Source organism: Cucurbita maxima, unplaced genomic scaffold (assembly GCF_002738345.1).
Source record: "Cucurbita maxima cultivar Rimu unplaced genomic scaffold, Cmax_1.0 Cma_Scf00046, whole genome shotgun sequence".
Classification (NCBI taxonomy): domain Eukaryota; kingdom Viridiplantae; phylum Streptophyta; class Magnoliopsida; order Cucurbitales; family Cucurbitaceae; genus Cucurbita; species Cucurbita maxima.
The window spans coordinates 1,092,218-1,161,779 of NW_019272062.1; the positions used below are offsets into that span (position 1 = coordinate 1,092,218).

Sequence of the window (69,562 nt, forward strand, 5' to 3'; positions counted from 1 at the left end):
GACTCTCGATTCATTCTCCTTAACTCCTTGTTTGTTCCGTTATTGTTCGTTGGTATTCTTTCACTATTCTTTCACTCAGTAAAGCAGCTGAGGATTGAATTGCCTCTCCCTTCAAACCCAAATAGTAACCAAAGAAAGACTCAATCAAGAAAGAGTTTACGAACTGACCTACTGAACCTTTTCCAGATGGAACTCGGTAAACAGGACGATTCTTCTTTCACTGTAAACTCATTCACCTATTTATTCACTGTAAACTCATTCATTCACATTTTCCTTCTTTCTTGAACTGTAAAGTGGCTTAGCTCTGGATCTGATTGATCTTGATTCTTAATGAGAGTGAACTTCTTTCCCTATTTCTTAGGGCATTTCACTCTAGTACTCTCCCTAAACCAGATTGAACAGTAAGAAAGATTAATTCTAATTTATGAACTGAACTCCTGTCTAAACCTTTTTTCACTCATCTCTCTATTTTTGAGGTCATTTCTTTCTATTGATTCTAAAATTCAACATTAATTAGACTTGACAGTCGTAAATTCATTCAATTCTTCACCAGACCCCATTTATTCTTTCACTCACTCAGTCTTTCACTCGGTAAAGCATATATATTCTTTCTCCTTCATCTATTTATTCATTAACAGTAAGAGAATTGATTGAAGAACCTTTACTGGAGAGTACAAAAAAGAAAGAAGGGAGACGAAAGCAAGACAAACAAGAAAGATGAATGAGATTGATCCTCCCTCTCAAATTCAACATTCATTCTCCTGTAAGGACCATTAATGATTTTCTGGATGCCTCCCCATATTTTAAGGGCTATTTTTGAGGTAATTCGGAAGAGACTGAACTCAATCACTTGTCCCTGATTTCATCTATTGATTCTTGAATAGTAAACAAAGGAACCAGATTGAACAGTAAACAAAGACTCAACGAAAGATTAATGAGAATGAAGACTCAACTTAAGATTAATGAGACAGATTTCACTCTTTTTCGTGTAAGGACCCTTTATTCGATTTTGGATACTTTCCTGGGATTTTCGTCCATTTTAGAGGTAATTCAGAAGGAAAGACTCAACTCTTTATGAATGAGACAGAACTACTAAACCTATTTCTTCTTTCTCCTTCCCCTTCACTCCTAGATGGAACAAGGTAAGTAAAGCTCCTTCACTCATTTATTCAAAGACAAGGTAAAGCTTACGGTCTCGTTGCTACGCTCCTCTCCCTTCCGAATTTCACTCTTTTTCATGTAAGGACCTTTTATTATTTAATTGATGTCTCTCCCTATTTTTTGTGCCATTTTCCCTGATTTCACTCCTCTCCCTCTCGGTCTCTCTCATGGCTTCGTTCCTTCGCCTGTCGGTCTCACTTGCTCCTGAACTCAATCACTTGTCCCTGATTTCACTCGGTCAAGCAGCTAATTAGTTTACTCTCCTGTAAACAAGGTGTGTCTCTTCTCTTTTCTTGTCAAAGATTGTAAACTCGGTCTCTTTGATTGAATTTGATTATGCTTTCAAGACTCTTCAAATGAAAGAAAGATTTGTCCTCTTCCTATTTGATTTTGATGGCCATTTTTTAGGTAATTACATAGGCTGGATGATAAGAAGGTCAAGCTCATTCACCTATCGGTCTCATTGCTTCGCTCCTTCACCTCTCTCTTTCACGAAACGAACTGTAACTGTAAACACTCATGATTAATTCGACTGAACCTTAAACATTTTCCTTTAAAGACTCGGTAAAGCTATTTTCCTGTCCTTTACAGTCTCGCTATTGTGGTAGTCAAGGAATCCCACGAGGAGAGTGGAGACCCTTTTCATGCGAGACTCATAGCAAAAGATTCCTCAAAGCATACGGCCACGAAAAAGATGAGGGCAGGATTACCGGAGCGGGAGGGGAGAACGAGGGATGTGAAATTACACAAAGGGTGGGGAACTGTGTGTGCTTACGTGATATGAACCAAGAGACATCAGTCATACAATATGCTTCAATGAAGATGAGAAGAAAATATTGTTGAAATTATCAAAAGATGTTTCAATTCATGCCACATTGAAGAGGAATGAAGTTTCATGTTTTGAATTTTGGGTGGATTACAATTTAGAGTTATTGTATTTCATTAATGTATTTTAAGAGTTTTTATTTACTTTAGGTTACATTACATAATGGTTAATTATGGCCATTAAGTATGAATGTAACAACTTTTGGAATGCCTTCAGTAGTTTCATTTTTTAGCCTATATAAAGCCATGTAAGTTGTATTTGTAAGTAGACTTGGAAAATATAGTAAAAGAAGCATTTGTGCTCTTTTTTAGCCAATGACTAAGTTTCTTTGCAATTCTATGTAGTTTAGGTTGCATGTAGAATCATTCAAGCTCGATATGATCAATTTTGCTTGTGGAGTGATTCGAATCTCAAGCAAGTGTTCTTGCCTTGAGATATTTGATCAACANGAATCATTCAAGCTAGACATGATCGATCTTGCTTGTGGAGTGATTCGAATCTCAAACAATGTTCTTGCCTTGAGATATTTGATCAACAAGAATCATTCAAGCTAGACATGATCGATCTTGCTTGTGGAGTGATTCGAATCTCAAGCAAGTGTTCTTGCCTTGAGATATTTGATCAACAAGAATCATTCAAGCTAGACATGATCGATCTTGCTTGTGGAGTGATTCGAATCTCAAACAATGTTCTTGCCTTGAGATATTTAATCAACAAGGTAATCCGAATCTTACTCCCCTTGTAGTGGTTCCTTATCTTATCATTTGGTATCAGAGCTTCAGGCTCAAGATCGGATATATGTTTCGTTTGCGTTTCTTCTCAATTTGATTTTTATTTATTTTTATCTTTTTAGTTTTTAATTGACCCAGAGTTCAAAATTCAACCTTTGCTCTATTTAAAATTTTGAGAGGTGAGAATGAGAGCTTCATTTGTGTAAATGAGTGAGAAAATAGTGGTTTAAAATTCCTAGAGTATATACTCGTGAGAGAGTGTTGTGAGGTCCTTCGTATTTCCATAACTTATTTTTTGCAGCAAAGTTTCACAAATAGATTCGAGGGCGAATCCTCTTGAAGAAGTAGAGAACGATATGAACCAAGAGACATCAATCATACAATATGCTTCAATGAAGATGTGAAGAAAATATTGTTGAAATTATCAAAAGATATTTCAATTCATGCCACATTGAAGAGGAATGAAGTTTCATGTTTTGAATTTTTGGTGGATTATAATTTAGAGTTATTGTATTTCATTAATATATTTTAAGAGCCATTAAGTAGGAATGTAACAACTTTTGAAATGCCTTTAGTAATTTCATTTTGAGGCTATATAAAGCCATGCATGTTGTATTTGTAAGTAGACTTGGAAAATATAGTAAAAGAAGCATTTGTGCTCTTCTTTAGCCGTTGACAATGTTTCTTTGCAATTCTATGTAGTTTAGGTTGCATGTAGAATCATTCAAGCTCGACATGATCAATCTTGTTTGTGAAGTGATTCAAATCTCAAGAAAGTGTTCTTGCCTTGAGATATTTGATCAACAAGAATCATTCAAGCTAGACATGATCGATCTTGCTTGTGGAGTGATTAGAATCTCAAACAATGTTCTTGCCTTGAGATATTCGATCAACAAGGTAATCTGAATCTTACTCCCCTTGTAGTGGTTCCTTATCTTATCATTACGTTATGAAGAAAGATGAAGAACCTTGCATATGGAGGCAATCTAATATGGATCAATTTCAGGAAATTGCCTTAGCCCGGAGGGGAAACCAAAGTTCAGTCTTAGAAAGTCTCGAGTGGTTAGAAGATTGGTACCAAGTGTATAGGGATGACCTTGTGAAAACGAAGATCTTAACTTGAGGATCAAAGAGGTTTTTGAGTCTTTCAAGATATTGCGTGATATAGAAAGCACCGTACCCGAAAGGATACAAAAATCTCTAAAGGAGCATGGTGACCCCAAGGAGTACGACATTGAGGAACTAGGTGAGAAGTACCTACTCATAGATTGGGTTGCTTGCCAACTTTGTTTTGAGAGGTCAAGCATGACAAAGCTCTTATTCCTTTATGGGGGAACAAAGCACGCAGAAGACACTCGTTTTTCACTTCCTATCAAAAGTACTCAAAATAGATTTCGCGAGTGAAAGAAGAAAGAATTTTGCGGGGGCTCACAACCACTACAATATTGGGCTCTTCGATGAGTTCCACGAACCAGACCCACAAAGCAGCATCATAGGGGCAACGCAGGCGGTAACTTCCATTGCAAATATCATTTGAAAAAGTACTAGATAGATTTAGACAAAAATGTAAACTAGCATGTCTTCCAAGGTTTGAAAGAAGAAAAAGAACGTACCCAACATTATGTTATGATTACAAACAGGCTGCCCCATTCGGCAGAGAATCAATCACGGGCCTTTCAGAGCAAGGTTCTTTAGACTATTGTTCTCATCAAATATACCAAACTTCAGTGAAGCAAGGATTATGGCCACGGGGATGCATGATGAAGAGAATCCACCAAAGTCCTTATGCTAGGATGGAGCCCAAGATGGGTAAACCTTGACTATAATCAGATAGTTGGGTTAATAAGAAGAAATCACAAAGGAAATGTTGAAGGAATCCAAGGGGAAAGAGCTAAGTCGTCAGAGCAAGTATATCTCGTATCACAGGGGTTTGAACAAGAAGAGGGACTGGCGAGGGAACCCCAAGTAAAATTGGGAAAGGTAAGACAAGAGAATGAAGGTCTCTTTTCCACAAAGACCCTTACAAGAGGCAATGTGTGGATCTAAGGGATGTAAACAGGAGAAAAGAGGAGGAATGAAATACAGGCCAATGGTACGAATCGATGGTTGAAAGGATGGGGAGAAAGCAATGAGTGAAAGCAGGCGTGAAGAAATACCTACTTTCTCATTCTTTGAGCCTGCATACCTCTAAGCCAAACAAGAAAGAAGAGGGAATAAAGGAGAAGAGGAAGAGTCAGTTTGACCTTGACTTTATACTAGAGGAAGTATCAAGATCAAAAAGTAGAGGCAAGGTTATAGCCTGATGATGGGGAAAACCCAAGGGGGCAAAAACAACAGATATTCTACAAAAGTAGGAGAAAAGGGGCAAGCTTCCTCAATGTGTGGAGAACCAAGAACCCTGAGGTAAAGGACTATGCTACGTGGCTCTCCCAACGGACTCCTTTGCTTTCCCTTCACTGTTGGGCTATTGGGAGGAGAAAGAATGGGTGGTATTCATATGTTATTCTGAGGCAAAGAAAAATCTCGAAAGGAAGTCAAGGCATAAGTAGGAAAGTGGAAGCTGTCCAAGGTAAGATTAGAGTGGACACATTTCAGCTAGCTTTTTGTGGGGAAGAGGAGTATTGGGAAACGAGAGACTAAGTGGGAAGTATAGAAGAGCGGTCGATTCCTCGCTAGGGAATTAGCCGTATTTTGATGCAAAAGGATCAATTCATAATAGAAATCCACCTATTCCCTCCTCATCTTCTCTTCCTATTTCTAAGGAAGACTTCGACCCCTTTCCAATTTCCCGTAGATTCTTTGATTCTTTGTTCTGACTAACCACTGGAGTCTTGCTTTTTTGTGTGTGTTGTCTGAAAATGGGTTTGATTTGCTTCACCTATAATCATTTCTACTCTTCTTTGTATTCATCAAAGCTCATCCCCTAATCTCCGTCGCATATCCTACTCTTTAATGTCTTACGCATCTCAGTTAGCAATTAGTTAGAAAAAAGATGAGAAGGAAGAGAAGACTCATCTTTCGCGACTCCCTTCTCTGATTTTGACTGAACATACTTCCACTACTCCTAAGTGGGGTTAATCGGCACTCCCACTCTAGGACTAGGGCCCTATACATCCTGTTTTCATGCCTCTCCTCCTTCTCTCTCCCCCCCTAAACGGATTATCAAAGAAAAAAGCCCCGCTTCCATTGCCATTGGGCCCTTCTCTGATAAGGAAATACATCTTTTGTATCGTTAAATGATTCTATTCGTAGGAAAGCCTCGAAACATGATGGCCTTTAATATATTAATAATTAAAAGAATGGGACGCTGTTTTGGAAGCAAAAAAGAGATGGAATGAATTCAAGCCAGCAAAGGGGACTAAGGTAGGGGACGAGAAAGGTAAAGAGAAGGGACCGTCGTTGGTGGGTAACAGAGCTTTCCTATCGACGATCTTTCTCAGTGCATAAGCGAGGCTTAACCAAGTCGCATAAGCAAGAAAGGAAATAGACCTTTCATAGCCTGTACAAAAAGACTATTGAAGAGGATTTGCCTAGAGTCTCAAATCCATGTATCAATCTTGTACGAAAGTGGGCGCTTTCGCTTTCAATCAATCTCGCTCATCTGGTCTGCCCGGTCAAATCAGCTCTCTTGTCTGTGTATCCCATGCCCGTTGCCCTTGACCTGGCTAATGGGAGAAATCCACCAATTCCTTTATTTCAATATGTTTTATCCTCTCCAGGGAGTTCTCTCTATTCAATAGATAATTTCCTGCTAGGGGTGAAGGTCATCTGTCTGATCTATATGGCGTTTATATGGGGTTACACTGAATTAGCCAAAACAGGAGTTTATAGCCTTTCCAAACTAGCTACTCGTCTCGGACGGAAACCTCACGACAAGCCTTTGGAGAGGGCAACCCTTGACATGGGGACTATCTCTTGGAGTCTTTGGCTTTACTCATTTAGGGCTTGCTTGGCAATTCCAGGTGGCAAAGTGGGCGGGGCAATCATATGCTCGGCGAAGAAAGCGCTAGATATAAAGACTACGATCTCTTAGAGCTATTTGATTCTTACTACATCTTAGAGAAAAGGGGGAGAAAAAGCAAAAAAACTGACTTGGAAGAGAGACTGGCGAGGCTTCTCTTCTATCTAACTGACAAAGGGAAGAGAGCAACCATCTAATCCATTCCTTGCTTAGCTTACAGGCTTGAAGAGGTTATTTCCTGTACCATTAGCCTACGATTGTTGGCATATTAGACTACGGGCTATAACTAGCTTGAATGGATTGCCTGCCTTGAATAGCTTACTAATATATACTAGTAGGAACTACAAACAGCTATCAAGACCGGATCAACTAGATGTTCTATGCTTTCAGATCAAATCATCCATTAATAGCCAACAACGCAGACAAAGTTCCGATACCACTAGCCAGGATATCTAGTCTCATAGGAGACGAGCATATAGCTACTCGGGGTTACAAACCTGACTCAAATACCAGTTACTTAAGTAAGGTAGCTTGCTCTTAAAAGCAAGAACAAGACAACCCCGTGGAACCTCCGACTGCACATGAGTTCCATAGCACTAGCTGCCTAAACTCAACAGCCAAGAACAGCTACCATGCCTTGAATAGCTTACTACTAGCTACTTAGCTACTAGGCTCGGAAGTAAACTCACTGTTGACGAGGGGAAGGAGAAAGAACGAAACAAAGACCTATTTACCGAGTGAAAGAAAAGAGATAGTGAAACCTGAACCTTTACATGAGAGTCAATGAATTAGCTGTTTTACCCAGTCTTTGAAGAAAAGAGAAATGCAAGATGGATGAGAAGGAAGCGAACAATTCTGTGGTAGTTCATAGGGTTACTCAAATAAATCTGATTAATTTCTTTGTCGGGAACCCGAGGTGAAGGAGAGAAGCGCATTAATAGGAGCGAAGCCGAGTTGGGAGAGTCGCGCTCACATTTAGTTTTAGCTCTTTCATATGCTCAACTGTAAAGGTTCTTCAAATAGCTTTACCTCGTTCAAGAAGAATCGGCCAGGAGAAGAAAGAAAATGAAAGAAAAACTCAATTCAGAGAATAAGGATCAAGATTAGAGCTAAGATTCCGTATAGTGAAAAAATCAGGGAAGGGAATAGAGGAGAGAAAAGGTTCCGGAGCTGTTATTAAGTTTGATTGATTCTAAACACTATGAATTTTATCGATGGTAAAGAAAGGTTTTTCAAATAGTTTTACCTCCTTCAATAAGGATAGGTAATAAAGGGGCAGGCAATGGAATTGTTCAACCGAGTTGTAGAGGTGAAGGGGAAGGAGTGACAGCAAGAAAAGAAGAAGGAGAGAGTGATGTTCAGGATAAAAAACCAAGCTAAGGAGCGAAGCCAGCCACTTTACTATTCAATCCAGAATAAATAGGAAGAAGAAAAGGTTCATAGTCTCCCTTCTGTATCCCTTCTTTCAAACAAAGACTGTAAACTCGTTCCTTCAGGAAAAGGGTTAGGAGCTTGACCTTTCGATCATACAGCTTCTCATCCAGCCCAGCACATTTACCGAGTTCGTTCAGTAGTTAAGACAATGGAATTGTAAGGCCAATAGAAAAGCATGAGTTTACCGAGGGAAAGAATAAAGAGGAGAAAGAAAGAACACACAGAAAAGAGACAGACCGAAGAACGGAGAGAGAAGCAGAGGTTCAGGTTTCTTCTTCATTTACAGTTCCATCATACAGTTCAGGAGCTTTACCTTGATCAGGGAGTGAAGGTAATTAAGAAATAGGAGTCTTTGTTTACTGGTCAAGACTAAATGGTTCAGTAGTTCAATCAGGTTACAGCTCAGGAGCGAAGACGAAGACAGAGGAAGGTGAATGAATCTTGAGTTTCGGCTTGACTTGATAAATGCAATAACTTCACACTGCTTAGTATAATTATATTCCTCATCATGAATTTTTCCTTAATTCAAGAACAAAAGAAGGAAAAGGAAAGAACAGATTCTCGACCGGCCAATAGGTTAGGTGAAGGAGCTTTACAAAGAAGATTCAGATTAATAAATCAATAAGAGATAACAGGGAAATAGGTAAGCTAATGAATTGACTCCCCATTACAGTCTTTGAAGGTACAAGTTATTGAGTGAATGAGCTTGACCTGATGATCATACAACCTATATTACAGAAGAATGAAAGAAGAAGAAGATATTATATTCCTTTACAGGAAGAAAAGGAAATGAATTAACGGCTTTACCTAGTTCAAGAGTGAAAGAAGGTGAAGGAAGTAGTTTATGAGTTTACCGAGGTAGAGAGGGTCATGAGCTCTCGTCTCAACCACTGACCCCTTTTCTCATAGGGTTACGAGAAGAAAGAGGGAGGGGAGGAAGTAGCTCGACGAGACACTGTAGGACAGGACAGAAGATTCAAAGACCCATTTAGTGAAAGAATAGTAAAGGAAGGAGAAAGAAGAAATAGCTTCAGGAGTAGATCATCCAGCCAATCCAGCCTAGTTACCAAGTTCAAGAATAGTTCAACCCTCGGCCAATCAGACGATTCAGGGGAAGGCTTTCTCTTTCTCTTTTACCTTGGGAAATCCGGTTCACGTTAAGGTTAAGGTTCAGTCTCATTCAGCTTTTCTTCCTTAATTCAAGAACCAAAGATTAATTCGAGGAAAAGAGAGGACATGGAATTGCTTTACCTCGTGTTTAAGGTCGAGGAATAGAGGGGCCGGAGCTTGACTCTCATACAGCCTATGTAATTATTCAATGACCTCAAAAATAGGGAGAGGACAATCAGTTTACCTAGTTCAATCAGTCAAGCAAAGGGAATAGAGGTTTAGTCTTGACTTGAAACACTACTTGATGAATAAGCAGAAAGATCAGTAAAAGAATTAATAAAGAGGAGAAAGAACCAACCAAGTAGTTTAGGGTCGAAGGAGAGAGATAGTTTACGAGGAAAAGGAGAATCCCTCTTTCTTCAAGAAGGACAGGACAAAAGATGCTTTACTTTAACTTATTTACGTTGTTCAAAAGGGAATGAAATCAGGGACAAGTGATTGAGTTCAATTTGTTAAAGGGTTAAGGGTTAAGGTTGAGGCTTCCCTTCTTACAGTTCCATCTGGGACAGAAGTGATCGATCATTAATAGGAGTAAGTAGTGATAGGAGAAAGAGAAGAAAAAGAATCCATAGGGTCAGAAGTGAACCACCCAAATGAATAAGGAGTTTTGTCTTGACTTGAAGGAGAAAGATCAGTTCAAGAAGCTCCCGGTGAAGGAGTTCCATCTGTCAAAAGGTGTCGGTTCAGTCTCATTAATCTTCAGTCTTTGATTACAGTTTCGAAAGTGGTGGAGTGAAGGATCATTCTTCTTTCGGCTCGACTTCCTTAAGATTGAAAGAAGGGACAAAGCTATAAAGCTAGAAAGGCTAAGACAGAGAGGAGCGCAGCAATGAGACCGATAGGTTCAGGAGTGAAAGAAGGATTTCATTCATTTACTCGACTATAGAGGGGAAGGAGTAAGTAGTGCTAGGATCAAGAGAAGAAAAGGAATAAATAGGTTCAAGGGCGAAGGTAAAGGAGTTCAATCAGGGAGCTCAGCAGCTTTACCGAGTGAAAAAGAAGGCAAGGGAATAAATAGAGTATAAGGGGAAGTCGCTTCTCTTTCTCTTCGTTTACCGTCTTTTAATAAATAGGAAAATGTGCTCAGCTGTTCAACCCATAGGGAAAGAAAAGAGACCAATAAATAGGTTCAATAAGAAGACGTTTTACCTTACAGTGAAAGAAGAATAGTTCAACCCTACCTAGTTCAAGCAAGAAGAGATTCCATTCAATCCTCAGCTGCTTTACCTAGTTCAATGACCTCAAAAATAGAGAGAGGTTCACAATCACTTCCTGACAATAACTCACATGAACCAATTTCCCTTGGTTACTGTTCAATCCGGGAGAGGCGAAGTAGTTCAGTCTCATTAATCTTTCTTCTTCTTTTACAGATACAGTGAAGGGAGAGGTTCAGGAGCGAAGACAGAATGGTTGAAGGTTCAATCGAAACAGGAGAGGATTCTATTTGAAGAACCGTTACAGGAGAGGAAATGAATTAGCTGCTTGACCGGAGACTCCATTCCCCGAGAAAGAAGCGAACAAACACCTACCTATTTAGTTAGGAAAGGTGAAGGAAAGAAGAGAGAAGAGACCGGTCGTATGTCCTGTGAAGGAGAAGAAATCCATCGAGAGTCTTTACGTATAGTTCGTGAAAGAAAAGAGCTACTGAACCAACCAACCCATTTACCTTACCGAGTGAAAGAAAGGAGAAGAGAAAGAATAACCAACCTATTTACTAACTTGTAAAAGAATAGTGAAACCCAAGTATTTGAAGGTTCAAGTTAAGGAGAAAGAAGGAAAAGGGTGTCAGTTCAGTCTCCTTCAATCCTTCTTGAACTCAGTAAAGCATATTCATTCATTCAGTTCGTAAACTCTCCATCCATCCATAGGAAGCAGACGAAGGAAAAGCTTGCTCAAACCCTAAGTGTTGACCTCGGGAGGAAAACATCGAAGGAAAATTTCTCCAAAGAAATAATAACGGAAACTAAAAGGAGGAAACTAAAAAGAGAGAGAGAGATTTGCTTGCTAAAAAATTACACTTTTCCATTCAACGGGGAGCGTTAATTCAGATTTCAAAAGTAAAAAACAACTAATGAAATCTAAGGTACAATCTCCGTTAACAATCTCCGAAAATATCTCCAAGTTGTTCCTTTGTTTGGATGTAGTGGAATCTGATTTCTATGTGCTTGCTCCGGTCGTGCAGAATTGGATTTTTTATCAAGGAGATGGTAGTTTTGTTGTCCACGTATAACATTGGTGGATCGCTTTCTCTTCCGATGAGTTCTTCCATCAGTCGCGCAAGCCAGACCCCCTATTGCGGTCGTTGAAGCGGTGATGTATTCTGTCTCGCAAGAAGACAACAACTACCTTTTGTTTTGTTGATTGCCAGCAGATCATCAATGTCACCGGCTATGTCACTATCACTGTAGCCGACCAGCTCAAGCTTCATCTTTCCTTTCCCTGTGCTGTATCTCACACCCCAGCCTCTGGTAACAGCCACAAGATGCTTCTCCAGAGGTGCTTCCATGAATCTACTTACATATCCAAGTGAATAAGCAAGGTCAGGGCATGTGTTTACCAGATAGCGCAGGCTTCCGACAATGTTGCGGTAATTGGTGGCTTCGACTGTCATCGTAGTGCCGACCTTTCTTAGCTGAAGTCGAACCTCCATTGGCGTCCTTGTTGGGTTACTTTTTGCAAGCCCAGTTGTGTCCAGCTGCTTCTTCGCATACCCACTTTGGCAGATGGTGATGAAGGTAGTACTCTGTTGCACTTCGATCACAAGGTAGTAGCTGAGTACGCGAGATCGCTCATCTTGAAGTTCTTTGACACCTCCCTCTTGAACCTTCCGAGGACACTCTCACAATGAGTCATTGCTCGTTGTGGCCGTGCGTGTACATGCCATGCTCAGAGGCACAACGCGTGAACTTCAATGACAGTAGGGTATTGTCGAGCTTCGCGTTTCAGGCTCATGGTGCTTGCCGAAACCCGTAGAGTGTCTTGTAAAGGCACAGTACCTTACCCGGGTTGTCGTTGTTCAGGAAGCTAGGTGGTTGTCGGACGTAGACAGTCTCCTTCAGCTCTCCGTTAAAGAAAGCGAACTTCATGTCCATGTGGTGAACCTCCCAAGAGCAATGTGTCGCGATTGCCAGCAAAAGGCGGACGAATTCTCACCTTGTCACTGGCGCAAATACCTCTTTGAAGTCCACTCCTTGCTTCTGGACGTAGCCCTTCGCCACCAGATAGGCCTTGTGCTTCACAACTTCTCCCTTTTCGTTGCACTTCAGTTTGAAGACCCATTTGAGCCCTATGGTTCGGTGTCCCGGCGGCATATCCTGCAGATTTCATGTCTGGTTCTCGGTGATGGATGTCATTCCTCTTGCATTCCCTCAGCCACCATGGGTTCCTTTCTGCTTCGGCCCCTAGGGATCGAGCTTGGCGAGGTGGGGACACACTATCTTCATGTATGCAACGCAGCCGAACACTCGGAGATAATGTACCGCTAGCTTCTTGTTGTACCAGGCTTCGTGTGGCGTCTTCCCGTCAAGGCTTTGCATTGGTGAACGATTAGGAGGTAGACTGTCGTCATTATCGCCTCTTCTCATAATCTCCCAGGCATCCCGGTCGTCATTAGCAATGACCTCGCTGTCCCGACAATAGTCTGATTTTAGAGTTCTACCATCCTATTCTGCTAGGGGGAGTAGGGTGCCTTAAGTTGTCACTGCATGCCGAGCTCGTCGCAATACTTACCAAAGCTCGCTGAGGTGAATTCTTCGCCTCGGTCCGTGCACAGCACTCACATCTTCTTCCCGCATTCGGCCTCCTCGCGCCTGGATGCACTTAATCGCCTCTGCTGCCTCACTTTTCGCTTGCAGCAGGATTAGCCACATGAAGCGGCTTTTGTCATCGACCAACAAGAAGAAGAGGGTCTTGTCGCCTGGGGTCGCCGACTTGATGGGCCTGGAGATATCGCCATGTACCAGCTCAACGGTTCACTAGCACAGTAGGATGTCCGCGACGGAAAGGGGATGTGCCTCTGTTTGCCGATGAGGCACCCGATGCACAGCTTGTTCACGCCTTGGATTGTCGGCAAACCGTGCACCATCTCCTCCCTATGTAATTTTTGTAAAGCAGGAAAGTTTAAGTGCCCGTACCTTGCGTGCCACCTCCAAGATACCTCTTTGGTCTTGGCCGAGAGGCTGATGAATTGCTCTATCTCCAACTCCAGGATGTAAAGACGGTTTTTTGTGTGCCGAACTTGCATGAGCAGCCATCGTCGATCATCGCAGATTTTGAGTAGCCCGCGTTCGATGAAATGAAGCAGCCGGTCTCATCGAGTTGACCCAGGCTCACAAGGTTAGCCTTGAGCCTCGGGATGAAGTAGACGTCGGTCAGCTTGCGGTGCTCACCTCCCTTGCTAATGAACGTAGATCTAGCCCCGGTCATATGGTTTGTTGCCCCTGGTATCGAGGACCCATCGTCGGTGCTCATGCTACTCGTCCCTCTCACCGATTTGAGCAAACACTCACTCCTTCTTCAGTTAAATTGACTCCCCAGCTAGTGCCTTTGCTACGCCCAGCTGGAGCTCTTTCTCGGGTTCGACACTCACTAGAGGAGCTGTTACACCGTCGTCAATTACCTCTACCTCCGTGGATTTGGAATAGAAATTGGGGACATTGGATATGATCGATGCACTTACCATGAAGAGAGTTGGCTCGTCCTCCTCGGATTGAGCCACATAGGCCTTCTCGGGCTTCTCCCTGTTCCTGAGCTTGCTATGGCAATTCTTGCTCAGGTAACCTCTCTTCCCACAGTTCGAGCACTGGATCGGCCCGCCATTAGTCGACTCCTTCTTTTGATCCCCATCTTTCCCGCGCATGCGCACGCGAGATTTCTATGGCTTCTTACTGCCTTTGCAGCTGGAGGGTCCGTTGCTCTCGTTGGTGTTGTCGCAGAGCTTTAGGCGTGCAAGTGATTCCTCCTCACTGCTGGAGGGCCCATTTCCCTCGCTGGTGTTGTCGCGGAGCTTTAGGCATGCAAGCGATTCCTCCTCACTGCTGGAGGGCCCATTACTCTCGTTGGTGTTGTTGCGGAGCTTTAGGCATGCAAGCGATTTCTCCTCACTGCTGGAGGGCTTGTTGCTCTCACTTGTGTTGTCGCGGAGCTTTAGGTGTGCAAGCGATTTCGCCTCGGTGAGGAGTAGACGACCCTCCTTGTCGATAGCTGAAGTGGTATTCTTCTTCCGCTACTCGACGTTACGTAGTCTTTCAGTCACCTCTTCCGCCGTTAGGTCGTTCACATCAAGTAATGTCTCGATTGAAATCACTACTTGCTCGAGGTGGGGCCCGTTGCTCTCGTTGGTGTTGTCGCAGAGCTTTAGGCGTGCAAGCGATTCCTCCTCAGTGAGTAGACAACCCTCCTTGTCGACAGCTGAAGCGATATTCTTCTTTCGCTGCTCGACATGACGCAGTCTTTCGGTCACTTCTTCCACCGTTGAGCCACTGTTGGGGTTGTTAGGTAATGAAAACACACACATATAAGATGGGACCTATCCTTTTAAAATAACATAGCATGTCTTTGAGCTCTTTCCAGTCCGAGCAGAATTGGATGTGGTACTTCCCCACACACACGTACATGGACGTACTAGGAGGGCTTGTATACGTACTCCTAGGCTTGTCTCATTGCGCTAAATGCTAACGTGTTGCTAGACACCATGGAGGGAAATGCTCGCATGATATCATGGTCAACATAGATATCAAAGGTACGTGTCCGTACTAACATAACATAACAAGAAAATATCCCAATGCACATGACATACATAAATGTATGAGGATCCAATGACTTAAAATCATAGCATATAATAAGAATCATTTTGTTCAATTCCTTTCATTCATAGTACACATATGAGTCATGTATGCATAGTACATCATAGAATTCTTCAAACCAACCAATAGTAGAGTCATTTAATTGTTTGGCCTTGGCCGAAGTCCTAAATATTTTTTAGCTGGTTGGAGACTATCCTTCAACATCCAATTTACCTAATAGGGACCCATGACATGACAATAATATATATTACAAACTTAGTTTAGCTGAAAGTATCGAGTACACCCATCTTTTAGCTTTAGGAGAGTCAAAACGTGGGAAACAACACCAAAATATCCACACCGAGTCGAATACACCATTTTCAAGCCATCGAGCTACACAAGAGGTGTGCTATAAAGCAAGTCGACAAGTGAGTCGGGATGAGAAGCGGTTGGGTGGGAGCACGCGTCTTGCACGTGCAGTGGCTAAGAAGTGTGTGCAGATCGGTGCACTGTTGGTGGGTTGAAGCGCGAGTCGTGGGTTGTTTGCGTGTTGGGTTGGGTTGAGTGTCGATTCTAGGCTATCCTTACACGTGAGTTTGGGTTGTGGCGATTAATGGATCGGATTTTTTCAATGTGCTAGCCCGTGGCACTTCCAAGCGGGTTGGATCTGGTTTGTCCGACCCGATTTCAACTCGCAGGTATTGTCTTTTAACCCGATTCCACAATTTTCATTCAGCTTCTCTTTCTTCCTCATTTCCCTCGCCGACTAGTGTCACGATCGATGCGGGAACTCAAAGTTGAATTTTGGCCGCATAGTGCCACAGTCGTACATTTTCAACCATGTGACATGAGAATATTTACTAGAATCACCACACTTAAAAGGTGGTGAGATTTTCTATTTGTAATCATTTACATAACCAAATAAGATCAAATAGATTATAAAGAACATGGAAAGAGTAGTAAATGAATACAAGATATTAGTCCAAGGTCAAATAAGATACATATGTTAAACCTTAATGGAGGACTAAGTATCCTCAACCATACAAGATATTAGCCTTTCATCGAGGGTTAAATATGTTACATATGATAAACTGTAATGGAAGGTTAAGTATCCTCAACACTCCCCACAAGCTGAATGTCGGATTTGAATAACGTGACGTTTGGATCTAAAAAATTCAAAAAAAGGTCGAGAAACACTTTTGTTGACAATGTTAACAATCTCGAAATGGGAGGGTACATACTGTGTGCAAAGTTTGCCAACGACAATAAGTCTCAAAGGAAATGATAATCTAATTCAACATGCTTGCCCTGTGAGAAACTAAGTTAGAGCTAAAAAAAAAAAAAAAAACACCTTTTGTTGTCATACAAGAGCAAAAGACGGTTATGGGATGGGGACCTTGAGGTCATGCAGATGATGCTTAAACCAAAGGATTTCAGCCGTAGTCATGGCAAGAGCATGGTATCGAGATTCACAGTTGGAGCGTGAGAGAATAGGTTGGCGCTCCAAGAAATGAGATTGGTATCAAAATAAATGGAAGTCGGATGTGGTTAATCTATTTAATTGTACTAACCTAGTAGTTTTCTTAAATTTTTTAATTCATATTATCAATTAAAAATTAAGTTTTATTTAAATTTTTATTTACGCAATATTTTTATTTTCAAGCTTATTACAATCCTATTATTTGTAGTAAAATATTTTGTTTTAGAAAAGTTCATAACTTAGAATAAGTTAAAATTATAAATCTTTAGAATATTTTAAATTCTAGAATATATGGACATAAATTATGATTCCATTAAACATAAAATTTAAATCTCGTTAATCAATTAGATTTTAAAATTTATACTTTTTCAAAAATTTATTAAACACTAAATTATACGGATGTTTAAAAAACTTATTAATGATCGAAAAAAGTTGATTAACCCAAGGTTTGGATTGAGTTATAAACTTGTTTGGATTAGATCGAGTTCAAATAAATAAATAAATATATATATATATATATATATATATATATATATATATTTAATTTCATAATTATCATTTCATTATTTATTTTCAAAATAATCTTTAAAATAATTTTTATATATGGAAAAGAAAATAAATAAATAAATATTTTATTAACTACCATTTTTATATTTTATTAAAAATAAAAACTTAAATAAATAATTAAAATTTTGGTGGGAAGATATTCCAAAATTTTAAATTATATTTCTCTATGTGCTCCAAACCCACCGCTAACAATTATTGTCTCTTTAGGCTCATCCTTTCGGGTTTCTCCTCAAAGTTTTTAAAACGGCGTCTACTAGGGAGAGGTCTTCACACCCTTAAAAGGTGTTTCGTTCTCCTCCCCAATTAACGTGGGATCTCATAATCCATCCTTCCCCATTCAGGGTCAAGCGTTCTCGCTGGCACTCGTTCCTTTCTCCAATCGATGTCAGACCCCCACCAAATCCACCCTCATTCAGGGCCCAGCGTTTTTACTAGCACACCGCCTAATGTCTACCCCCATTCGAAGAACAACCTTCTCACTGGCACATCAGCCGATTTCTGACTTTGATACCATTTGTAACGGCCAAAGTCCTCTGCTAGTGTTTCATTCTTATAAAGGATGTGGACTCGAAAACCTTTCTCTAGCAGACGTGTTTTAAAAACCTTGAGCGTAAGTCCGAAAGTGAAAGCCAGAGGACAATATCTACTAGTAATGAGCTTAGACCGTTACAATATTCTTGCTAAATAAATATTAGATATGGTTGAACAAACAAACATTTAGATGAAAAAAAAATACTCATTTTATATACTATTTAAATTATTATCGGAAAGTCTAAATAACATTCTCTTTCTCTAAATGATACATCAGTTTTTTAAAAGGTATGCTTGTAGTTAGAATTAAGGATCTAGCTTACCAATATGATATACATACTAATTCAATTCAAATGATCCTTTCAAATAGTAGACTTTTGAAGGAGAGAGATTGTGGAGATATGATGACTGAAAGAATTAACTATTACTATCCATGTAGTGATCCTAGATTTTCTATTTAATTTAAGGTCGCCACTATATATAAATCATGAATATTGAAGGTGGAAATACTTCATTTAAACTTTCATAAAACGTCATCTTCATCTTAAAACACAATCATGGACTTACGTGTTTTGAAAATACCTTAAAAAACAACATAAAAAAAGACTAACTAAAATAAATAAACGTTTAAATTAAAAACATCATATTCTAGCCTAAGTCTAAGAAAATAAAATACTACTACTCTATGCATGTGTCATGGTCTCGAGTTACGATGTCGTCGTTAGTCGTACCTGAAACAGAAGTAGCACGTGACTTGAGTATCTAAAGAAATACTTAGTAAATGACCCTACTATTGGGGTTAAATGCAAGAACATGTGAATGCAATGATGAGACTTATCATATCAGTCTATTTTCCTACACTATCCTAACGGATAGCTTAGATGTGTACCATATACTCTTCACACAACCCACGTACGAGTATGAGCTCACTAGTCAGTTCGCACGTTGTCGGGCCTCTTTCCTTGTCGGGCGAACCTGCATTATGAATGATACTTCACCTACCTAAACCCTTGTGATGGAATAGGGGTATCCCCCAATGCATGAGCATACATAATGTATATGATCCCAATATTTTTCAGTTTTCAATATTATTAAATATAACCCCTCTATCGTTTTTCATTCATATCATATCATTTCTCATTTTTCAGTCCTCACATCATACATACTTCTAACAAGATTATATTTCATGCAATTTATAGTGATTTCATGTCATTCATATCATGGTGTGTATACCGACAATTTAGGAGACGTAACACTTCATATTTTTAACATAACATTTCATTATACACATATCATATCATAACATATCGCATCAAAGTGCTATGGACATGAGAGATGATAAGAACATGCAAATGCAATTACGTATCGAACCGCTATGGATATGAGAAATTGATAAAAATGATATAATCACGATCAATATATTTTTATTCTTAAAAGTGAGGAATCGATAACATAACCATGTCGCACGGAATGCAATTTCAAAGCAATCCAGTATAGAAAGAGGCCTAATTAGCAAAAACAAAATTAGAGAAGTGGGAGGTGGGTTTCCCCCCTGTCGCTTGCGTGTTGAACTACACTATTATAGTATAATTATAAACGGTGGTTGAAGTTTGAAGGGTTTGACGACGGAGCACCAGCGAAGGAGAGGCGCCGCCACCGCTACCGCCGTTGTCGGCACCGGCAGAGGGCGAAGAGGATAGGGGCCCCTCCATGAGAGATATTTTCAATGGCTTTATAAAAGGATGACCGATGTGGGCCCTTCTTCCCCTCTCTCTCTCTCTACCAGGAGAGGAATTTTGGCGGTGATAACTATATAAATTTTTAATATTTTTATTTTGGTATTAAATTAAAAGCTTATCATAAAATTTATAAATTCAGTCCGTTTAAAAATTACTTTTAAATTTTCAAAAATTTCGATAATAATCTTTTAAACTTTTAAAAGTTACAAATATCAGTTACCATCTCGCACAATATCTTTCATACCCATTTAATCGAACACTGGTCGATTATTTTTAACATAGTTATTATTTCACGTATTAAGTAAGGTTTTTGACTTAGGATATAAGAATTTTTTTTTTTTTTTTTTTTTTTTTTTNTGGATTACTCGAACAGCTCGTAGATAACATGATGTTGTAGTTCTGTCGACAAAGTGGTTACATTTTAGGAGTTATTTCAATTAGACGGAATGTAATTTACGGATTCGAAGTTATAACGAACAAATGAATGGTAGAAATTTTAGGTTATTTTTGTGTAATTGATGTTGGATGGAACTCATAACTCAAATTTATTATTAATTCTAAAATATACATTTTACTTACTAAATTTTATTTAATTTCATAATAATTATTTTTTATTATTTATTCTCCATCCCTTTGTAATTTTTCTAAATATATATTAAAATTGAATCAAATATTTAAAAATAAACAAATAGATATTTTCGATTGTTAAAAAATAAATTTTTGAATAAATAACTTGAATCATTCGAACTAATCCAAAGTCTTATGGTTGGATTGGATTAGGTTCATTATTTAATAAGGTTCGTTATTTAATAAGGTTTGTTCGTTATTTAACTCACGAACACTATTGGTGAATCAACCAAACCAAACTTGATGAGACAATAGAAATTGTCGCAATTTTTATTTGGCTCGGGTCAATCCGAGAGTTTTGTCTAATGAACTCGAAATCAAACTCAGACCAACTCGAAAAGTTAATCCAATCCAACCCAACCCAACAAATTGGGATGGTCCATGTTGTCGGATTGAATGTACACCCCTAATATGAATCGTAACCTCACTTTCATAAAATTATGAATTTTTAGATAAATTAATTCCTAAAATATGTGACTTTTAACTTTTAATTTTACAGATTTAATTCATAATCTCATCTCTTAATTATTATCTAAATACAAATTTAAGCTAATATAGTCAAAAAAAAAAAAAAAAAAAAAAAAAAAAAAAAAAAAAAAAAAAAAAAAAATTTTTTTTTTTTTTTTTTTTTTTTTTGAGGATTGACTTTTTTTCTATCACGACTATTTATTTTTTTAGTTTAACAATAATACGTGGTCTAAGAATATTTAAAAAATATATTACTGAATTAATTAAATTATATTCTAATGTACGTGAAAAATAGAATATAAAATTTGTAAATAGGATTATATTTTGTATGTTATATGTTGGGAGGTAATCCTACATTAGCTAATTTAGGAAATGATCATAAGTTTATAAGTAGGAAATGATATTAGGTTACAAAGTTGATTTTTAAAACACAAATAAAATGTATGATTAAATGAGAATAATTTGGAAATTATTTAATTTTTCAACTTAATGAATCCATAAAATACAATGGAATAAGAAGAAGAAAGAAAGTTGAATGGACCAAATTGTCCAAGGAAGATGACGACGGATGGCTTCAAACTTGTCCATTTAAGACTCCAAATTGGGAGGCGAAAAATGTCAAACCACTCCATTTAATGGATTTTAAAATTAAGAATTTGGGCCGTCGTGTTGATGGCTTTCTCATAACGCTTCACCCATGACTATGGACCATCTCTTTACTTGCTTATGTCACATTTTTCAAACCCAAATATAATTGCGCTTTCCACCTTCAATTACATAAAATAAGTAAATGAATAATTAATGGTAACCACCCAACTTTTTTAAATTTAGTCCATAGAAAACTACCCGATTCCTAATCGTTCTAGCTTTCGTATGTATATGGACCTTCTCTAACCGTCTCTATATAGTACACAATAATCATGATCGTGAATCAACGACCCTCTGTGCCCTACCAATTGCTCGAGAATAGTTGGAGATTCCCTAATAGTTCCACTGCTAACTTGATGGCACTATACATCATATGCATCTAAGCCACGATCGTGTATCAACCAACCACTATGTCAATCGAGATCGTTCACTATTAAAGAATAACTTACGACCCTTTAATAGTCCTCACATGGTATACTCATAAGGAGAGTAACCCTGTGCCTCGACCAATTCATTTAGATAAATTCATTGTTAGAGATTAGTTGGTGATTCCTAATCATACAATTCATTTTGTAATTGTTACGAATGATTTGATTCAAATTGTTAATATGTAATCTCTCCTTATAAATATATTAGTTGTCAGGATTACTCTTTCACAACATGATCATATGCAACTTGATCTTAATTTTGAGTGAGTTACAGACTCCTATTTAAGAATGTTTGATTTTTCACACAAAAATGAAACTCTAGTGAAATTAATTTAGTTGAATTTATTTTTTAAGTTTCATATAAATATTTAATGTATTTGATATACTAAATACAAACTATGTTTAATTAGAAAATTTTAAATTAATATTTCATAAAAAAATATTTTATTAATTAGATGGAGACATTTTAAAAATGGAAAAAATTAGAGAAGGAAAATAAAATTTAAATTAGATTTAAAAAATGAAGAAATATTTGAAATTATTAAAGAAATTATTTTATTGATATTATTACAATAATATCTAGCCAATAAAAACGTAGAGTGATAAAATATATATTATTGTAAGTTTAAGTAAAACTGAGTGTAGAGTATTAAAACCATTAGGGTTTTTAAGTTTGGGTTTATTCCAGCCTCATCTTTGCGGCGTGGCTAGGGTTTTCTTTTACCCGATTCTTCAATTTCTGATTTTCACACTCATTTCCTCTCACTCCGTTTCCATACCTCAAATTACTTTCCAAATTTGTATTGCTATCTTCAATCGGCTGTTCTTTATGGATTGTAATAAATTCTGAAGAATTTTCGTTCAGTGAGTTGATTTTCACTTTGCAGTTAGTCGGTCTGCGTGTTAGTTGCAGTTCTAGATTGAACGGATATGGCAACCATGAATCCTTTTGATCTCCTGGTCGACGATGACAACGAGGACCCTAATCAGCTCGTTTCTGCACAGCGGTCCGCTCCGGCTGTCCCGTCCAAGAAGGCTCCTGCTCTTGCTCAGCCTGCAAAACCGGCTAACCTTCCTTCCAAGCCGCTCCCTCCTGCTCAGGCCGGTGGGTTTTGTTTCTTACTCTTGATTGTTTATCTGGTTTTCCTGTTTTGTAATTTGTTTGGATGTGAAGTGGAAACGATGAACTTTTCAATCCGTTCGCCTATTGTTTTTCAATTGAAATGATATTTGCCGTTTTATGGACTTTGTGTAACGAGTTCTTGTCGGTTGGTTTATTTTGCAATGCTGTATTACTGCTTGGCTGGATGTATTGTGAAGATCCTATGTAGTTTTATTGCTTGTTATTTGTTCTTTTTTGAATTGAACTGATTGTATATGTCATGGCGCTTTTCAAGCTCTTCGATTGACTGACAAGGCTGAGTTTTGTTCTAGTAATTGTAATTTGATGTTAAGTGTATTGATAATGATTTTTTTCGAGTATATGACATTATCTGTGTTGTCAATGATTCAAAAAAATCAGTACTTCTTATTATCCATCCTTAAACTGAGCAAGTTTTAACAAGGGATTGAAATTTGAAAAAACAGTTAGCTTGAGAATTGTCAATCAATTATTGTAGAATATTTCATATGATCGAATGCCATAGATAATTGATGTTCCTTTTTGTTGGTGAAAAGTTAAAAGTTATAGTACTGTTTTTATGAGTGCTAAAAAGCTTAGGAAGTTGGAAATGCATGAATGTTATCTTGTTGAACTCTTTTTATTTTTTGTTCTTAATATGGCCATGGTTTTGTTTAATGTAATCTATTTTTGGGCATTATTTTCATGTTTATTTTTGACCAGTAAGGGAATCGAAGAATGAGAATAGCCGTGGTCGTGGAGGTGGACGTGGCTTTGGACGAGGGCGTGGTGGTGGAGGATTCAATAGAGACTCAGCCAACAATGAAAACGGTGGCAAGAATGGATTCTCTGATCGTTACCAGGCTCCTGAGGATGGTGAAAAGGCAACTGAAAGGCGTGGTTATGGTGGTCCCCGTGGTTCGTTCCGTGGTCCTCGTCGCGGTGGCTTCAGCAATGGGGAAACGGAAGAAGCTGAACAGCCCCGAAGAGTGTATGAACGTCGCAGTGGAACTGGACGTGGGTTAGTATATTCTTTACCATGATAGCTAGTTTCCTGTTTGATCAATTTCCTGGCAATTTCTTTTGTAATTATCTTACCCTTACTGATTGTTTTGATTTCAGCAATGAGTTTAAGCGTGATGGGGCTGGTCGTAGGAACTGGGGAGCTCCTGGTGATGAAATCGCCCCGTAAGTTCACTTATCGAATTGTGAGACATTAACTGATTTGATGACGTACCTCTGATATTTTCTCGACTTATGGATGTTAGGGACGTGGAAGCGCCTGTTGCTGAGAACGAGAAGAATGTTGCACCAGAGCAACAATTGGGAGAGGATGGTGTCGTTGATGATAACAACAAAGAGGAGGCCGTGAAGGAAGCAGAGGAGAAGGAGCCTGAGGATAAGGTAACAACTCTTAGTTTTTAGCATTTATATCGATTCGTATGGCAAGTCGATCGGCTATAAAATTGATTTGACCATCTTCTTACAGGAGATGACCCTGAAAGAGTATGAGAAGCTCCGTGAAGAGAGTAGGAAACTGCTGGCAAAGACCGAGTTGAGAAAGGCTGAGGTCGATGAGGAACTAGAGAACATGCAGCAGCTTTCCTGCAAAAAGAGCAACGACGAAATCTTTGCCAAATTGGTGACATCTTATTTCCTGTTACTATTACAATTCCTCCATTTCAGCTCTGCCTCTGTTGTTAATCATGTAGAATTTACGATCAGGGTTCTGATAAGGATAAGCGCAAGGACATTGTGGACAAGGAGGAAAAAGCTAAGAAAGTATGAACATACTAGATATTAACAACCTGTGTAATTAAGTTCTTTCTTATGTGATTGTTCTGATTGAAGTTACTATTTTTGGTGTTGGTAGTCTGTGACTATAACCGAGTTCCTGAAGCCCACTGAAGGCGAGAGGTACTACAACCCGGGTGGTCGAGGTCGAGGACGTGGGCGAGGAGGATCTAGAGGTGGATTCAACAACGGAAGCAACAGAATGAATGTAGCAGCAGCGGCGGCCCCGTCGATTGAAGATCAGGGGCAGTTCCCTTCATTGATGAGTGCTAAGTGAGAAGTTATTTTGGTAAACTACATTTTAAAAAAGTTTATTGATGAGATTATATTATATTTAATATGAGATCAGGATTTTTGAGTTACAACTAAACTAAACTGCTATGAACAGGATATTCTGCTATATGTAGTGTAAATCATGGATGTTGTGTCTTGAACGCTCTTAAGTTATGCATCAATTTTGATTTTTGTTGAAGGATTGTTTATTGTTGTTGTTGTTATTATTTAGTTTAGATCTCAAATTTCTCCTCTGTACTTCAAAATGTTGTGTTTTCTTTTGTTTCGTCTCTTTACTTTCCAATTATCTGTTTCCTTTTTTTAAACAAAAAAAAAAGAAAAGAAAAGAAAGTTTTTCTGCAAAATAATCAAATTTCTTGGCGCTATTTGCATTTCAAACAATTTTTTTGAAAAACTATTTTGGAAACTTTTTACTAAAACTCTCGTATCCTTCATCAGTTTTCCTATCATTTCTGTTTTAGTACAACTTTTGTTTGTGAATTTTCATATTTTCTTCGTTAAATTTATTGAAATATATATTTTAAAAAATAAAGTCATAAATAAAATTATATTTGGATAGATAAAAATCCAAATTGTTCCTCTTTTGAGCTACAATGACCCAAAGAAAAGAGTAATTTTCAAATAATGACGAGATATTTAGTATTTCAATTCTGTCCTCCTATTATCAAATTTGGTCCCTTTTTGTAATTTCATAAATTTCTAACCATAACAAATAGTGATTATTTGGATTGACTTTGTAAATGTTTGTTAGACTCGGATTTTATTAAAGTTGAGATTATTCAAATTTAAATAAAATATAATAAAACAACTTTTATAATTAAATTTATTTGAAAAGAATGGTCAATTACTCCGTTGTAGTCTAGTTGGTCAGGATATTCGGCTCTCACCCGAAAGACCCGGGTTCAAATCCCGGCAACGGAAATCTTGTTTTTCCTCTTTTCTTTTCTGTAATTTAGTTTATATTTAATTTAACAACCAAAAAGTCCATTGTAGTCTAGTTGGACGTGATAGTTGCCTCTAACTAGCAAAGACCTGGGTTCAAAACCAGGCAGCGGAATGATATTTCTCTTTTTATTTTCATTTTTTTCCTTTATTTATTTATATTTATATTCATGTTAATTGGTAAGGACAGCCAACAAACATGGCTTAATTCCGGGTAATGCATTTTATTTTATTGATTAACTCTACGTTAATATCTAATTATTTAACCTATTTCAATTGGGCTAACATTTAATATCGAAGAATTTGAAAGGGAAAAATGTCCTAATTTGACTAAAACCAAGTTGAATCGAGATAAGTAGACATTTGAATCGACCCATTTAAGCATGAATTATTATAGTTTATATCTAATCTTTTTATTAGAATATGATTGAATTGAGTATATTGAGGTATATTAAGTGATTGATAGCTATTTGAAATTTTAGAAATTGTTATTAAGTTTATTGTTGATATATGATTGAATTGGATGTAATGATACTCGTTAAATTGTAATTGTTAGATAAATAACCGTTACGAATTCCAATTTGAACTAAGTTTTAACATGAGTGTACACATGATATGATATTTAATATATGCGGTAAATTAGTTGGCATTAGTTTGATTAAGCATGCTCTTGATGGAAAGTGGGAAGATGCTCGAGTACGGTGAATTTAAAGTATACATTATGAATTTTTGGACGTAGAAAGCGATTTAGTTATACAATTTGTATTATCTTGTCTATGATCCGTGTTTGTGAGCCTTGGTGTTGAGGCATACGATATGTTGTGCTATTAAGTTATTGTGTGAGTATTGTTTAGAAGAACAAAGATCCACTTAATATTGAGATAGTTGTCGGACACAAGAGTTGTACGCTATATTATAGTAAACTTAGTCCACACCCCATGGTTGTTTCTCAACACCTGACTGTTGATGGTTCTCCTTTCTTTGATCTTACTCTCTATCGATCTCTTGTTGGCACTTTTCAGTACTTGACCATTATGCGTATAAATATTGTCCATGCTGTCAATTCTGTCAGTCAATTTTTGCATGCCCCTATTTCAGATCACTTTCTTGCTGTCAAACATATTCTTCTCTATGTTAAGGGAACACTCCCTTTGGTCTTACCTATCGTCCACTCATTGTTCCTAGTGTGCTAATGGCTTATTTGGATGCTGACTGGGTTGTTTGTCCTGATACTCGTCGTTTTACATTCGACTATTCTATTTATCTTGGTAACAATCTCGTTCTTGGAATACCAAAAAGCAACCTACTGTCCCACGCGTCAACTATGAATCTGGGTATCGTGCTCTTGTTATGACTGCTGTTAGACTTCTTTGACTTGCACATCTTTTGCATGACCTCAAGGTCTCTATTTTAGAGCCGCCCTTACTCTTACGTGACACAAAAGTGACATTTTTTTTAGTTGTAATCCTGTTTCACACAAACGAGCCAAACATGTTGAATTAGATTATCATTTCCTTCGGGAGCTTATTATCGTTGACAAACTTCGTGCACAATGTGTACCTTCTCATCTCCAAGTTGCTGACATCTTCACAAAGAGTGTTTCTCGACTTCTCTTTGAATTTTTCAGACTTAAGCTTCACATTCGTCCAAATCCAATGCTCAGCTTGCGAGACGATGTTGAAAATATTTAACCTTGAATTATGGTTTACCAATTGTATCATATTTAATCGTTCATTATACACAAATATCTTGTATGATTGAGAATATTTAACATTCTATTGCTATTTATCATAGGTACCATATTTGCCATTTTATTAAAGGTATGTTGTATCTATTTATCACTCTTTTCATGCCAGTTGTAATTTATTTGATGATGTAAATGATTATAAATAGAGAATTTTCACGATTCAGGTGTGTTAGTTTTAGCAAATATTATGAGTCAACCAAATTAAAAGAAAGTTAAATTAGAAAATAAATAAAGAAGAAAAAAATAAATTTGAAATAAAAAAAAAGTAAAAGAAAAGGCAACAAAATAAAAATAAATATAAGTAATATTTTGAAATTAAAAAGAAACCCAACAAAATCAAAATTTAAAACAAATATATAAAAACCATCAAAATTAAATTTGAAAATAAATAGAAGAAAAGAAAAGGCAACAAAATGAAACATGAAAATAAAATAAAATTGTTTCCGTTGCCGGGACTTGAACCCGGGTCTTTCGGGTGAGAGCCGAATATCCTGACCAACTAGACTACAACGGATTTGTTGTCAATCCTTACCAATTAAGGTTAAATAAAAAGAGTGAGGATTTTCCGTTGCCGGGACTTTCAATACAACGGATTTGTTAACTCTCCCTACCAAATAAAAATGAAATTAAATATAAAGCAAAAAATGAAAGTAAAAAGGGTTGAGTTTTCGGTTGCGAATCGAGTCTTTTAGGAGTGAGTAGAAAAAATATTTAAAACAAAACAGCTCCCGAACTTGACAAGCTCTTCTTTAGTTAACTAAAAAAAATGGAAATTATGGAGTGAGTAGAAAGTAGGTTATTAATCGTGTTCTTAAGGTATGCTAGGATATTATGTATATTCTTTATCCGGTTATTGTCCTTCGTTTGATTTTTAGTTTTAGTGTTGATTCTTATTTCATGAGTGGTACATAGCAAACTTCTTGTCTTGACGTACTTAATCACGGATACCTAATGGCATGGGTAACAAAGTTTGTTTAGTGATTTTTTTCGTTATTTGATTTTCGAGAAAAATGCTCGATTTAGGTCCTTAACTCACAGTTCTGTCATTATTTCTTCTATATCATTTAAATCATACTTAAACTAAGGTTCCAGTTGAATTTCAAACAATTCTTACAAGTATTTCTTAAGAAAACTCTAAAAATGAGTACTTAACTCTTAGTTCGAGTTCGGGGACTCGATTTTGGCGCTCCCAGTATTTGATTTAATCCAACTTTTCTTTCACACCTTTCATAAGGAGTCTAGTTTCTAGAACTACTGAGAATTTTATGAGAACGAGTCTAAAAAAGGTTTAATTTGATATTAAAAAAATTAAAAAAAGAGGGATCAATTTTTAGGTCGACTAAACGAGCCACATCGTTGTCTTCTTTCTAAAAAGGAAAAAGACGGGTACCACTTATTTCCGACGTCTGAAAATCTATTTTCAACCAATTTTAGAACATTTATCCCCTCAATTTCTTCATGAAACCTCAATTTCTTCAGGATGGAATACCAAGGAAGAGCTAGGAATTTATTTCTTCCATTTTAGTGTACTGTGGCGTGAGTTATAGCTCGTCAAATTTGGATAAAATATTGTTTCCTCTAGCAGTAGACCACTAAATTTTCTTATTCGTTAGAGCGTTCGGGACCTTTTCAAGCTGAAAATTCTATAAGAAATGTCTTCATCTCTAGCTCAAGAATTTTTTTTTTTTTTTTTTTTTGTATGGATGACTTCGTGGCCAATTTTGAAAATCAATTTCTTGGTTTGGTAACGCATTAATCGGTCTGGTCCACGATGAGTTGGTCCTTGATTCCTTGATTAAAAAAATGCTCAAAACTTAAACCTGTAAACCTAAAGAAATACTTAATTTGGGATGAGAGGACTGAAGTAAGGATTCGAGATTTACTCCTATATCTTACCTGAAAATAAATTTCTTCCATTGGACACTCTCCTGAACTTGTTGGCCTACAAATTCTTCTATGGAAATGTTTCTTGGAGGTGCAAAAAACAAATCGGATAAGCCTCGCATGACGAATTTGCATGTAACCTCAGATTGGATTTTTCAAGCTTCATCGAGCTCCTTCAATGGTGGATCGAATTGGGCGTATAGGTTAGAGTCATTTTCAACGCTTGCTTCATTCACAAAACTTGTAGGTTAATCTTATTTTGAGAGTGTAGGAACAAGTTTGAAGAAAATGGTGGACTATAACTCACACATTTAGAAAAATTCAAGAATAAGAAATCTAAAAATTGAATGCTTATAAATTTCATACTTTACCGAGGAAGCTTAAACCCATATTAAAATCTTGAGATTGGTCGTGAATTTGAGCGATTAAAATTTTTAAATTTTATGCTGAAAGTATCTCTCTAATCAGAAGCTTATCGACCTTCATTTTAAATTCTAGTCGAATTTGATGAGAAGTGGGTCGTTAGGAACATATCAAGATTTTGTAAAGACCCAACGATTGGATGAAAAGATCTCGTTGATTTTGTGTAGGTGGCGACAGTAGCATATTTGATTTTCTCAGTGGCATTTTTGTAACTAACTCAAACTTCGGAGAGTATTTTGGTAATTTAATTTTTTTTGAAAATTTTATTCTTATTTTTTTGAAAAATCTAAAAAAAAAAATCCTTCAACATAATGAACTAAAAATACATAATATTCATTTTTATTGCTATGGACTCTTCACCAAAATTGTAAAGCTCATAAAAAATGATTGATTAGACGAGGAGAATTTAATCAATTTTAAGGTGATTAGGGATAAAATAAATGAAAAAATAAATTTGAAAATTAAAAAAATAAAAGAAAAGGCAACAAAATACAAATAAAAATAAACAAAAACAAATAATATTTGAAAATTAAAAAGATTAGAAGATTAAAAGAACCCCACCAAAATAAAAAATGAAAATAAATTTTAAAAAACCACCAAAATCAAAATTGATAATAAATAAAAATAAAAGAAAATGCAACCATTTAAAAAAAAAACAAAAAAATGGAAAATGAAAACGTTAAAATTTAGTGCAACTTATTGCTGGTTCGAATTAGTCAAGGTATTTGTAATCCGTTAATATTTGGAGAATATATTTGTTATAAAATATATATTATATATTTGTAATGAGTTAGTATTTTTCATTTGATTAGCGGTATATTTTATTTTATTCTCAAGATTTAGTTAGTTTATATTTTTGTAAGTATTAGTTGGTAGCTTGTATTTTATTTAAACGTTGTGAATATCAATGAAGATTGAACGCTCAATCTCAATTCTATTTCTCATTCTTAACTCTGTGTTCTTTTATTGAGTAATAATATTTTCAGATCTATTCCCACTTTTGAGTGATAGATATTGTGTCATGGTATCAGAGCCAAGTTGGTAACGAAGGGTTTGATATTATTAATGAATGGTGGAAGTGCTCCTATGGGTATAGCTATGGGAAAGCTTGTTGGCAATAAGTATAATGATTGGGAGTTATGTATGGAAGCTTGTCTACAAAGGCAAGATTTATGGGATTTAATGGGAGATGATGACACAAAAATTTCAGCAGATACTCCACGAATGCTGAATTACGCCGAAAATGGAAGATCAAATGTGGAAAAGCTTTATTTACCTTACGGACTTTGATTAGCAAGAAATATATTGATCATGTTTGTGATTTAAAGTCACCAAAGCAAGTGTAGAAAATATTTCAAAAGCTTTTCACTAAGAAAAATAAAGAGAATGAACTACCTCTGCTAACTCAAGGTAATTTTTCAGTTGAAGAATATTTCTTGAAACTGAAAGATCTGTGTTCGGAAATTTCAGAATTAGATGCTAAGGAGCCAGTGAGTGATGCTCGATTACGGCGTTATCTTATTCGTGGATTATGAAAAGACTTTATGCCCTTTGTTTTCTCAATAGAAGGGTGGACAAATCAGCCTATAGTTATTGAATTGGAGAATTTCTTTCTAATCACGAAGCTTTGATTAAGCAAATGACTAGTAGCAACGAGCTTTCCCAAAGTCAGAAGATGTGTTGTATGTCGAAGATCAAAGGAGACAGAATTTTCATTCAGAGTCTTCATCAAGCAATAAGAATCAATTCAGAAGTGAGGAGTCATCAAAGAAGTCATTTAAAGTTTGTTACAAGTGTGAAAAACCTGGCCATTTCAAACGAGATTGTCGGGTAAAAGTGGTGTGTGATCGTTGCGGAAAGCCAAATCATATTAAGCCAAATTGTCGAGTCAAAATGCAGGAATCAAAGACAAATACTGTACATGAAAGTAAAAATTCTACAGATCCATTTTGGGAACACTGTTTAACTATTGAGGTTCTTGACCAACCAACAAACGTGACTTCAGTTGTACGTCAAGATGATGTCTCTACAAATGCTCATGCCTTTATAGACTACAATGAAGAATGAATTGTCGATTTTGGTTGTTCTCATCATGCAATTGGAAACGAAACTCTTCTATCAGATGTTCATCCACATTGTCAAGAGAAGAATAAAGGGCCCTATTGGGTTTTATGTCCTAAAACTCATAGTTTGTAAACAAAAACATATTCTATTATCAATAAAGTTATTATGGTTGTTTATTCAGTAAAGATTGTTACTGAATAAAGTGAACTTTACGATCATTAATCTAAATCCAATAAACTAAGAACACTCTGGCTATAGTATGATTACTTGAACTATCTGTAGACATAAGAGTTGATCAACTTCAAGTATATAGTCAAAATGATCTATAGTACAAGGATAAGGCTGAGTACCTTATTCTAGAGACACTGTGGATGCGACCCACTTTTGTATATGATATAAACAATGTGATCACTAAAATTGTACATGTGGAGACATGTGAGTGGGGGCGTCCTATGCAATGAGTATTGCATAAGATCGGACCATGAAGAAAATCACTCTCACTTAATAATGTCGTTTACTGTTGAGACTGATTTTCTTTTCATTCGATGATCTAGGTAACTCGATCTTAATCCTGAGCTAACCATGAACTCCTATTTATTCGGAATTATCATTAGATTTGCACGGGTGAGAGTGACTCATGTTCGCCGACTCAATAGGCCTCCCATTTCAGGGATAAGACTAGGTAAATGGTTGGGGACGTGGGGTGCAAGATGGAATTCACTCCTACCCACTTTTAGGGATAGAAGAGAGATAGTTCCCTTAAGCACTGACTCCAGATCTTGAACAAGGGGCCTCACCCTCTCACTGGTTGGACCACAAACCAATTGTTCATTAGATGATCAGTGAGACATAAGAAACAAGAAGTAACTTCAGGGGTAAAATGGTAAATTGACCCAGCTTTAGTTACGAACAACCTGTGAAGGATCGACTTACTAATCATGGTTACATCAAATGGACAGAAATATATCTATAGTGAGGGGAGTGCCACTACTAGGCTATAGTGGAATGTCCTAGTAGTTAACGAATGTTGGTTAACAAGGTTAATGAGTTTAACCGGTTAATTTTGGATCGGTTGAGCCCATGATCTATAGGTCCATTAGGTCCCTCTGCTAGCTCATATCGGACTAAACCATAGAATAGTGTGACATTCAAAGTGTTCAAATTCAAATTAGGGAGAATGCACTACATATATACGATATATTTAACCGCATTTTTGTTTTATTTACGAATTAAACAAAAAGAGAGAATATGAGATATTTAAATAAGATTTAAATATCTTAATCAAATATGTGTCGGAATTAATTGGGATTGACATTTGAATGAATATTAAATATTAATTAAATAGTTTAATTAATAATTTAATATTACTTTAATTTGAAATTAATAATTCAAATTGATTCTTGAATCAAAATGAACGAAAGTCAAAATGTTAACTTCATTTAATGGAAAAATCCATGTTAGTGGAATTTTGAGGTGTTAAAATTTGGTTTAACCAAACTTGCCAAATAAACCCTACAAATTTGAGTGGACTTTTGAGTATCAAAATTTGGTGATCTCAAATTTGCATGAACATGCAAACATGACTCTAATAAAATCATAATACATAAAAGGTCTTTTTCTTGGTGAAAAACCTTGAGAAAAACCTCTCACAAACACTCTCTTCATATATACAAAATCCCTCCGAAGGTTAGTCACTCATCGGATTCCACAATCCCGTTCTAAGACCGGAGGATAGTGGAGAAGACACTAGTGGTGGTTCGAAACCGGTTCGTGAGAAAAAAGGAATTTGAACTATAAAAGGTTAGTATTCAAACTCATTAAGTTTTAATACTTATGAATATGCTAGTTATTTACTATAATTAATGTTCTAAAAGTGTCTAAGATCCAAATTGCTTCCGCATGTTATATTAACACCATCAGGCCCAGCAAAGTAGCTGAATTGGAATCACGACTTTCTTAACTCTAGGAGGAACCGAAGAAAACAAGTGATCAACTGAGCGCATTTGAATCACACAAAAAGCAAGCCCGACAGGAAGCAGAAGAAGTAAAGAAACCACTATAAGATATGTCTGCAAAGCTTGAAGAATCCCAACAGCAGGTGCTTGAGCTCTCAGCTTCTGAGAAAGATCGTGTTCAAGAACTGCACAAACTTTCTCGATATCGCAATAGAGCATGGGAGTCCGAACTCGAAGATGTTCAGAAGCAACACGCAATGGATGTTGCTGCATTGGCCTTTGCCATGAATGAAGTTAAGAGGCTCAAGTTCCAGCTGAACATAGTGTCTGAATCCAACCAAACCTGAAGTAACATCGTTGAGTCTGCACAAGTTGAGATAGATTATTTAAGAACACAGCTCTTAGAGACACTCTCCCTTGTTGAAAAATTGAAAAATGAGCTCAGTTACTGCAGAGAATCTGAAGCTCAAGCCCTCAACATTGCAAGGAAAAACCAAAATTAATTCGAAACAGCCGCTATGGAAAAGCTTCAATTAGATGTAATCAAAGCTGTTGAAGCCTACCACTCTTTGTCATTAGAATTGGAGCAATCAAAAGATCAGAATTCATGGAAGGATGACTTGACTTTGATTTTCATGGAGGGAAGGGAAGATGTCAAAAAGGTTTAAATTCAGGTCGTGTTGGTGGTGGTCAAAGTTATAGCAGTGGTTCACATCAACTCTATGGCAACCAAGAGCAGGGACCTTCAATCGAGCTACTCAGCAAGGAATGAAAGGAAATAGAGTAGGGAGAGGAAACAAAGGAAGTCCTGCTCGGAGAGAGAGTCAATAGGGTGGAATTCCATTGCCAATGATAGGATCTCCTTTTGGACCTCTAGATCTAGAACCAATGCAGCCACTTACTCCTGGCATGTCACTCGATCCAAGCTCACCAGTTTCTCTAGGCTCTGGAATAGGCGTTTCTTCAGGTGTAGCTGGGCCAGGTTTCAATAACTCTATACCAATGGGGCGGGTTGCTTAACCTAATAAAAATCCTAGTGGTTTTGTGGATGCTGATTGGGCTGGTGACATGAACGACAGACGCTCCACAAGAGATTTTTGTTTTACAGCAGACTCTGCTGCAATTTTATGGTGTAGTATAAAGAAAAGCACTGTTACTTTGTCAAGTTGTGAAACAGAATATATAGCTGCTACAATTGCTTCTCAAGAATGTTTGTGGCTCAGGAGGCTTATTAAAAAAATAGCGACTACTCTCAATCAACCAATTCAAATTAATTGTGATAATGAAAGTGCAATAAAACTTGCTAGAAATCCAGTGTTTCATGCTTGTTCGAAACATATTACTCATTATCATTTTGTTCGAGAGAAATTGTTATCGCAGGATGTTGAATTGCAGAAAACACATACTAATAAACAAATTGCAGACATATTTACTAAGTCACTTGCCAAAGTGAAGTTTGAAGTTTTTCGTAAGGTTCTCGGAGTTTTTAAGAAATAAGTTTGCACTAAGGTGACGTTAGAATTTAGTGCAACTTATTGTTAGTTTGAATTAGTCAAGATATTTGTAATCCGCTAATATTTGGATAATATATCTCATTTATAATTAATTAATATTTTTCCTATTTTATTTTATTCGGAAGATTTAGTTAGTTTATATTTTTTGGAATAATATTTTCAGATCTATTTACACTTTAGAACTAAAATAATAAAAGAAAAAGAAAATGCAATAAAATGAAAATAAATAAAAGAAAAAGGAAAAAGGTTCAATTTCTAAAACTTGAACCACAGTCTTTTTTATGATAAACGAATATATGACCACCAAGACTACCACAGATCAATTTGTTATTTTTATCAATTAAAATTAAAATTCAATAAAAGACATATGAAAAATTGAAAATAAATAAACTGACTTCCGTTGCCGGGACTTGAACCCGGGTCTTTCGGGTGAGAGCCGAATATCCTGACCAACTAGACTACAACGGATATTTGTAGCACTTTTATCAATTAATATAAATTAAAGAAAACAAGATGAAAAATTGAAAAGAATAAAATAAAATGGTTTCCATGGGTAACAAATATGAAATTTATATTTATTTAAATCTATAAAGAAGAAACCTAGTAAGTCATTTTAGGTAGGTGATGGAAATAATTACTAAATTAGTGTTGAAATTACCAATATATAAAACAACAACTCAGTTATAGTTTAATTAATCACAATATCTAGCTCTCGGTCGAAAGACTCAAGTTCAACCATGGAAAAAAAATATTTGAACGTGGAGTTTCAAATGTATCATTAGATTAAAAGGATTAATTTTTTTTAATAATTTTAATATTTCAAGTTATAAACTCAAAAGCTACGAACATTATGGAGTGTTAGGGTAAGTTAGATTAGTCATTTTGAATTGTCATACATCTTCGTGTTATGTAACTCTTCCTTGTCTTCGGCAACCCATAATAAAATTATTCACTATATCTTCTCAATTCCGCTATATATATATATATAAATATTTTCAAGAGTCGCAACGGCCTCTAACCTCTAAATATATCTATATTCTATTCTTGTTTGTGTAAAAGGGATTGTATTCCATTTCTGCCCTTGACCTTGTTGTCTTGAACCAAGAATAATGTGAGAAGTTGAAGCTATTAAAATTTCAATACAATCTAACTGCCTTTATTTTTTTATTGTTTATTTTTTATTTTTTATTTTTTTTAATTTTAATTTTAATTTTTTTTTTATGTTTTGAAAGTTGTTTTTTTTAATGATATGATCTGAATATTCCAAATTTTGAAAATGTGCAATTTTAAAATGCATCACTATATTCAACAAGATAAAATATTTATTAAAAATAATATTCCAAATTATAAACTCAATTCATTTTTAGTAAAATTAAAAGACATATAATATAATATATCTTAAATTATTGTAAAATAATTATTATACAAAAAATATATACGGAAATTCCTTCCTTTTTATTTTCCTTTTCATTTTTTTTCTTTTCTTTTATTATTTAGATAGATAATCAGTTGTTTTAAGTTGGTTATGATGCTTTTTTATTTTTATTATCTTTTTTTTCTAAAAGTAGTTTAATCGTTCGGGATGTTTTGAAAATTGTTTTCAATTTTTATACGTTTAGTATATCTGAACTTTTTCATGTGAAAACATTATTACTTACAAGTTATAAATTCAAAATCATCTCATTTATGACAACAAGATTTCATTTTATTGAGCTTTATGAGATTTTACATCGGTTGAGGAAGAGAACGAAACATTCTTTATAATAAAAGTGTGAAAAGTTCTCCCGAACAGACACATTTTTAAAAACCTTGAGTAAGGTCGAAAGGTAAAGCCTAAAAATAGCACGTAGTGAGCTTGAGTCGCTACACCTTCCATGAGGAACAGCTGAGCTAGATGATGAGACGAGACGATGGTGTTCAGTACAAAGAAAAACAGTCAGAAGAGCCATCTAGAGCTCAACCTTAATGCTTCCACTAATTGAAGAAGGGAAAGAAAAAGGTAATACCATCCAATGGAAGTCTTGACTAAACCTCCATACATGTGAAAAAGAGCTCTGTAAGTTCTAATGTAAATTTGCAGCACAACAATACTAAAAAGAACTAAGCTCATGTTAATGAGATATATTATTATGAATGATATAGACAATGAAGCAAATACTACTACTGTTCATTGATATCTAAATTTTACACCTGAATAATGTTTGATCCAGAAACAAATATATTCAAAAGAATGGAGGTGTTAACATAGTTCGACTTCAAAAGACGAGAAAATAAAAGGCAAAGGCAAATCATTTCACGACCGACGAATCTTTTTATACGAAAAGCATAGAGAGAGAGAGAGAGACAACTAGTCTTACATGTCACCGTCCATACATAAACATCACCATCACCATCTGTCAACCATTCAGTAAGAGCCATTCATCTTTAAGAAGAGCAGCAACCAGTTTTCTGATTCACAGGTTGTCCTTGAATGTTCACTGTCGGTGGCCTTGCATTGTTCATCGGCTGTGTCGCCATCCTACAAAAATGAACCCCGAAACAACGAAATCAAGTAAAGAAGGGTGGATGCTGCTTCGTATAGATGGAACGCGTTGCGTCATCGTGTCAGGAATGGAGCTACTGCCGGTGGAGTAAAGAATGAAGGTAGAACTTAGAAGTCGGTAGGAGCCTTTAGGGGTGGTTAACGACTCCCCAATTCCTACCTCCGTGATAATTAGTAAGAGATCATAGTGCTAAAAAGGTAGGTTCAGCTCAAGTTCCAAGGATTAACTTCGTAAGCTCGAGAACTAATCGGCTTGGGATAGACTAATGATCATAGAAGCCCATGAAAGATTGAAAAGGCTTAGAAGGAATAGGTCAAAAGCATCGTGGGTATGCATAATTATGTTTAAACTAGTTAAGACATTCATGAATATTCTAATAATAATTGACGAAAACGAAAACAAAAACTAAAACAGAAAAAAGGAAAAGGGTAAGCTAGTAGGCTGTCTCTGTGGCCAGTGTTCGTACCTGTTCTTTATTTCAGCAGCCATGGCCATGAAAGCCTCTTCTACATTCGTGGCGCTTTTAGCACTTGTTTCCATGAATGGAATCCCAATTTCATCCGCAAAGGCCTTCAGAAAATAATTGATGTCACAATCGAATTTTAGTCTTGATTTTCATATTCAAGATCCAAATTCATACTTTTGTGAAAGACTCCCAAGTAAAATTACTACCTTCGCTGTCTCATAAGAGACGACCTTATTTGCAGTGAGATCACATTTATTACCAACCAGAAGCTTGTTCACATTTTCACTAGCATATCGGTCTATTTCGTTCAACCATTGCTTAACATTATTGAAGCTATCCTGATCTGTAACGTCATACACGACCTACATGGCAGCACATTATATGCAAACAGACTTCACTTTAAGAAGATGAAAAAAGGCAGGAGAAGAAACTGAAAAATGAAGAGTGTAGCAATTACGATTATTCCATGAGCTCCACGGTAGTAGCTGCTAGTAATCGTTCTAAAACGTTCTTGACCGGCAGTGTCCCACTACAGTTCAGGGTTAAAATTACCATTTAACAGCAAAGACCAAAAAGCAGCATTGAAATCTTCTTAAGCAGTATTAATATGCATCCCCACCCCTCTTCTCTCTCACTCTCTTTCTTTCTCCCCTCCTAAAGATCTACGGTTAAATTTGATTTTACCAACAGAAGAACAGCATAATTGCAGACTATAAAGGATTTTTTTGAACAAATAAAACAGTCGCTTAAGTAAATAGTCCTCTAAGCTTCGATTAAAGCAAGAACAATTGAAAAATTCAAACTTACAATTTGAAGTTTAATGGTCTTTCCATCCTGTTCCACAGTGCGGATTTTCTACAAGTAATAATTTATTTCAAGTATTAGAGCTGAAAAAATTCATGTATAATTATCATGAATAGAAGACCAAATATGTGATAGAAGCTTACAAAGTCAACTCCAATGGTGCTAATGTAGCTATCGAGATACGAGTCATCCTGATTTGAAAAAAGAGAAGGAATTAATTAAGGAACAAGAGAATATATAATATACCTAACCTAATCAACAACTACCTTCTAACTAACACAAAAATGTCAATCATGAGCAACTCGAAACTCTCAACCAATGCAGAAGTCATGGGAGTCCCTATTACGTAAAGCGAGGATGTCTATAAAATATAAAGATACCTAATCACTGTGAACAACTTATTTAGTTGTGATAACCGATAGCAATTGTTTAGTAGATTGTTCGGTGACGATAACTTATATGTACATCGTCCTGCATGAACAGTATTTATGACCAACTCGAAAGGAAATGAACATTGGAGTTCTCTTTGAGTATACACAAAAGGGAGGAAACAAATGGATTAGGTGTTAATAACTACTGGGAAATGATTCCATATTTGAGTAAAAGCCAAACTGTGTGGAACCCAACAAAGAACACATCGCTTTCATTGTATCGTTGCGACTTTCGTCCAGCAAAGCCATATGTATTACCTAAAGCAGTATCTACCAACTCAACAGGAAACAGAAAATAAGAAGAAACAGTTGGAAGAAAGTTTTGTAGAGACAACTTACAGCAAACCTCAGTAGAAGACAAGATTTTCCAACTCCCGAATCTCCGATAAGCAGAAGCTTAAACAAATAGTCGCTGCAAATACAAGAACGGAGTAAAAAAATTGCACCAAATTCGCCACTGTTAAAAAGACCCTACTACTTAATATCACAACTCCTACAGCGAGAGAGGAATAAATTCCTCGAGGATTCAAAGATTACATATAACCAAACGATTAAATTTAAGAAATTACCGAAGTAACTCCAAACAAAATAAGAATCAAACAAATTACAAGTTGATTATCAAAATCGCCAACCAAATTGACAATCAAACACCTTCATTCCAAGAAGAAACAAGAAATTCAAAGGGTCATTTTCACAAGCGGTAGATAAATTGAGATCTCAAATCGATCACCTATATTTCAACCAAATCGTAAAAAACAGAACCACCATCGAAAATTCCCCAATTAGCTAAACCATCCAACACAAAACATATTTCTAAAAGAAGTTCCATCTTCCTCATCGACCAGATCTAACCCAATTCAGCAAAAAAAACGACGACAAAACAAGGGCTTCCAATCGACAAATTGAATCAAAAAACAAGAAGAAGAAAAAATCGAGCTTACTATTCCGGATTCATGGCTAATAAGATAGCGGAGTTAAGTATATGAGAAGAGATCGATGCGATGAGAGGACCTGCCGGCGAAAACTTGACCGGAGGAAGATCGGTCGCCGGAGAAAAGAGAAAAAGAGGGGTAGAGAGACGAAGAAATTGAAGAAATTGAAGAAATGAAGAGAAGGGGAGAGGGGCGCGTGGTTTATAAAAGGCCCGAAAATGTCGTGAAGTATGTGAACCCAGGTGGCCAATACGCTTGATGACATGGCAACGCCATTTAATTGCCACGTGTATTTGTACAAATTTATTATTATTATCGTTTGTTTCTTTCTATTGTTTGGGAGAATTGTAACACGCCTAGAAATATTGAAAATACTTCATTTTTTAAAGTTTTAATAATGTTATTATACTTAAAAAAATATATATATACTTACCGTTTTCTCTTGAGTTCTCGAATAGTCTCCCCTTAATCAGGGCTCGACTCGACTCCTTCTCTAGAGCTCTCGAACAAACTACACTCTTTGGCTTTGCTTTGGGCTTTCCCAAAATGACCTTAAATCAATAGAGATAGTATTATTTGATTATAAACCCATGATCATTCCCTAAATTAGCCGATGTGGGTCTCCCCTTAATCGAAGCTCGACTCATTTTTCTTCTGGATTCCTTAGTTTGACATTTGAGGATTTACCGATCTATTGGCACGACTAAGTTTAGGGCATGACTCTGATACCATGTTAGACGAACACGACTCTCCACAATGGTATGATACTATCCATTTTGAGCATAAGCTCTTATGGCTTTGTTTTATGCTTCCTAAAGACCTCGTACCAATGGAGAAAGTATTCCTTAATTATAAACCCATGAGCATATTCAGTTCTTCTTTCTTTCACCTATTGATTGATTCTTGATCCTTCACTACTGAACTTGTCCCTTTGACTATCCCCGAGAACAATTTTGTGTAACCCCTTTCTTTTCAGGCTCGAGGCTCTGTCTGATCTTCCAAGAATATGAATGGTTCATTCTCTATTCACATTTAAATTATTAAATAGAAAGTGGGTACCCTCATTTTATAAGACTACCTCAAGCCCCCTCAGTGGAATGATTTTGCTATGTTGATTCTTCAGAGAAGGGAGTAGATAACTCTTTCAAACAATGATGGTCCGGGTCCCTAGATCTAGGATAGGCGGCCAACCTCCTGGAGAGAGCGATGTGCATGGACCGGAAATCAAAGTTTATCAAAAGCTTGGTCTAAAATTCCTGAAAAATTAGCCTTTTATGATAACTAGAAAATCTATATCCAAGCAACAAAGGTATAACCATTACATCCATTGTTATTTGATTTGATACATTGGGGTTAATCACATTGTTTAATTAGTTGGGAAAGAGAGAGAGGGATTTGAACCCTCGGTAAACAAAAGCCTACCCACATAGCACTGTTGTTCTAATGCTACGCCTTCAACCACTCAGCCTATCTCTCCTCTTTTATCATCCAACCGTTGGACTACACATTGGCCAAGCTATTCAAGCCGTCAGCATTCAAAAAGAGTGATGGGCCAAGCGATTTCACGTCGAAAAAGTAGCGTACGGAAGGCCCACATGAAGAAGCCCATTAAAGATTGCGAGAAGCATCATGTTCGCTTTCATTTTCTACTACCCGAGCGCCTTTGAAAGCGCAGAATCCAAAAATTGGAGGGTGGTTGAAGAATGGAAGCAAGAAATGTATCAGAAATTAAGGGTAGGGTGGCCTCTGAGAAAGGGCAATTTGGAGGAATCCGAATGGAGAATCCCTTTACTTTGAAAGTGGGTCAAATATTTACAGGGTTCGGCGTCGGCTGTGGCGTCGGTATCGGCGTTGGCCGCCCCATAAACATGGGTAAATTTTCCCTACCACTTTCTTCCTTAGCTTTCTCTTTTGCACTAACGGCTTAAGTATAAACTATCGAGAAGAGTTGTTTTCTGCTTTCATTTCATATAGGATTTTTCATGAAAGGGTTCTGTTCTGATATGAAGATTGTTCTAGGGAGGGCAATGTAATAGGAACTCTATGTGGATTTTGAGTTGTTATTCTCTATTTAACATGACAAACGAGGGATTTCCAGGTAAGGATGATACTTTTAAATTGGTCTGCACTATATGTTTAAGTGTGAGATCCATCTCTCACGTTGGTTCTAGAGAGAAACGAAGTATTCCTTGTATGAGTGTTGAAACTTGTCCCTAGCAGACACGTTTTAAAACCACGAGGCTAACAGTGATACGTAATGGATCAAAGCAGACAATATTTGCCCGAACGGTGTGCTAACAAGGACGCTGGTCCCCAAGGGGTGGATTGTGAGATCCCACGTTGGTTGGAGGGGGGACGAAGTATTCCTTAGAAGGGTGTGAAAATATTTTTCTAGCAGACACGTTTTAAAATTGTGAGATTGACAACGATACATAACGGGCCAAAGCGGACAATATCTGCTATCAGTGGGCTTGGGTTGTTACAAATGGTATCAGAACCGGAGGGAGTGCTAGCGATGACGTTGACTCCCAAGGGGGTGGATTGTGAGATCTCACATTGGTTGGAGAGGGGAATAAAGTATTACTTATAAGGGTGTGAAAACCTATCCTTAGCAGATGCGTTTTAAGACGTGAGGCTAACATCGATACGTAACAGGCCAAAACAGACAATATCTACTAGTGGTGGGCTTGGGCGGTTACAAATGATATTAGAGCTAGTCACCAAGGACGTTGGCGTGGTGGATTGTGAGATCCCACATTGGTTGGAGAAGGGAACAAAGTATTCCTATAAGGGTGTGGAAACTTCTCCCTAGAAGACGTGTTTTAAAATCGTGAGATTGACAACAATACGTAACGGGTCAAAGCGGTCAATATCTATTAGGGGTGGGCTTGGACCATTAGATTAATATCTTTCAATTTCTTCTTCTTTTATTGTCTTTTCTTTTATTATCACGTTGAATATGTGTGAATGGGTGATATATGTTTGGTCCTTGGTTGATGAACATGTCTGCTGGGCAGTGCTGCTACTATATGAACACATATGAAATCGATCTCATTTTTTCAGGTGCAATTCCTGTCGTGAACGATGTTATGAGTGCCACGAGAGGCGCAACCGATGCATTTTCTGGTATATCGAGGCATTTAAATAACTCTGTGAGTCTTATCCTTAAACATTATGGATCTTGCGTTATTTATTTGCCATCTAAAATGTTGGACCATTGAATATCTCTCAAATACAACATGTTAGCTCAGGAAATTGGGAGCTAAGAACATCCAAGCTGGAATTGGGTGTGGAGTTGGTTTTGGCCATGGTTTTGGTGTTGGTATGTCCCACAATATCTCTTAAACCGACACGTTCATCTGTTGCTTAACCGACACGTCGTTTCTTGAATATCAGGCCTTGCTATCAAGCCCTCATTTCTACAACAAGCGCAATCTTCTGTCATGGTAGGTGCTCGGCCTCTTATCCATCGTATTTTTCCCGTTGTGACTTCTTATTTACATGTGTTTGAAGCTTGATACCCAAATCTGGTAGCAAGCAATGGAGAAGGTGATGACAAAATTTGGAAACAATCCTAGTCTTCCGATTAGTCAAGACACGGTACCAGCATCACTACGATCTGCCACGAGCATAACGAACGTTTCAACAGATGAACATCCTATAGTCCCAGAAAACCAGTCTGGAAAGTCTCCGTTGAGCAGATCTTTTGGAACTCGAACCGAAAAGGTCATCGACAGTTTCTTGCAAAATCCTGTTTTTAAAGGAGGGGATACGGTACTGCAGGATGAGGTACGATAATACATGTTTGGTTTAAGATTCTTACGTGCATTCAAGAAAAAATTTCGGATAAGAACAGTGAATGTTTGGTGTGACATACATTGTTCTTGTTTTGGCACGACAACGATCCAAGCTTGAGTGTGGTACCAGCAGTGCGGATCTTATCGTTCATTTCGTACTGGCTCGTCATTTTGATCTTCTATAAATCTCATTACGTTATGGATTTAGTCGAGCTGAGTAATAATTCGTTATGGACTACTTTATGTTTCTTGCGTTGTAGGTCGGACGCCAACGGCTCGAGAAACAACTCTTCGAAATGGTACGTTAGATGCATATCATGGAAAGGACTTGTTATCTAATGAGTGAACATCTGAATTTGTTTGTTCCTAAGCGACACGACGATTCCCATTTAAACGTTATTACTTCAGAAACAAAGCGTTTGGATGATTGATTCTTTGCTCGCTTTCAAGAATATGTTTTCCTTATCACTTCTTTTTACATCTTTTGGTTCGTAAAATCGATTCGACTTGTTCGGTTTCATGTACATGCAGGTAATGATGCATCAGAAACTTATTCAAGAGCTAAGAGAGGACAATAACAAGCTTCACCAAATACTATTGGAGGACCTGAAAGCACCTCCCAGCAAGCTCCAAGCAAGTAATGTAGGTCGAAAAATTGCTCCGTGTTGGGATTGTTTGGAATGTCGAAGAAAGCAAAGGAGAAGGAGAAGCTAATCAATCTCCGTCATGGTTGAGATAACGTTGCATTCGATTGATTCTTCGTAGATATCATCTGTTGTTGCTGTGAGGTTTCGAAAGCACTCGAACACGATATGAACAAAAGAAGTCCGAGGTATTGAGGTCATATTGCGCTCGAGTTCTATCAAATGGCTTCATGCTTTCACACAAACTCCCCACCAAAACAACCAGTGGAGCTGAGTTTGTTTGAACAAGACAACATCCAGTTTTGTTGGAAATTTTGATTGTTCTTGATGTGTCGTTGAAACTGCAAGATTTTGTGTTTTAGATGCAAAGATGTTTCTAGAAGTGGTTCTTGTGGTGCAAGTAAAAGCAAATTGCTTAGGAGGAATTGTCTACGGGCGTGGATGGAGACGTTGGGGACTTTCCCGTTCCCGTCCCACCATTTTGTGAGTACTATTTTGAAAGGCAAAGAGTCGCGACTTTTGACACCGTGCTAATGTGGGGAAGATGAAGAGTCGCAAGTACTATTTTAGAAGACGAAGAGTCATGACTTCTGGCGTCATGAGTTGCTACAACAATTGCTCCTCCGACGACGTCGCGACCGTAGAAGACCACGACGAGAGTTGCCCCGCTGAACAGTACCCAATACTTAGTTTGGCTAAGAGTTCTTGCATGTAGAATCAATGGTGTAAAGTCACCAATCAAACACAATTTTCAAAGTATAAGTCAATCTTATTAGAACATGTCAAGAAGAGTAGAACGAAACAAACCGAGAGACAAGATAAGGTCTCACGCGCTTTGTAAGCTTCTCCCTCGTGCCCATGGTTTACCCATTTACACCCACCACTTGTAGATTCTCAAGTGCCAGAGTGTACAGCACGTGCTAGCGTCTTCCTCCTCTCGCCTCTCTACAAATTTTTAGCTTTTTCATGAGTATCGATTATGTCCCGACGCTATATTCACCTTCTACAGACTGAAATCCCAACCTCTTCTACAACTTCGGTAGATCTACTTATTACAAAATGAAGAAGCCTAATTTCATAACCTATTACTCAACCTACATTAAATTATCAAGGTTAAAAGCTTCGGATAAATGGATTTTCATTACCTTCGTACAAACAACAAATACCGCTTGTCACCTCAAAATTAATTATAGAAATTAAAGGCGTTCATATGACACAAGAGCCGATCAATCCGGACTACCTAACCCAAACCATAAGGGTTATAAATCTTTTAAAAACTAAAAATTTGGGACTGAGTTATAGTTTGACATTTGTTTTATCGAGTTCCGAAAATAGAGTTAGAACTCAACCTAACCTTACCTACTTTAAAAATTATTATTAAAATTAAAAATATTCGTAACCAATATTAATGATATATTGTGTCGTGTATATGTTTAATATTTGAGTTTTATGAAATTTTAGTTATTAAGGTGTGATTAACTAATTTTTTTTTAAATAATAAAAAATAAATGGGTTGTATTTTTTTCTTTCTTTTTTTTTTTTTTTTTTTGGAATAATCTAGATGAATCTATAAGTTTTGTAAACTATATTCAATATTAATAGCTGTTATATATTTTAAAATTAAAATACCAAAAAAAAACCATTTCTGGTAAATAGCTGGAAAGAACAGGGGCAAAATGGTGAATCTGAATAATCTAGAAACTTGCCTGCATCCTTATTATAACTCTTCAATGAACACCCGATTTCCTTAATTTCGGTTCGTCGTCGTTCGTATTTGCTCTGTAAGTTTTCGAAGCGATCAAATGGAAGCATTTTCATCTTTCTTTGATTCTCAAGCAGAATCCAGAAACCGTTGGAGCTATGATTCTCTCAAGAACTTCCGGCAGATTTCGCCGGTCGTTCAATCTCATCTCCAGATGGTCGGTTCCTCCATTCTTTTCTTTTATTCCTTCGTTGTATTCCCATATCTGTCGTGATTTCATCCAGAAACGAGGGTTCTAAATTAGGATTTGGATTTCTCGATGTACGTTTCTCGTGTACCTGATTGTTGTTGTGCGAATGAGTTTAAACGAAATGAATTTAATAGACTTTCGATTTAGGTTCGAAGATTTCTGTAAGAATGTATTTTATCGGTCGGTTGTTGATGGTTCGTAATGTTGTCTCTTGGATTCTTATATTCGATAGGTCTTTTTTTCATTTTGTTCCATTTTCTTTTGAGCTGTTGGATGATACATGCAATTGATCTGTGAGTTTTCTCTTTCTATAGAATTAATTTTGTGAAGTATTTCGAATCTGCAGGTTTACCTTACTCTAGGTTGTGCTCTAGTTGCATCAGCTGCTGGAGCTTATCTGCATATCCTTTGGAACATTGGCGGTATTCTCACCACACTTGCAGGTGTTGGAACCATCGCATGGCTAATGGCCACTCCTCCTTATGAAGAGGTAGGTTTCTTTAACCATTTTGTTACCTCACTGTTGTATGTGTAATTTATGTTTGTTTATTTTATGTTGTTAATATCTATGTTTTTGTTTTATGTCTTGCTATTTGTCATCAGAAAAAGAGGATTTCTATTCTAATGGCGGCTGCTCTTCTCGAAGGAGCTTCAATTGGTCCTTTGATTGGTTTAGCTATTGAGATTGACTCGAGGTACTCTATGAATTCTTTGTTTATTCTATCTTTTGGTGTAGTGAATAGTTCTTATTATTCCTTTGACCGTAGTTTTGTGATTTGCTCATCTAGTTATTCGGTCTCTGTAATTGGCTGGAGTTGCTTTACATTCTTGGTTCTTAAGGAATGATGATTTTGTAAATGGTGTTGTTTCCAGTGTTTTGGTCAGTGCCTTTGTGGGAACTGCGGTGGCCTTCGGTTGTTTCTCAGCTGCAGCCATGTTGGCTAGACGCAGGGAATTCCTCTATCTGGGTGGCCTACTTTCTTCTGGAATATCAATGTTACTCTGGTTGCATTTCGCTTCCTCTATTTTCGGTGGTTCTACTGCCGTTTTCAAATTTGAGGTACGTATATCACTGTTGAATTTGGAGTTAGAAATAATCCCCTTGTAGAAGACTTGACCTCAATTTCACTTGGTTTGCTGCGTTTACTTGTAGTTGTACTTCGGGCTTTTGCTGTTTGTGGGCTACATGGTAGTTGATACTCAAGAGATAATTGAGAGGGCACATCTTGGTGATATGGACTACGTGAAGCATGCACTGACCCTGTTCACCGATTTCATCAGTGTTTTTGTCCGAGTTCTCATTATAATGGTGAGTTGTGGTGCAAAATGCTTAAGCTTATAAACATTACTTCGGCCGATTGAGATGAAATGGGTATTTCTTTTCCATTACCAATTGGGTTACTATTGTGCAGCTAAGGAACACTGCAGAGAAGAACGAGAAGAAGAAGAAGAAGAAGAGGAGGGACTAAATGCCAAATGCCAAATGCTACGCTTTGTGGTGGATATATTGTAAATTGTGGTAGGCTGTTCTTGTAATTTTGCTTGTTTAAGCAGAGAAATAAGATAGGGACTTGGTTTTTGTTCCTTACTTTTCCACCGCTGTGAAATGTTCTTTGGTTCTGTCTCCTGTTCATTGTCAACTTTTAATTTGTGCTTTTTTTATTCGAGAATTTTAGGCAAAGTGAGTCTGTATATCATGAAGCTACGAATATATTTTAATTTTTCATTTAAAAAAAAATTACATATTTGTGTGTGTAAAATTTAGGTAAATTTAATTTAATTTAATCTTAATTTGGTGGGCATCCCCATTTGAAGCCTTCTAAGTCAAGGTTTGCGTGTGAAACAAGTCAGCCATCTAAGTCGGTGAGATTTGGAACTTTCTCCCCAATATCTTCCATGACTGAGCATTAAATTTGCTTGAAATAATTAATAATAATAAGATCTCCCAGAAATTCCGAGGAAAAAGTCTAGAGAATTCTCTATTATTCCGAATAATATACATCTATTTTCCCCAAATCTAAATATATTTCAATATTTAATATAATATTATTAACTATTATGTTTTATTTAAAACAACATCACACTATATTCAACCAATTTAAAATATTTATTTATTTAGTGTATCTCATATAAATTAATTATTTTAGTACATTTATTTTGTTCTTTTTTCCTAATAAATATATATATATATATATATTAGGTATGGTTTTAACGATTAATTTTCTTTTAACTCAATTAAAAAAAAATTAAGTAAATTTGGAGGCCTATCAATCCATAAGCTCAAATGATAGTAATTAATTATTTATTTATTTTAATAAGTCAAATTTTATTAATTTAATATAAGTCACCTACAAATTTTATATACAAATTTTATAGTCAAATTTTATTAGTTTCTCTTAAGTCTGCTTCATTGTTTAAGTCTCGAATTTAATCATCTGATTATCTTTACAAAACTACTCACTTCTGTAAATCAAAGGTAAACCTCTCACAAAGATGAGTTCACAACTCATATGGTTATCGTGTGAAATATTAATTTTCTTAATTAACGGATATAAAAAAAGTTATTTCATGGTCTAGTCTTATACAAACTCGGTTATTCATATGTCTCTACATGAATGATGTTATGCCCCTAATTTTCTTGTCTAAATCAAAAACGTCACTACATGCATGTCTTTAATAACATATACAAAAATTTAAATAAAACGTTTCAAATGAAATTATAGACTTATACCATTAGTTTAAAACCAGAAATATAAATAAAGTCATCGAAATAAAACTTTAACGTATAATGTTTGAGTACAAAAATGAAAAGTCACCTATAAAACTACTAACGAAAAATAGTACATACTACTATCCTATCATTGTCATCCATGTAGGACACTATACCTTTACTTGAAATATAAGAGTAGCACATCGCTTGAGTATTTTTAAGAAATACTCAGTAAGTAATCCAATTGTTGAAGTTTGAAGAACTGTATGATGATTATGCATGCTCGTGCCCTTCGCATGCGCCATAATGTTATGTGGTGCTTAAGTACGATATCTGATGATGTACGATGTCATGTTATGTATGTATGTGATGTCTTAAAAGACACAGTATTTATACAAATTATTTTTAAATTAGTTATTTTTCAATTTTTTTTTGAAAGTTTAAAAATATTAATAAAATGGTAAAAATTAATGAATATTTTTTATACAAAATATAAAGTTACGAGACAACCATTTATTTATTTATTTCTATATTACGTATAATATATAAAATAAAAAAGAAAAACCCTTTTATTGTAATTAAGTTAAAATAACAGGGGCAAAATAGAGAATCCGAATAATCTAGAAACTTGACTTCATTTCTATAAAATCTCATTCGTGAAGAGATTGTTTTACGCACAGTTTGTTTGACGTACTCGCTAAGAAATTTTTTCAACGCCATGGACGCATTCTCGTATTTCTTCGATTCTCAATCCGGATCCAGAAGCAGTTGGAGCTATGATTCCCTCAAGAACTTCCGGCAGATTTCACCGGCCGTTCAATCTCATCTTCAGCGGGTCAGTTTCTGTACAAATTTGTTTTGTTTGCCTTTTTTCTATATATATTTCAGCGTGGATCTTGATTTATACTGTTTTATGGAATCGATGTTTCTAATTGATATTTTCGGCTCTTGTTTTATGCTTTTAATGGGCGCGGTGGTTAATTTTGAATGGGTTTAGACAAGAATTCGATGAATTATCTTTCAATTTTGGTCTAGGGTTTTCCACAATCTTGGATGATTCACTATTTTGTTTTTTAAATTAGCGAAATCGTATTTTTGGTAGAGGAAATCTAAATGGTACATGAATTATTGAACAAGGGACTACGGGTGGATTTGGGTTGAATTGATAGAAAAACACTCCCTATGTTCTATACCTTTCGGCTTTCAGTTTTTACCCCAGAGTTGAAACTTCTGGTTCTTCTTGGCTGAACCTAACCAATCAGTTCATTGGATTCTTTCTAGTTTTAATTTTCTTTTGCTGTTTACATATGTACCTATATCGATATGTGTTGTTATCAAATGGGACTAATGATGCTAAGTACTTCAAATCTGCAGGTTTACCTCACTCTTGGTTGTGCTTTAGTGGCATCTGCTGCTGGAGCTTATCTACATATACTTTGGAACATTGGCGGTATTCTCACAACACTTGCATCTATTGGATGTATCACATGGTTAATGGCCACCCCTCCTTATGAAGAGGTAAGCTGTTCTATAACCGCTTTTCTCCCTTGTATATTTGTCTTCTTTGTATATATGCATTCTCTCTCTGTTTGTTTTTGTTGCTAACATTCTAATTTTTGTTTTGTGTCGCGTATTTTTGTATTCAGAAAAGGAGGGCCTCTATTCTATTGGGGGCTGCCCTTCTTGAAGGGGCTTCGATCGGTCCTTTGATTCATCTGGCTGTCGAGATTGACCCGAGGTAAAATCAAATTTGGCTGGTTATTTATTTGAATACCTATATGTAGGTACACCATTGATATATCAGCAGTGGGCATTCCTCTTTAGGCTATCCACCCACAGATCATGTTCACTTGATTTTGGGAATCAATATTTGCTTCTAATTATTTTTGTATTGACTCACAAATTTGGTTGTTCCCAGTGTTCTTGTGAGCGCTTTTGTGGGAACTGCGGTTGCCTTCGGTTGTTTCTCAGCAGCAGCCTTGTTGGCAAGACGAAGAGAATTCCTTTATCTCGGTGGCTTACTTTCTTCCGGCGTATCAATGTTACTCTGGCTACATTTCGCCTCCTCTATATTCGGTGGTTCTACTGCCCTTTTCAAGTTTGAGGTATGGATACTCCTGTTTATATCTTTTCCATGGCTTGGAAGTAGTGGAAGCAGTCAACCAATTGCAGTAGGTCTGGTCTGACTTGATATTGTCTTGTTTGTTTGCTTGTTCGTCGCATCTGTAGTTGTACTTCGGGCTGTTGGTGTTCGTGGGGTACATGGTAGTTGATACTCAGGAGATAATTGAGAAGGCACATCTTGGCGATATGGATTATGTGAAGCACGCATTGACTCTCTTCACCGATTTCGTCGCTGTTTTTGTCCGAATTCTGATTATAATGGTAAGCAAGCTGTGTTTGTGTTGAAATTGGTGGATTAGCTGAAATGGGAATTGTTGTAAATGTTTGTTCACTATGGTGTGCAGCTTAAGAACTCAGCTGAGAAGAACGAGAGGGAGAGGAAGAAGAGGAGGAGGGACTGAACAAGCATGGGACTCGAGAACTCTCTGTCTCTATTATAGTTAACCCCAATGTGTTTGGATGTTGTTTGTAGATTGTAATGGATTTTGTGATAACTGAACTGATTGATGTGTGTTTCTGAATGGACAATGGACAATGGAAGGGGCTTGAATTTCATATCAGTTTTGTATGTTTTTCTCTCTCCCATGCTGTAAAAGGGATGCCAGAAAGAGAGAGAGAGGGATATTAAGTTGTGGGTTTTCTGGTGTCTTGGGTGATTTCATTCAGAACCAATCCCATTTGATTAACATAACACCTTCTCCCAAAAGTTTCCTTAAAAAATTGAATCACTTTTTACTTTTAGTTTAATGTTTATTACTTTTTAATTTAAAGTCAAACACTCTAAAGGGGATTTTTGTCATATATATATCATTTTATGACACATCTTCTCCCAACTAAACTATCTATCTATTAAGACAAAGTTGTTAATTTACCTGTATATTTTGGGTGTCTAATAAATTTTTTAAACTTTAAGAAGTATATAAATAAGTCCTTTTAATTTTTAAGTGGTTGAAATCTCTTACTTATTTAAGAGTCAGATTACATATTCATTAGAAATAAAACTAAATAATTTCAAATTCATAAACATAAAGGAAATTATGATCTAACGAATAATATTTGCAGAATGTAAATGTAAACGAAGCAAAATCATCTTAATTCTTAAACCCCAGCTCGATGAAGCTGTATATAAGCTTGGAAGCAAATCGCCAAGAGAAGGGAAAGAATGAGAGTCTCGGCACCACTGTGTTGGTTCCAAATGGATTGATGGTTTTAACCCATTTGCGAAATTCAGTTTCTAAATGGGTTGTGAATTTCCCTTCGATTCGACCCACCTGAGTTACAGATTGGATCCTACTTGACTCTGCAGGGAGGGATTTGAATGGACAAGGTTTTAGAGTTTGGACGAAGAGCCCTCTTCTACGTTAGGGTCCTCTCCGGCTATGAACAGCGCCGGATTCGATCCTTTAGGTTGGAGATCCAAAAGCGTCTCAAACAGGTACTTGGCGTTGGATCTTTCGATTTTGCTTCCGTTTTCTTCTGAATATGCAGTTTATATTCCTGGGTTTTTGCTCTTTCATGGTGTTCTTGGCTTTGGAAGGATGGAATTGGTTATCATGTACACTGAAATTAGGACCCAATGAGGGAAAATGCACAATTCTCTGCCATTTTGTGCTGGGAAATGAGAAATTATTCCTGTTTGAACAACTTTCAATTTGAATGATTGAGGAACAGAGATGAGTGAAATGTAGTCAGCTGTTCTTCAGCTGTGAAAATATTGAATCCATTAACATGATCTTTTGGTCGAAAATATAATACCTAGAGATTAGCTACATACGGTATACTTCTCCAGGGTTTGAAACCAAACTTCTTCTTAGGAAGATAGATGGATCGATTCAGGTGAAATTCAATGTAGATCCAACTTTCTATTCACTCGTGGGAACCAAGCGGTTTGAGGGACTACCTCGGCTCCTCTCTTCTCGAGAATCCATACATCTCTTATCAGTATAAGGACAACTTCGGGTTGCCACGATAGAAAATGTATCTTCTTAATCATTCTCAGGATATACTTTTGTTGGTTCTATCAATATATTTCTTAAGGTTACTTTCTTGGTCATTAGGTTAACTTGTCCTGTCTTTATAGTGAAGTTACGAATATGAGTTTCTTTCTAAATGCAACTTTCATTATCATTACCCACTTAAAAATGAATAAGCCATACATTTGGAAGTAATGGTTTCCCACTTTGCTTGGCATTTCCTTTTCTTCATCCTTCTTCTAGTTATCTAAAATTTGGAGAAATGGGTTTCAAGGGGTTATCTTTTGTTCGGAGGACGAGACAAATTACTTATGGTCGAGTTTAGGGACAACTTAACTTGTATGGTTTGGATCGAAAAAGCGAGATGGATTGAGTTCGGTTTCTTGGAATCTTCAGAGCAATGAAATTCTGATCAAACCTTCATTTTGATCAGAATTTCATTGTCATTATGTGGATATTCAAGTGTTCGTGTGTAAGGGGCTATGTTTATGTGTGTTCAAAACTTTCTAACTTGTTTGCGAACAAATGTTATATGTTGTAATGGTGTTTTACCCTTTGCCAGGCGGAGGAAAGAAAAGCTACCATAAGAAAGGTACCAGAACAGGCTATCTTAGGAGAAGTTCGTCGCATGGTTGAGGAGATGCAAACTCTAAATAAAAAGTTAGAGGAAACAGTAAGTTTTATTCTCTTACTTCAATTCCATAGAATGTTTCGTTCTCCTCTCTAATCGATGTAGGATCTCACAATCCACTCCCTTTGGGGTCCAACGTCCTCGCTAGTACTCGTTTCCCTCTCCAATCAATGTGGGACCCCAATCCACCCTCCCTTTAGGGCCTTGGTGTCCATCTCCCTTCGGGGTTCAGCCTCCTCACTGACACATCGCTCGGTGTCTGGTTCTGATACCATTTATAATAGTCTAAGTCCACCGCTAACGTGTCCTCTTTGGGTTTTTCTTTCGAGTTTCCCTCAAAGTTTTTAAAACGCATCTGTTAGAGAGAGGTTTCCACACCCTTATAAAAAATGTTTCGTCCCTCTCTCCAATCGATGTGCAATAGTATGGTCCTAATATTTCTCGTCACACAAAAGCACACACAAAAAGAAGAAACTTACACATATACAAGAAATGCAGATTGGGAGATTGACCTTTACTTTCTATAAGACATGGGGATTAATGTATTCAACTGTATTAGCATACTAACTTGAGTTATTTCTAGTTTCGATTAGTTAATAATGCTATGCGTTACTGTTTACGAGCACGAAAGTTAGTAGTATATCCAGTAGTCACGTGGGATAGAAGTTGTCATTGGGAGGGTTGTTAACAGGCAGCCTAAACATGGGAAGATGAGTGTACGAGAGGTGCCGGGTCCTCGAGAGGCGCAATCATCTTTCTTATTATCTTTTTCTTTACCAGCAATATACAACAATTCCTATGACAAAACTTTGTACAATATATGCAGGAGTCTGCCATTGAAGAATACTTCAAGCCAATTGACAAAGAAGCAGAGGCATTAATGAAAGTACAACTTGAAGGAGAAGAGAGAACTATGAAGAACATGGTTAAAGTGATGCAGCAGCAGGCTTTGTTTGAAAACGCTGAGGCAGGTACTCAAAAAACTCATTTGAGCTGATTCTGTGAGAAGTTACTGATGATTCGATTAGATTAATAATGTCTGTTCTTGTGCAATTTTTGTGCCACCAATTGTCTTGAATACACTTCACTCTATAGTTATGATTACAGAGGCACTGTTGATTATATCTGGTTTATTGTATGATGATTTCTTGTGACTGTGTTTCATGAGAGGTGCTTATTAACAACACTGAATCCATAAACTTTACAAAACCTTTCCCCCCAAATAATTGGGTTATGGGTTATGCTCATAGCTCGCTCCCACTAGTTCTGTAACCACCCCAAGCCCACCGCTAGTAAATATTGTCCTCTTTGAGCTTTTCCTTCTGACATTCCCCTCAAGGTTTTAAAACACGTATGCTAGGGAGAGGTTTCCACACCCTAAGGAATGCTTTATTCCCCTCTCCAACCGACGTGGGATCTCATAAGGCTATGCGGCACCCCTCTTATGAAAAGGGCTGCTGCTTGTTGTTTGCTAGATTTTGTTCTATTTTATGGTGTTTGGAGAGAGAAACAATAGAATTTTGGCATTGAGATGTGATCCTTTGTTAGAGTTTGTACCTCTCGTGGGCTTCCGTGTGTAAAGCTTTTCGTAATTACCTTTTTAGTCTTAGTTTGCTTGATTGAGACCCTTTCTAAGTTTATTGGGTTCGTTTTGGAGGTTAGTTTTTGTAACAGTCCAAGCCCACTGCTAGTAGATATTGTCCTTTTTTAGTTTTCCCTGTCAGATTTTCTCTAAAGGTTTTTAAAATGGGTCTACTACGGAATGGTTTCCACACCCTTATAAAGAATGCTTTGTTCCCCTCTCTAATTGATGTGGAATCTCACAATTCACCTTCTTTTGGGTCCAACGTCTCGTTGGCACCCGTTCCTCTCTTCAATTGATGTGGGATCTCACAATCCACCCCCCTTTGGGGTTCAGCGTCCTCGTTGTCACACCGCTCAATGTGTGGCTCTAATACCATTTGTAACAGCCAGTAGATATTGTCCTTTCTGGGCTTTCCCTTCCAAACTTTCCCTCAAACGCGTATGCTAGGGAGATGGTTTCACACCCTTATAAGGAATGATTCGTTCCTCTCTCCAACCGATGTAGGATCTCACAGTTTTTTTTTACTATTCCACTCGTATTCTTTCGTTTGTTCTTAACGTGAGCTTAGTTTTGGAGGATGTCTTCAAATATTCTAAACCCTCACCTCACCATCAAATCCATCTTTAGAAGTAGACTTTATTAGGGATTGGTGCAAGAATTAAATGAGTTTCATCTCACAATCTGATAATACATCCAATTTTGTGACATATAGATTCAGATCGAACTAATCCCAAGAACTCTTATCCTTGAATTGTTCATCTTTTGTAACAGTTCAGACTCACCGCTAGCAAAATTCTTATCCTTAAATTGATCATCTTTTGTAACAACTCAAACCCACTATTAGTCGATATGTATTATCGTCAGCTTCACGATTTTAAAATACATCTACTAGGGAAAATTTTCCACATCTTTATAAATAAATTCACATCTCTAACCGACGTAAGATCTCAGATCTTTATCCTAAAAATTCGTGATGAGAACGAGGTTTCCCAAGGAGGACTTGACCCATTCATCAATGTTTTTTGTTTGTTGTTAATGACCACATCTTGAATTTTGGAAGGTAGACCAATTTGATTCTTTAAATTCAAGTTCTTGACTTTTCTTGTAAGAATATTGATGCCCCCTTCTTCCTGTTCAACATTTAAATATGAACACATGATTCATCAAATTAAGGTTGCCCCAATTTCAAATGGATGAGGTTACATGCCATTTTTTTTGGAAAGATTGATGTTTACTTGAAAATCACATTGACCGTCAATTTGTTCGTGCATTGTTTGAGATTACCAATGTCTTTATCAATCGAGATTTATACAGGTCGATGAAACAGTGAAGAATCGTGCATATACGTGAAAGCAAGGCTTGTTTAGGCTATGTTTATAAATAATTTGTTAAATCAATGATGGTCGAGGTGACATTTCAACTTACAAATCTCGACTAGCTAAATCCTTAGTTCTTGGCATATTTTGTCTTCCAATGAAAAAGACACGTGTATACATTTCTACTTTGATCGTATATTATGTTTACGATTTTATCTTGTCTTTTTTCCAATCAACCGAAAATTAATTGAATGATGTAGACTTATGACCACCACGTCTATGCATTGGTTGACAATTTGACGTATTACCACGATAATATTATCCACCGATCAAACACTCAATTTTCATTAAATTAATTGATTTTCTTTATGAAAAAAAAAAAAAAAAACCTTTTCACTATATGTCATTTTCAATTAATATCCCTAAATTATTGATTTTAATTATTAAAAAATCTTTTTTTATTTATTTATTATAGAAAAGATGACTTGGCAACTTTATTTAAATTAATATCTTTGCTAGTATGAATGTGTACAGGTATTGTGTGATTTGGTATTGTGTACACCAGAATACTATACGTGCTCCCTTCCCTCTATAGTATACCGGCAACGTGAGTGTATACTAGTTGAAGGTCATATTCAAGAGTACGTATGTGAGCTCGCTTGTGGATCTATATGCTCGGGTAGTGTGTAGAGAAATACTGTCCATCCAATTTGTTAGGAATATTTAGCCTTGAATTATGGTTTAACATATGTATCATATTTGACCGTTTATTATAGGTAAATATCTTGTATCCATTTGTAATTTACGATATTTTTCTATTTTATAAATGATTATAACTAAAGAAATTTCACTACCTAAAAGGTGGGGTGATTTTAACAAATATTCTCGTGGTATTAGAACTCCTTCAGTTTGACAACCTTCCTCCTTTCTTCTCTATGGCTTATGAATTCTCGTATTATCTTCTTTCTTTCAACACTCTAATCCATATGATCATCATCAAACTTTCTTCCTCCAATTATCTTCTTTGAAAAAGCCAATTTCCTCCTTTTCTTGAGAGTCAAGACATGCTGGATTATGTTGATGGAACTGTGGTTCCACCACCTCGCTTTGAACTAGAAACCTCCTCAACACTCAACACCAAATATTTGGTGTGGAAAGCAGCCGATCAAAGACTTCTTTGTCTCCTGCTCTCCTCTCTCATCGAGGAAGCCATTATTGTCGTCGTTGGTCTCTTCACTGCACGTGACGTTTGGCTTGTGTTAGAAACTACATTCTACCATTAGTCTCAGTTATGCACGTACTTTCAAAACAATTTGTGACTAACTTCATGCCATTGGTAGACCCGTCGAGGACATTGATAAAGTACACTGGTTCTTTCGTGGACTCGGCACCGATTTTTCAACTTTTTCTACTACTCAAATGGCTCTCACTCCTCTCCCATGATATTATTTTTCTCATTTGTTGCTGTGTAAATGATTATAAACAAAGAACTTTCACCACCATTTAGGCGCGATGGTTTTAGTAAATTTTCTCACGATTATTTTTTAAAATACTCTAGTTATATAAACTATTCTTATTTTTAAAGTAAAAGTAACGTCTCTCCACACGAATGACGACGTTGTAGTGACGACCATGAAACCAAAGCTAAGGTAGATGCATCCACGTTGTTTTTCTCTCATCTTAATTTAGATCAGAGCAAATACTTTATTTTTTTAGTTTATTTAAATTCGTATTATTTATTTTTTGCTACATTATTTTAATGATTTTATAATAAATGTGTCTGTCCATGATTTAGCTATTAAATATTTCCGATTATAATAGTTTTAATAGGAAATTATGTCCTTACAATTTACCACTCAATTTCAATATATATTTTGAAAAATTAGTTTACAAACAGTTAAAATTGATTTTTAAGAATGGTCGGAGAATAAATAATAATAAAAATAAAATAAATGAATGCATAGATTATCGTATAATAAACAAAAACCTAATTTTTTTAATTAAAAAATGAACCAATTCATAAAGTTTTCACAAATAAATTTAATCCAATCAAATCATAAATATATTTTAATTAGATGATTTTGTCCATAATAATTATATTTATTTTAATGAGGTAGGAAAATGAATTTATATTCTAAGTTTTTGATATTATATTTAAATATAATTAAAGAAAATGTTATATTATCTTCATTATGGAGTCTAACTCCCTCCATGTGCCCACTAAACTTTGCATACACATTCTCTCTTTCTTTCATTAGAACTTTGTTAACCATAGCATTTGGGAGAGGTAATTGGACAAAAGTGGATGGTTTCAAGTGAAAGAATAGGAAATTAAGCCACGAGACTCGAGAGGTTAGCGTTGAGATGCTACGGAAGGTATCTTGATGTAATGACCCTATTTTTCCTTTTTTCTTCAGATTTTTAGCCATTTTTAATCGATTGTTAGCGTATTTTCTCTTTTAACCTAGAATTTAGAAAACTAATGCAAAATTTCGTTCCAAACCAAAGAAATTGAGAAAAATGTGAAGAACTTACTGTGATAGCCTAGAAATGATAAGTTTCCATCTCGTGGATTTGGAACTATGGTTCCAGCACCTCGCTTTTAACCAGAAACCTCCTCAACACCAAATATTTGGCATGGAAAGAAGCCGATCAATGGCTTCTCTATATCATACTCCTCTCTCATCGAGGAAACTATTGCTGTCGTCGTTGGTCTCTCTGCTGCACAATGTTTGGCTCGCGTTGGAAACTACGTTCAACCATCATTTGAAAAGCTCGTGAACTGAGACTCAAGGATGACATGTAGCTGATGAAATGCAACACCAAACCTATTGCTGAGTATGCTTGTACCTTCAAAACAATTTGTGACCAACTTTATGCCTTTGGCAAACCTGTCGAGGACATTGATAAAGTGCATTGGTTCCTTCATGGCCTCGATACCAAATTTTCAACTTTTTCTACCGCTCAGATGACTCTCACCCCTCTTCTATTCTGCAGATTTAGTCTCTAAAGTTGAAAGTTTTGAGTTGTTTCAGCACACCCTTGAGTCTTCTGACTCCATTCCTACGACATTCATAGCCACTAATCGTGGTTGCGCCCATGGAAGTCACCTTGCTTCCTTTAGCAACTAGCGAGGTCGTTCTCATTCCCACAATAACAACTCTTCTAACCGAGGACGAACCAACTCAGATCAGGATCATTGACCACCTCGCTACCAAATATGTCGTACGGATGACCATTATGCTGACCATTGCAACCATGGTACGTTTGGCCTGATTCTGCTCATGCTCACCTTGCTGAAGTCTTCAACATGTCTTGTTCTATTGTTGGACTCGAGGCTGTTGATTGGTTTTTGGACTCTAGGGCTTCGGCCCATATGACCGTCAACTCATCTATTTTGGATCAATCTAAAAATTACACGAGTAAGGACTCTGTGATTGTAGGAAATAGTGCATTCCTACCCATCACCCTAGTACTCTTTCTCCTGTTTCAAATATTCACGGTCTTGGTTGTTCCTCATTTCACTAAAAAACTTCTTTCAATTAGTAAATTGATGTATAATTTTCCTCTCTCAGTTATATTTACTAATAATTTTTTTACTTTCCAGAATCGTCAAATAGGAAGAGTGGTGGCGGTAAAAGAGATGAGGACTATATGTGCTTGAATGCGACAACCCTGCCTTTATTTCTGTATTTAGAAACAAATATGATTTATGGCATGCTGGCCTGAGTCATGTGAATTATTATGTTATTTTTTTTTTTTAAAAGGTCATCTTTCTCTTTATGTTTTATTCCCTCTCCGTCACTTTGTAATACTTATAAGCTTACAAAAAGTCATTGTTACCTTATCGTCGTCTCATCAAATCCAATTTAGATTTTCTTTACTATGTTATTTTTATTCATAATTATTCTCGATTCAATTGGCTTTACCCTTTAAAGTTTAAATATGATTTCTTTTATATTTTTCTTCAATTTAAAAAATTTGAGAAAAATCAATATTTTGCTCATATTAAGATTTTTCAAAGTGATGGAGGTGCTGAATTTTATTTCAAAACTCACTTGTATTCTTTTGACATCCACCATCAAATCTCTTGTCCATATACACTTGCTCAAAATGGTCGTGCTGAGAGAAAACGTCGTCATGTGACTAAGACAGGCTTGACCCTACTCTTTCGCTCTCATCTTTCTCCTCGTTTATGGGTTGACACCTTATGTACTACAACTTATATTATTAACCAGTTGCCTACTTCACTTCTTGGTGGTACGTCACCCTTTGAACTCCTTTACGACTACTCTATGCATTATGACAATTTTCATCCCTTTGGTTGTTGTGTTTATCCTTACTTGGTGATTATATGCCAATTCTCCCCGCAACATTCCTTCCATTTTTTTGGGTTATAGTCTCTCTCATAAAGGGTTTCGTTGTTTTGATCCCACCACCACTAAGCTATATATCACTCGCCACGCTCATTTTGATGAAACTCACTTCCCTGCTGTCCCTAGCTCGTAGGCACAACCTCTTTCCTCTCTTCATATTTCAAATTTCTTGGAACTACATCTTTACCATATTCATTCATCCCCCATCACTTCTTCACTGCACATTCCTCTATCCAGCTCATCTTCGTGTGATATTTGTTCTGACCTTGTGGATGAGTCTTTGCAGGTTGATACTTTTCTTATAGGTTCCTCTTTGCCACCCTCGACTTCTAATCCGACCTCTATTGAACCTACTACTGATTCCTCTTCTTTTGGCTCTAAACCTATGATCACACGAGCCAAAGATGGTATCTTCAAGTTTTGTCATTTAACAAATCTTGGTATTTTGAGATTATCTAGACTTCTTTCTACTCTTCTTGCATCCACTGAGCCAAAAAGATTCAAATCTGCGGTTAAGAATCCTGCTTGGGTTGCTGCCATGGATGAAGAAATTCAAGTTTTACAACAAAATGACAATGTGACTTTGGTTCCTCACCCTGCCAACACCTACATCGTGGGCTCTAAACGAGTATTTCATATTAAATATTTGTCTGATGGATCTGTCAAGCGTTTCAAGACTTGTCTTGTTGCCAAAGGTTATGCTTAGGTTCCTGATCTCAGCTACACTCACACTTTCAGTTCGGTTGTCAAAGCTACCACTGTCCGTGTTGTGCTTTCTAATGCGGTTACAAATAAATGACCTCTTCGGCAACTTGATGTCAAAAATGTTTTCCTCAATGACACACTTATTGAAAATGTTCATATGGAACAAACTCTTGGATATATTGATCATCGACTTCTTACTCATGTATGTCTATTAAAGAAAACCCTCAATGGCTTGCAAGCTCCTCGTGATTATTTTCAACGTTTTATCTCATTTATTCTCTCACTTAGTTTTTCTTGTAGTTGCGCTGATACGTCCCTTTTTGTCTTTCTTCAGTAATCTAATCTTATATGTCTGTTTCTTTATGTTGATGACATTATTGGTACCGACAACAACTCATATCTTATTATCAGCTTTACTGCCAGCTTCATTTTAAGTTTGCTATCAAGGATTCAGATTCTCTTAGTTACTTTCTTGGTCATGAAGATTCACCAACTCCGGATGGTCTCTTTATTAGTTACTTAAAATATACTTGAGATATTCTTACTCATGCTCAATTGCTCGATAGCAAACCAGTCCACACCGCATGATTGTTTCTCAACACTTGACTCCTGATGATTCTCCTTTCTCTGATCTTACTCTCTATCAATCTCTTGTTGGCGCCCTTCAATACTTGACCATTATGCGACCAGATATTGCTCATACTATCAAATTCTGTCATTCAATTTTTGCATGCCCCTACTGCAAATCACTTTGTTGCTGTCAAACATGTTCTTTACTATGTCAAGGGAACACTCCACTTTGATCTTACCTTTCGTCCATCCATTGTTCCTAGTGCACTAGTGGCTTATTCTTATGCTGATTGGGTTGGTTGTCCCAATACTCGTCGTTCTACATTCAACTATTCTATTTATCTTGGTAACAATCTCATTTCTTGGAGTGTCAAAAAGCAACCTACTGTCTCACTCTCCAACTATGAATCTGAGTATCGTGCTCTTGCCACGACTACTGCTGAACTTTTTTGGGTTACGAATCTTTTACATGATCTTAAGATCCCTATTTCATAGTAGCCCTTACTCATATGTGACAACAAAAGTATTATTTTATTTTTTTTATTTTTAACTCTAATCCTGTTTCTCACAAGCGAGCAAACATGTTGAACTAGATTATTATTTCCTTCGGGAACTTGTTATCGTTGGCAAACTTCACACACAGTATGTCCCTTCCCATCTCCAAGTTGTTGATATCTTCACAAAAAGTGTTTCTCGACCTCTCTTTAAAAATTTCAGATCCAAGCTTAACTTTCGGGGCGGTGTTAAGGATATTTAGCCTTGAATTATGGTTTATCGTATGTGTCATATTTGATCGTTTATTATAGGCAAATATCTTATATGATATTTAGCCTTCCATTATGGTTTAGGATAGATATCATATTTGACTATTTATTATAGGCAAATATCTAGATGTTTTCCTTCCATTATGATTTACAATAGATATCATATTTTTTCTTTTATTATAGACAAATATATTAAATCCATTTATTACTCTTCCATTTATGCTCTTTTCATATCATTGGTAATTTATTTGATTCTGTAAATGATTATAAATAGAGAACTTTCACCCCTGTTTAGATACAGTGATTTTAGCAAATATTCTTACTCCCATCAAAATGAACAAGCATAGGGGCAATCTTTTGAGATTTTCGTCATTTCGACTTTGTATGCATGAAGACCTGTGTTATTTCGGATGACGTCTTATATTATTATGATCAAATGTAATAGTCACAAATAGTTTGATCCAAATCATTTATCTGTAGAACTTTGAATAAAAGTATCATACACAATAAGTTTCTATATGACCATACCACAAAATATTTAATCTCTTAAATCTATTAATGGAGAATATCAATATTTTACAAAAGGATTATGTGTGACTTGATTTTAATTCTGAGTTAAGTCATGACTCTAGCCTTCTCTTATCCTTTGATTTATAGTGTGAGTGACTTTTACCCCTAATAGTAAGTCTCCCATTTTGGAGGGTTGACCAAATAAAAAGGTAAGAACTTAGTTTGATGAGATGAAATTCACTCATTCCCATATCAAGATAAATAGATGATTAGTTCTTTGAAATGCTGATTTCTGGGACTTAAACAATTGGGCCTCACACTTTTACTCGTTCGAGATGGAATTTGTTTATGATTGGACCATAAAGAAATTGTTCATTTTAGGATGAATAATACTTGAGGTGTAAGATGTAATCATAAAGGGTAAAACTAACTTTTGATCCACCTATAGGTACAAGTATCTTGTGAAAGATCGACTTACACGGAATAGTTATATCGATGGACACAACTTATCCTACAGTGTATAAGAGTGCTACTCTAGATCTCTAGTGAAAATAATTGATTAAGGAGTTTAACTATATAAGCAACATCATTTGAAATGTGGAGCTTGATGTCCATTTGATTTTTTGTTTCGTCATTCTTTCGACTTTGATAACAACCTCAACGTGTCGATGGTTAGCCTTTTCGACTTCAATCATGATCGCTCTTTTGATTGACCATTCATTTTTCATTGTTTAGTTGTAGTTTGTAGGCATTTCTTCATCCAACGACCACCACACAACTTATGGTAAGTCTTCATTCCTTGTCTATTTTCGTATGCTTTTTTTCATTCAATTTGGTTAACGATTTGATTCATTTGCTTATATTAGAGAATCTCTAATATCGGCGAAGTGCGTTCACTACTATCTTCGACGCATCTTGTGTAGGAAATGAACAAATCTTAATTTTCTTACTCTAATTCCTCCAACATTGAATCTCTTGTCATAAATCGTTATGACTCGAACATAAGATCAAAACTTGTGAGAACCTCTTGAAACAAAAACCATGTAGAATGAGCTGTTTAGAGATCTTTAGATAGAATTCTCTATTCTCGAGAGATGAGTGAGATTCTTAACTTTGAGACCATCTCTCACCATTTGAAACAATATATTAATATCTAATATATTAAAATATATATTTTATTTAATTTAGATTTAAACATCATAAAATATTCCAATACATATTCAATCAATTTCAATTTCAATCCAATTATATATATATATATATATATATATATATATATATTAATTAATGTATTTATAGATTAATCATTTTAATATCAATATACATCAAATGCAATAAAAATATATTATATTAAATATTAATTTGAACCTTAATATATTTTTCTTTTTTTACCTTTAATATATTTAATAGAAAAATCGAAAAAAAATCAATTAAACTATTTAACTAATCAATTTTCATTCATTAACTGTAGATTCCTCCCTTCAAACCAAAAGTTGAACTTCTATGCACTATACGACAACACACGAATATAATCACTATATTCAAATCAATCTTATAATTACATTTTTCACCTTAAATACATCTAATGAATAAATCAATCATAAGCTAAGTCTCTCTCGAGCCAGTGAAAGGATGAAGCCCATTGTTCAAGTTCAAAAATCATCAATACAATGAACGTACTTATCAACTTACCCTATGTAGAAAAAGGAGTGAATTCTATCTCATAAAATTATGTTTTTCGTTCTCTATTTAGTACCTTCTTATCTTATATATAAAATTTTTAAATATATATATATTTAATAATCATAATAAAAAAAAGTCATAGATGAAGCCAAAAACAAGAATGCTAGGTTAACATCCAATCAACCTAATTAATGGGCTTCTTTTGATTGTTTTTTAGCTCAAAAAACAACACATTTGAGATCCCACCCTCTACTTTCATATAATACTTCATTTGGATTTATTATTATTATTATTATTATTATTTTTTTCAAAATATCATTTAATTTCTTTAATTTCTTAGCAATTAAGTTGGTGACTTTACTTTATATATATATATATATATATATATATATGCCTAACCCTCTTCATTTCCCAATCGAATTCCCTTTTAAAATAATAAACGGTCAAGATCTTCCCATCAACCATTGTTTAATGACTTTTATATAACATGTAGGACCAACGCCTATCGAGATTTAGTTTCGACCCCTTTAAAAAGTTACCATAGAAAATGACCTTTTAAGTAAATTTACATTTTAGTCCTTAGGATTCCACACCTTATTTTTACATTTACAAGGGCTTTTTTATTATTTTACATCAAATTTCGGTTCATTGTAACTGATCAATAAATTCAACCAATAAAATATCACGGTTTATTTAACTTTTATATTTTAATATTTAATATATTTAAATATATTTTTTTTATATATTCTGGGGGTATTTTTGGCAAAAAAAAATTATGGGGTTTTGAAAAAATTAGCAAAGACTTGAGAGGTTGAAAGCTGAAAAGTCCACAGTCAATTGGATATTTAAAACTCTATTTTTTTTTGGAAAAAAAGAAAAGAAAAGAAAATATAAATAAATGTGTAATTGGCAATAAAATTGTTTTAATTGTGTACCGTAACATAAAGAAAACCTGAATAATAATTATTATAATTAATTATTAATTTCTTTTAAACAATAAAAGAATTTTTATAATAGCACATAGTCACAAGGGCCTCTCTTTCAACCCACCCCCACCCCCACCCCCTTCTTCCCCCAACCATTTCACCATTCTTTTTCCACACCCATTTATTAGATTCCTTCAATGCTCCTTTCTTCTCCATTGGCATTCGCCGATTCTTAACCCAAAAACCCATTTCAATTTCTTCATTTCTTCTTCATTTTTTGCACTTTTGGACATACAAATCTTCTGGGTTTTTCTGCTTTTGCTTTCTTTCTCCGAATTTCCCCTTCTGGGTTTGTTGTAGAGATGCCTGTTTTTGTAATCCACGACTGTTTGCTTACAGTTTTTTAACAAAACAATCATGTTTCATAATTTTCTTCATTTTTTTCCATTTTTTTTGTTGGGTGTGTATGAATAAGTTATTTAAGTCAAAGTTTGTTCGAATTTTCTTTTTCACTCTTCAACTAAATATTTAAATAAATAGGGAAAAACAGAGTGATATGGGAAAGCATGGACCTTGCTGTCACTGTGGAGTTATAAGTGAGTTCTTGTTCCTTCATTTTGTGTGTTTGTTTTAGTTTCTTGTTTGGTTTCTCTGTAATTTTTGTAAATGAGTGTTGATTTTTCAGCTTGGTTTTGTAAAACATTTGTTCTCAGAATGCTCTTGTTTGCTTGATCCTCTAAATTCTTCATTGGGTTTGTGAATTAGGAGAGGATTTTATGAAAGAAAGACTGAATTATAGTGTTTGAATGTTTCACTTCTCTTTTTTGAGCTGAGTTCCTTTAGGAGTGAATGCTTTTGTTGAGGATTGTTAGGAGGGAGTCCTACATTGGCTAATTTAGGAATGATCATGAGTTTATACGTAAGGAATATATCTCCATTGGTATTGGTATGAGGCCTTTTAGGAAAACCAAAAGTAAAGCCATGCGAGTTTATACTCAAAGTAGACAATATCATTCCATTGTAGAAGGTCGGGATTTCTAACATAGTATTAGAGTCATGCACTAAACTTGGTCATGTCAATAGAATCCTCAAATGTCAAACAAAGAATTGTGAGTCTTGAAGGTGTAGTCAAAAGTGAGTAAAGTGTCGAACAAAGGGTGTACTTTGTTCGAGGGCTTTAGAGAAGGAGTCAAGTCTTGATTAAGGGGAGACTGTTCGAGGGATCCATAGGCCTCAGGGGAGGTTGTATGTTGTACTTTGTTCGAGGAGAGGATTGTTGAGGATTGTTGGGAGGGAGTCCTACATCGGCTAATTAAAGGTATGATCATGGGTTTATAAGTAAGGAATACATCTCCATAGGTACGAGGCTTTTTCGGGAAACCATAAGTAAAGCCATGAGAGTTTATGCTCAAAGTGGACAATACCATACTATTGCCAAGGGTCGGGATTCCTAACAGCTTTCATTCCCTGAGCTTAACCTTTATATTGAGTTGTGTGAATTTGCATCATCATTTCTCATGAGTTGTAATTGACCTTGATGTTGAGTTTAATCACCATTTACACCCTGAGTGATTCAACATTTAGGTTTCTGAACTCCCCTGACATAGCAAAAGGTTCAATGGTTTTGTGCTGGTTTCTTTGTTAGTTCTTTTATTATTAGTAGAGCTCTAGGATTGCAGTTTAACTGAAATTAGGTAAACTATGCTAGCCAATATTTATGGTTCTAAAACGACCCGGGCGCGTCGATGGAGAAGATTCTATATTTTTGTTTCCCATAAGAAGTCAAATGAATAATCCAAAACCAAAGTTTCATAGGAAGTGTTATTCATCACATTGATCACTACTATGGCTTACCTCATGTCACACTGGTCTTCAGTAAATTTGCCTGTAACGGCTCTATGTAACGTGAGCTCGGGTATCGACTTTTTGTAAGTTGGGTAACATGTTATACCATCTCCATGCATTATTCTACCAGAAACTTATTGAATTCTTATGAAGTTGGAACAACTCTTGTTCTTTGCTTTGTTGTATTGAAAATTCTACAGTTTCATTGATTTTTAGTTTAAGAATCTTTACTTCTGAGTATTTAATGCCCAAATGCTGGGACAGGCACTCCTCTTTGGCGTAATGGACCTCCCGACAAACCGGTGTTATGCAATGCGTGTGGATCCCGATGGAGGACGAAAGGAACACTCACAAACTATACCCCGTTGCATGCTCGGACTGTTCCTGATGAATATGAAGATCACAGGGCTTCCAGGGTGAAGAGCATTTCAATAAATAAAAACAAAGAAGTAAAACTGCTGAAACGAAAGCTACAACAAGCCGATGGATCGATTGCGTGGATGCTTCCCGATCAAGGTCAGGATTACCATAGAGTAGTGGATGAAGACACAAGCAATAGGTCGAGTTCTGGATCGGTCATATCTAATCCTGAGAGTTGTGCTCATTTCAGCAGTGCAGATGCAAGTGATTTGACAGGTTAAACACTGAAAACAATTCTTGATGATTGATAGAACGAACGTCTTCGAAACCTTCCGCTCGAATCTTATGTTTAATATTTGATTATTATAGCTCAATTGGTTTTGTTCTATTATTCATCTTAGTGAATGAGCTATGCAATGCTGACTGAATTATCTTTCATTTGGCAATCCTAAGGTCCAGCTCAGTCAGTAGTGTGGGAGACGACGGTGCCTTCAAGGAAGAGGACGTGTGTGACTCGTCCAAAGCAATCCCCGGTCGAAAAACTGACTAAAGATCTATGTAGTATTTTACAAGAGCAGAGATCCTCCTATTTCTCCGAAGCTTCCGAGGATGATCTGCTTTTCG

At 36.3% G+C, this 69,562-nt stretch overlaps 7 protein-coding genes, 1 long non-coding RNA gene and 3 other non-coding genes across 17 annotated transcripts in view; 8 read left to right on the plus strand and 3 right to left on the minus strand.

The window, feature by feature from the left end:
* Window positions 1-22,236: 22,236 nt before the first annotated feature.
* LOC111470534 (RGG repeats nuclear RNA binding protein A-like) lies at window positions 22,237-24,940 on the plus strand. The gene is made up of 7 exons (XM_023116073.1): window positions 22,237-22,659; window positions 23,398-23,695; window positions 23,797-23,862; window positions 23,943-24,078; window positions 24,164-24,316; window positions 24,400-24,456; window positions 24,548-24,940. Exons 1-7 carry the CDS (start codon window positions 22,485-22,487, stop codon window positions 24,743-24,745), a joined length of 1,083 nt encoding a protein of 360 aa, XP_022971841.1. The 5' UTR covers window positions 22,237-22,484; the 3' UTR covers window positions 24,746-24,940.
* Window positions 24,941-25,610: 670 nt separating this feature from the next.
* On the plus strand, window positions 25,611-25,683 carry TRNAE-CUC. The gene has a single exon. It is a non-coding gene; the product is annotated as a tRNA-Glu (tRNA).
* Window positions 25,684-27,892: 2,209 nt separating this feature from the next.
* TRNAE-CUC lies at window positions 27,893-27,965 on the minus strand. Its single transcript has one exon. It is a non-coding gene; the product is annotated as a tRNA-Glu (tRNA).
* Window positions 27,966-35,686: 7,721 nt separating this feature from the next.
* Window positions 35,687-35,759, minus strand: TRNAE-CUC. Its single transcript has one exon. It is a non-coding gene; the product is annotated as a tRNA-Glu (tRNA).
* A 1,256-nt stretch (window positions 35,760-37,015) lies between these two features.
* LOC111470556 lies at window positions 37,016-37,614 on the plus strand. The gene is made up of 2 exons (XR_002715058.1): window positions 37,016-37,204; window positions 37,245-37,614. It is a non-coding gene; the product is annotated as an uncharacterized LOC111470556 (long non-coding RNA).
* Window positions 37,438-40,649, minus strand: LOC111470543 (ras-related protein RABD2c-like). Its single transcript, XM_023116081.1, has 8 exons — window positions 40,477-40,649; window positions 39,875-39,947; window positions 39,248-39,295; window positions 39,108-39,155; window positions 38,758-38,829; window positions 38,507-38,662; window positions 38,301-38,404; window positions 37,438-37,809 (listed from the first exon to the last, which is right to left on the minus strand). The coding sequence occupies exons 1-8, from the start codon at window positions 40,488-40,490 to the stop codon at window positions 37,716-37,718; spliced, it is 609 nt and encodes a 202-aa protein (XP_022971849.1). The 5' UTR covers window positions 40,491-40,649; the 3' UTR covers window positions 37,438-37,715.
* A 1,469-nt stretch (window positions 40,650-42,118) lies between these two features.
* On the plus strand, window positions 42,119-45,688 carry LOC111470537. The gene is made up of 7 exons (XM_023116076.1): window positions 42,119-42,339; window positions 43,531-43,619; window positions 43,714-43,789; window positions 43,864-43,913; window positions 44,002-44,256; window positions 44,525-44,563; window positions 44,796-45,688. Exons 1-7 carry the CDS (start codon window positions 42,171-42,173, stop codon window positions 44,976-44,978), a joined length of 861 nt encoding a protein of 286 aa, XP_022971844.1. The 5' UTR covers window positions 42,119-42,170; the 3' UTR covers window positions 44,979-45,688.
* A 948-nt stretch (window positions 45,689-46,636) lies between these two features.
* LOC111470541 (bax inhibitor 1-like) lies at window positions 46,637-48,493 on the plus strand. The gene is made up of 6 exons (XM_023116079.1): window positions 46,637-46,827; window positions 47,207-47,350; window positions 47,464-47,555; window positions 47,734-47,920; window positions 48,014-48,169; window positions 48,273-48,493. The coding sequence occupies exons 1-6, from the start codon at window positions 46,711-46,713 to the stop codon at window positions 48,327-48,329; spliced, it is 753 nt and encodes a 250-aa protein (XP_022971847.1). The 5' UTR covers window positions 46,637-46,710; the 3' UTR covers window positions 48,330-48,493.
* Window positions 48,494-50,241: 1,748 nt separating this feature from the next.
* On the plus strand, window positions 50,242-52,254 carry LOC111470539 (bax inhibitor 1-like). Its single transcript, XM_023116078.1, has 6 exons — window positions 50,242-50,405; window positions 50,945-51,088; window positions 51,217-51,308; window positions 51,489-51,675; window positions 51,800-51,955; window positions 52,039-52,254. Exons 1-6 carry the CDS (start codon window positions 50,289-50,291, stop codon window positions 52,093-52,095), a joined length of 753 nt encoding a protein of 250 aa, XP_022971846.1. The 5' UTR covers window positions 50,242-50,288; the 3' UTR covers window positions 52,096-52,254.
* Window positions 52,255-52,835: 581 nt separating this feature from the next.
* On the plus strand, window positions 52,836-58,052 carry LOC111470545. Of its 7 annotated transcripts, none has more exons than XM_023116083.1 (4): window positions 52,836-53,129; window positions 54,230-54,340; window positions 55,125-55,265; window positions 57,734-58,052. In XM_023116083.1, the coding sequence occupies exons 1-4, from the start codon at window positions 53,013-53,015 to the stop codon at window positions 57,887-57,889; spliced, it is 525 nt and encodes a 174-aa protein (XP_022971851.1). In that variant the 5' UTR covers window positions 52,836-53,012; the 3' UTR covers window positions 57,890-58,052. The 7 variants fall into 7 exon arrangements, with proteins under 7 accessions (XP_022971851.1, XP_022971855.1, XP_022971857.1 ...); XM_023116087.1 differs by having other exon boundaries at window positions 52,841-53,129; window positions 55,125-55,269; window positions 57,734-57,820; XM_023116089.1 differs by having other exon boundaries at window positions 52,842-53,129; window positions 55,125-55,269; window positions 57,719-57,738.
* An 8,816-nt stretch (window positions 58,053-66,868) lies between these two features.
* Window positions 66,869-69,562, plus strand: part of LOC111470531 (GATA transcription factor 26-like) — a 6,755-nt gene continuing 4,061 nt past the window's right edge. The window contains exons 1-3 of the mRNA XM_023116069.1: window positions 66,869-67,329; window positions 68,843-69,214; window positions 69,392-69,562. The exon at window positions 69,392-69,562 is cut by the window's right edge and continues 199 nt beyond it. Coding sequence (XP_022971837.1) covers window positions 67,290-67,329; window positions 68,843-69,214; window positions 69,392-69,562 — 583 coding nt within the window. The 5' untranslated portion in view covers window positions 66,869-67,289. The remainder of the gene's footprint in view (window positions 67,330-68,842; window positions 69,215-69,391) is intronic.

Bases quoted from the DNA above. Each gene is read 5' to 3' on its own strand.
- LOC111470534 (XM_023116073.1), top strand. From the start codon at position 22,485: ATGGCAACCATGAATCCTTTTGATCTCCTGGTCGACGATGACAACGAG. The intron at 22,660-23,397 runs GTGGGTTTTGTT...ATTTTTGACCAG, and splicing joins GCTCCCTCCTGCTCAGGCCG to TAAGGGAATCGAAGAATGAG. The intron at 24,079-24,163 runs GTAACAACTCTT...ATCTTCTTACAG, and splicing joins AGAAGGAGCCTGAGGATAAG to GAGATGACCCTGAAAGAGTA.
- LOC111470543 (XM_023116081.1), bottom strand. The intron at 38,663-38,757 runs GTAATTGCTACA...GCTGCCATGTAG, and splicing joins GTGGAGCTCATGGAATAATC to GTCGTGTATGACGTTACAGA. The intron at 37,810-38,300 runs GTACGAACACTG...TCATTTTTGTAG, and splicing joins GCTGCTGAAATAAAGAACAG to GATGGCGACACAGCCGATGA.
- LOC111470537 (XM_023116076.1), top strand. From the start codon at position 42,171: ATGGAAGCAAGAAATGTATCAGAAATTAAGGGTAGGGTGGCCTCTGAG. The intron at 42,340-43,530 runs GTAAATTTTCCC...TCATTTTTTCAG, and splicing joins TGGCCGCCCCATAAACATGG to GTGCAATTCCTGTCGTGAAC. The intron at 44,564-44,795 runs GTACGTTAGATG...ATGTACATGCAG, and splicing joins AGAAACAACTCTTCGAAATG to GTAATGATGCATCAGAAACT.
- LOC111470541 (XM_023116079.1), top strand. From the start codon at position 46,711: ATGGAAGCATTTTCATCTTTCTTTGATTCTCAAGCAGAATCCAGAAAC. The intron at 47,556-47,733 runs GTACTCTATGAA...TGTTGTTTCCAG, and splicing joins GCTATTGAGATTGACTCGAG to TGTTTTGGTCAGTGCCTTTG. The intron at 47,921-48,013 runs GTACGTATATCA...GTTTACTTGTAG, and splicing joins CTGCCGTTTTCAAATTTGAG to TTGTACTTCGGGCTTTTGCT.
- LOC111470539 (XM_023116078.1), top strand. From the start codon at position 50,289: ATGGACGCATTCTCGTATTTCTTCGATTCTCAATCCGGATCCAGAAGC. The intron at 51,089-51,216 runs GTAAGCTGTTCT...TTTTGTATTCAG, and splicing joins CCACCCCTCCTTATGAAGAG to AAAAGGAGGGCCTCTATTCT. The intron at 51,676-51,799 runs GTATGGATACTC...TCGCATCTGTAG, and splicing joins CTGCCCTTTTCAAGTTTGAG to TTGTACTTCGGGCTGTTGGT.
- LOC111470545 (XM_023116083.1), top strand. From the start codon at position 53,013: ATGGACAAGGTTTTAGAGTTTGGACGAAGAGCCCTCTTCTACGTTAGG. The intron at 53,130-54,229 runs GTACTTGGCGTT...ACCCTTTGCCAG, and splicing joins TCCAAAAGCGTCTCAAACAG to GCGGAGGAAAGAAAAGCTAC. The intron at 54,341-55,124 runs GTAAGTTTTATT...CAATATATGCAG, and splicing joins ATAAAAAGTTAGAGGAAACA to GAGTCTGCCATTGAAGAATA.